Source organism: Saccostrea cucullata, unplaced genomic scaffold, assembly GCF_032062105.1.
Source record: "Saccostrea cucullata isolate Sc308-1 unplaced genomic scaffold, CSIRO_AGI_Scuc_v1 ctg3754, whole genome shotgun sequence".
NCBI classification, from domain to species: Eukaryota; Metazoa; Mollusca; class Bivalvia; order Ostreida; family Ostreidae; genus Saccostrea; species Saccostrea cuccullata.
In genome coordinates, this window is record NW_026941522.1 from 62,091 (window position 1) to 134,179 (window position 72,089).

General features: G+C 31.2%; 3 long non-coding RNA genes across 3 annotated transcripts; all 3 read left to right on the forward strand.

Moving 5' to 3' along the window:
* The first annotated feature begins 1,017 nt into the window (after positions 1 to 1,017).
* LOC134257985 (uncharacterized) lies at positions 1,018 to 6,914 on the forward strand. The gene is made up of 4 exons (XR_009990045.1): positions 1,018 to 1,032; positions 6,211 to 6,349; positions 6,642 to 6,689; positions 6,810 to 6,914. It is a non-coding gene; the product is annotated as an uncharacterized LOC134257985 (long non-coding RNA).
* A 9,032-nt stretch (positions 6,915 to 15,946) lies between these two features.
* Positions 15,947 to 20,430, forward strand: LOC134257988 (uncharacterized). The gene is made up of 3 exons (XR_009990048.1): positions 15,947 to 16,081; positions 20,132 to 20,167; positions 20,282 to 20,430. It is a non-coding gene; the product is annotated as an uncharacterized LOC134257988 (long non-coding RNA).
* A 35,005-nt stretch (positions 20,431 to 55,435) lies between these two features.
* LOC134257991 (uncharacterized) lies at positions 55,436 to 56,548 on the forward strand. Its single transcript, XR_009990050.1, has 3 exons — positions 55,436 to 55,495; positions 55,603 to 55,798; positions 56,444 to 56,548. It is a non-coding gene; the product is annotated as an uncharacterized LOC134257991 (long non-coding RNA).
* The last annotated feature ends 15,541 nt before the right edge of the window (positions 56,549 to 72,089 follow it).

Sequence of the window (72,089 nt, forward strand, 5' to 3'; positions counted from 1 at the left end):
AAAAACATGCATTTAAAAATGCCAAAGAAAGCTGAATTCGATATTATTGAACTAATTGTATCGTAGAAATTTAGCTGCAATTGTTGTTTAGGGCAGTCTTGCACGTTTTACTTGAATGGCTGGGAGGGGGTGTCTTAACAGTCATATTTTTCTTAATAAAGTAAACAGATAAGCATTTAACATTTTTATCAAATCTTTGATGTTCTGAAAAGTGAGTTAAGCCTTACTTTATTCGCTTTTGAAAATCATAAGATAAAAAAAATCAAACATTGTTGTTACTGCTTGTTGCGTTTCTTTTGCGTGTCAGTATAGATGCAAAGAGTTAGTTTGGTCTTAATAATTTTAGAGGAATGTTGGACTGTTAAAAAACTTAATGGATCAATCATAACATGTAAAATTTTACACTTCATATACATATTGGTTAATTGAATGCTATAATTTTCATTAAAGAGGTAAAATTTACCCCATAGTAAGACCCCTCCCCTCTCTTGGAAATTATTCTTTGCGTTGAGACTTTGCCTGGAAAGTGTTGCTTTATAGTGAAAGTTATCCCTAAATATATTATATATTACTCTAGCAGTCAAAATTTACCCAAGAGTCTCTTGTTTGTGTGGTTTGACATATTCCACATGCACCACTATCTGAACACTTCCACATTGTATCCTACATTTTAATTATTTTAAATCATGCATTACGTGTACACCTGCAGGTAGATCCTTGAGGATGTTACATACAATGGTGTTTTAGCTTTGGAACAGCTGCAAAATTCAATAGGCAGAAACATCATTGGGCTCTAATGCCGCCACTTAGCAACAGGGCTAAAATCCGGATTTTAGTCATCATATGATAAGTATAATAAGTATAAATTTACACTTTTATATGACTAATAAATTAGTTTTTTTGTTACAACGCAATTTAACACAAGGATGTCATGTATTTTTGGTTTAATTTTCCAGATGTCTCCCGCAGCGTGAAAGAATATAAGGAGAACAGGCATGTTTCTGATATTTGAAGTTTTGCAATATTCAAAGGGTACGTAAGACTTTTAAAAAAAAATTCTTAATTTTTTAAACCTAGGTATAAATTAAATTCTTTACAACGCATCCAAACTATTGATGTAAAGAATTTTAAAAAGCCATAAACTATTAGCTATATTAAGAAAACGGTCATACATGCAAATGTTCTTTTTAACACATGTATAGTAGCACACACAAGTCAAATTTTATATTTAGTATTTACCGCTTGTGTTATATAGCAAATCAAAGCTTATTAAAAATCATTTAAGAAAAATGTAATTTCGAGATTTTCTGGTCAAGCATTGTTACTAAAAATAGATTGCGAAATGTAACGGTATTGCCCTAGTGTGTGACCACTTTTCTGAAGAAAATATCTAGTAGCATTGAAGTCAAAACCTAAGGTAATGTATTCAAAATATAATCTCTCTCTTCTTATTTCCTTTGCCCAGAATCAGAGTTATTAAAGATCAATTGCATCAAACACCTAGATTGACCTGAATCATTAGATAGTGAGAGTCTTTTTCCGTATAATTAATTGGGTCACACGAGACACGCAACGTTACTTTGACGTTATGCTTATAAAAAGTCGTCAACAAAGCCAATCAATAAAAATGATCACAAATTAATTTAAAATAAGATGTGTTTGTGAAACACTATGCGCCCGGCAACAACAAAATAAAAAAAAAACCATTTTTAGCACATATGTCACAGTCAAGGTCACAAGGCAATTGACCTTGGTGTCATTTGAGAGAACATGATTAGTAAAGTATGGATACCAAAAATGAAGTCTCTATATCTTGTGGTTCAAAAGTTATTGCAAAGGTAAACTAAAAACGAAAAAAACTATTTTCAACATACAGGTCACAGTCAAAGTCACTGGGTTTTTCATTAATTAATAGAAATTTAAAGACTGTATTTATCCTTTTGTAAAATTAATCTTTGTGTTAGGCACAATGCTTGCAATTATAAGATTCAGTGGCGGATTAAAGGGGGTCGCATCCGCCCCCTAAAATTGTCAAAGTTAGCGTAAATCATAGTTTTGTCGAGAACATGTAAAAATGTCTAATCGGTAGACCTCAATTTTACCTACAAAATCTCAAGAATCAAGGAGCTTCCGGGGGATTCCCCCAGACCCCCTGCCTACTTTTGACGCCCCCTCTAACTTTAATTTCTGGATCTGCGCATGGGATTTATAGAGAGTTGGAGTGATATCCACTTATTATATAAAGAAAACTAAAAATCATGAAATTTTGATGTAAATTATAAAAAAAAAAGCTGCATTTTAAATTCTTCATACAAATACATTTGATCAATATGATGCGGAGAATTGGTCAGGAACGAGTATTAACTGGGAGCGTGATGTAAATCTTACATTATTTAGATTAGGTATCGGAGAGTTATATTCTGAATAGATTAAATAATCAATAAATGATTGAAACAATTATGTTTGAACTGGACATTTAAAAAAAAAACTTGCGGAATACTAGTCATAAATATGACAGCAGCAAATAATAAATTCTGAAAGGGAAAAAGAGGGGGGATTTAATTTAAAATTAATTGAACGACATTTAGTTAAACATGTAGATCTTTTCTAATGGGTGCTAAAGGTTGTCCAAACTGTTTGTGAATTATCAAACCTTTATCTCCTTTTCTCTCTCTTTTTTCTCTCCCTAATTTTCTCTATCCCTCTCCCTTTCTCATCTCTCTCTCTTTCTCTGTCTCTCTGTGTAAAACATTTGATTTGCCCCGCTTTCGCAAAAGCGAGGAGTATTTAAATCTCATTCGTCTGTCTGTTTGTCAGTCAGATTGTAGATCTGTTCGTATATCACAAAAATGTAATCTTGGTTATATATTTTGAATTAGAACAGAGAAGAGATATAATTTATATATATTAATGTGCTTTAACTCTGACAAGACCTTTCTAAATACACTATAATTTTTTACCCCATGACCTTGATCTTGAAGTTAGACCTACTTTTCAAAAACGTTGGTCATAACTTTTATATGAGAAAAGATACATAATCACAAGCCACGGTTCAGAGTCCACTTAATAGTAGGTCATAAGATCGTACATTTTAGTCGTGGTTTTGACGATGGAGAAGGCTAGGGCTTACACATTTCATATGTATTTTACCATTTCTAAATACACTGTGGATTTTGACCTTGTGACCTTGAACCTTGACGTTTGACATACTTTTCAAAAATGCTATTTTCCCCTTACAACTTCTGATTGAGAAGAGATAATGCTTTCATATTTTACATGTTCATTGCTATGATTTCTGACCCCCTTGATCTGGACCTATATGTTTGACCTATTTTTCAAATAAATCAACTTTAGTTATAACTTTTGAATGACATATTATAGGGCGTTCATATTTGGCACAATATGCCATAAATAATGACATATTACCAACATAGACACAGACAGCCGGTAAAACAAATTAAAGATTTTGTATATACACGTACATGTATAGTACATCGGTACATGCAGCACCAAGTTTACTTCAAAGAATTTTTGAGCATGCAATTTTTTCACCACCATGTATGTTCACTAAATTAGAAGTCAATGACTGGACCGAACTTTTGTCTAAGACATTTGATATATACTTTATTTTCATTACGTAAATGAAATTTTTCATAAGTGAATTCTTCAATCTTATTTTAATAACCAAAAAGTACAATATGAAAAGTGTCAAAATTGAAAATTTTAAAATGTCAGAAATGAAAACTAAAACATGTAGGCCATGAAAAGTTGAAAATACCGAAAAATTTCCAATCGGAATCCTCGGCTGACTCCACTACGCTCCATTCAAACCTCCGAGGTGCGATGTATGAGCCGCCCGTGATGCTCTAAGTGAAAATTTCCGGAAATGAAATGCAGCTGGGGGACCACAATTGTATTTGCTCGTTTAAATGTTTATTCAAGACCTCTTTGATGCATCAGTAATATTATTTTGCCTATTTGATTTTACTATCTATCCATCTACCCATTCATATGTTCATACTCTACATAGGCGTCGGAACCGGGGGTGGGGGGTGGGTTATCGGGGTCTTAGCCCCCCCCCCCCCTTTTTTTCGCAAAGATAGATATTTTATAGGCATTGAAATTGTGATTTACCTTTTTTATTGGTTTAGCCCCCCCCCCCCCCCCCCCAACCCACTATCAATTAGCCACCCCACTTTCAATTTGCTTCCGACGTTTATGCCCTAGCACGCATGTAATTTATTGTTAGTGTTTTAATCAAGAATACTTAGAATTTTCAGAAATAGTATTAACCAGTCAAATATAATCTATGTAACAATATTTACACAACATAATTAAATGCATATGATCTACATCCATGGAAAATGATTCTAGAATATTTGTAGGCCTTATTTCCCTCGCTGTCAAACGAAAAATTCTCGGACCAGGCATGTCTCTTGAATAAAAAATGAGCTCCTGGCAAATACTAATATTTTTACCGTTGTGTTGTATATAAAAATCAAAAAATATATATATTAAGTTTCAATACAGTGCCAATGTATGGTTTTAAACTGTATATCAATGGAAAAAAATCATATGAGACAAGCTGAATGAACGTTATTGTAAAAAGATATCCCATGTACGGGTCTTACAAAATTTTTTGTAACATGAATTTTGTAAACACCTTCTTCTAGAATTTACTTTATCATAAAATAAGCTTATTTATTCATGAACTCAATTGAATTGATTTACTTTTCTTTTAATTAAAAAATCAAAAGGCTATTGTATTTTTACTTTACACTAGATACTTATTTTCTTACATTTTTATTCTAATTTGTATCTTACTCTTAATTATAATTTTTTATTGCTTCAAAATTATAACGTCAATTTTACTTTTTAGATGTTTTTTAGTCGTTTCATGTTTTGTGATATTGTTGACATGTTCAATTAGTATGTTTCTTAGAAAAAAAAATTATTATAATTTAAAATTACCCCTTCGGGTACCCCATAAAAAAGATATCGAGAGTTATTCCCCTCTTAATATCTCTATAGTTACAGTAAACAAACTCCATTACTAAACAGTTTTCAGGAATCGTGGAAGGAGTGAAAATGACGTCAAATATCATTCACTCTGGCTATGTGTGATGTTGTTATTTGAAAGATCGCTTTTTAGCACCGATGTAAGGAAAATAAATCTACAAAGTTTCTTAAAGAGGAGTAGATTCTCTTTCGATCTATAATTGTAACACATATGCAACCGGTTCGTCAAACGAATGAAAAAACTCTCCGAAAAAATGCTTACATTTGACGATCTATAATCATAGCAATATACGAATCTGGCTAGTCGTGTTTGGTATCATTATATTCAGAATGATCAGCTGTATCTACCACTGTACCAAGAAATCTGAATATATCCTCTGTTGTCCAATAAACAGCGGAATAAAAGAATGCGGTTTTTACGACGCGCTAAATTCATGACGTTTTATTTCAGAACATGCTTGAACATTTGAAAGGAATTAAAACAAAATACAGCGATAAAGAATTATAAAATTATAATTTTTAGACTGTTTAACAATTTATCTTTACAGTTCAGTTAGGTTTTTTGAAGTTAGAGGCACGAAAATGTGTTAAATACGCTTTTTAAAACTGGTAGTTTTGTATACTGTCACATAGCGTAATAAATAACGTAAAATGACTTGTGCATGCTATACTATACATAGTAGTGTTTTTTTGTTTTTTTTCTTTTTTTTTTTTTTGTTGTTGAAGAATACCATTATTGCTGTCACATACATGTAACGATATATGCTTAGACTTTCTGACTAAGAAAAATATAATCTGTATAAATGTGTATATAATATTGTGAGAAAATGGTACTCTTGCCTATATTTAACAGTTTTGACAATTTTACCTTTGTGCCACTTGCTTAGTAGATAATATTTTATATGGCACAAAAATTATAAACCAAACACAAATACATGTACGTAGCTAGAAATTGTTATACATGTAGAAAGGTTGTAAATAATATTAGGAATGACTGTACATGTTGTAAGTAATATTCACAATAACTCTGCATGTTTCATCTATATATGTTTTCCAAAAGAGTAATACATCAATCAAAATCATTTATTTTTTAAATCTCAACACAACCTATTCTTCTTATTTTTTACAATGTATGACCAAAACTCCATTCAAACATTTCATAATAACAATATTCTGCTTTGTGATTGGTAGATGAGGCTTGTTCTGTTTATGGCTCTGCTATTTCTTCTCCACTGCTTGTTCCAAGAAAGGAGAAGGCAAAACTGTAAAGAAATTGAAAGGTTGTACCTGTCGTGGCTGGTGGAGACGGTGTTCATGTGGTAGATCTTTGGTGAGTAACTATCCCAGCATTTAGAATAAAAAGTGGAAGTTGATATTTTAGAAAATGAGCTCGAAGAATATAAGACAATATCGCAAAAATATAGGTACATATCAGTCCTTTATTTATATCGGATATCATTGAAAACAGTTCAAGGTATAAATTTGTAGTAGTACACTGTAGTGCTGATTTTAAAAAATATCCAAAAATTATCAGCAACAATCTGAATTTGAATATCATAACTTTTTTTAAATTATCGATAATTAACATGATTTACATAATTATTTTATTTTTCATATTTCAGAAGGTGGATGAGCGCGAAGCTTCAGAAATCGTGCAGGATTTTAAGCGGGTGCGGAAGAGATAAATCTAGATTGAATTTAAAGTGGAATTGAAAGTAGAATTTTAATCATTTATCTTTTTTTTTTTTTTTTGCATTTTTCAAAATTCTTTTTTTTTTCTCTTCTTATAGATGGAAGAATTGGCTGAAGATGCCACAGAAGATTAAGACACAATCAATCTCAGAGAGAAAAAAAGTTGTGAGACTACATTTGTTGAATAAAGTTCGAATTGTTTATTTTTTAACCTTTAAACCTTAAAACAGAAAAAAAATCAGGCAGCAGACCCATTTTAGCGCATATATATGATATTATTAGAGAAAAGAAGAAAAAAGAAAGGAGAAAAGGTAAGCAGCCAAAGCATGCCATATATGGAGATAAATACAGTATACAAGTTTACAAGTCCATCCAAACCTTGCAAATCAGTAGCAGAGGAAGCCTATAAAATATCAAAGGTGGGATCAGGTGAAATGAGCTGTTATTCATTCCCCAAATATTTTTTTCACTATTTATATTTGATTAAAAAAGAATAAACACACAGTATTACTTAACATCATTTCTTTCATAATTTTAATTTGTGCTCTGTGGAAAATCAATTAAAAGCGAAAACAATTTTTTTCACTTACACTCCAATATGCCAACAAAGGAATTGACGCGTTTAAACACAAAAGGCCCGAGACTTGTATTCCACTATATATCGAAAGAAAGACTACACTTAAAGTTGTATTTCATACAAATATACATCGACTATTGCTTCCAAACCTTTTAACTCCCCTTCAATTATATAGTCCTGCTGAATACGTTAAGGACATATGATACAAACAAATTTTTTCTTTGAAAAAGATTTAATATCATGTCAAAAGTTTAGAAAAGTGGATCATTCTTAGAATATTTTCTCCTAAGAAGTGGAAAATTAAATAGACTAGGAAAATATTAGTAATATTTCAATAAAAAACAAATATTGACAAATCACATTCAGTAAAAGTTTACATGTGAAAACAAATTTCAAAATATGTTACCTTGGTGCTAAAAGTGTAATAGAAGCCTTAGAAAAAAATACCAAGCCGGGTAAATTTTAAGAGGAGGAACAAAATCACAAAAAATTAGCAATATTACATAGGCTGATTTTTACAATTTAGCTTTTTCTTATAAAATTCACCTGGCTTGGTATATTTTTCTTCAGTTTATATTACACTTTTAGCACCAAGATAACATATTCTGAAATTTGTTTTCACCTGTAAACCTTTACTGAATGTGTTTTGTCTATATTTGTTTTCTCATTGAAATATTACTAATATTTTCCAAGTGTTTTTCATAATCCTGTTCTTAGGAGAACACAATCTAAGAACCATCCATTTTTCTAAACTTGTGACATGATATTTAATCTTTTTCAAAGGAAAAATTTGTTTGTATCCTCTGTCCTTAATACTGTTTCAATACTGTTGATGTTGAAACGAATTCAATTCGTGATATATAATTTTGTTTTCGAGTTTGTCATATCGAATTCAAAAAAATTATTACAACAAATTTAATTCAAATTTAGATGTTAATTATAGACATAAACAAAGTGCTAATGTAAACAGTCATTTCGCGACAGAATTCACACGGTGAAATAAATTAAGTGAAAGACGCACAGCATCTTTGCTTCTATGATTTTATACAAAAACAGCATCAAATATTGTGAAAAATTGACATTTATAGAAATTATTGGCAAAATAATTGATTACTTTGATGGTAAAAACATTTGATTGATATCTATCAAACAAAGGGTACTAAAACAAATATTAGTGTGTTTCAAAAATATAAATTATTGAATCGTGATTTTTTAACTAAGATGTATTTTACAATTATTACGCCACTATTTGAAAATGCAACAGAAATATTGTTTAATGTTTCCGCAGTTGACTGGAGAAATGACAGAAGCTGCGCGTATTGTCATGGCCTTCCTATTTATGCTTTTTGTAAGTCTCTATATTTGGAAACAGGGTGGTAAACATTTGCTTATAGACGGGAAAAGAGAAAATTATGTTTAATGTATAAAAGAAAACATTGTATTATGCCGGAGTATTTAATTAGTCTATTACCTCCTGATTTCTCATAAACTGCCTATTTTTATTTATGTAATTTCAATATCTTTTTTTCTATTTCCCGATGTAAAACAAACTTATCAAAAATTCATTCTCCACATCTACAATATCGGTATTGAATGTTTTGCCTCGATCTGTAAATGCTTTTAAAAAAGACTCTTCAAAGGTGAATCTCTCCTAAAATATTTTTCGTATGGTGAAAAAAAAAATAAACTCAATCTTAACAAGAATGAAACACAATGTAAGTATCCTTATTGCAGATTTATTTAAGGTTACACTTTCAGATCACTCTGTGTTCTTGTAGACATATTAATGAAAAAACTGAACACTTCTTCTTGTACTGTAAGAATTATGCTGAAATTAAAATAGAATTATTCCATACTATACGAAATAACAACGGAGCAAGAGGCCTTGACATACTAGGAATTTTATTTAGGGACGTCAATTCGGGTCAACAAAATAATATCAATATTGTTAAAGCTGTATATAAATTTATGTAAACAAAAAATCAGAAGGGTTTTATTAATAATCAGATTAACAAATATGTATCTTTTACAACCCCTCCTTCTTTCTTCTCTCCTTGCACTCCCATTCTTTCTTTACGTATTTCTCAGCACCATCTTCTTTTTTTATCATATTTATTTTATTGTATATTTGCTGCTTGTACATCACGTGAATATTTGTTTATTTTGTTATTTTGTTTGTTTTGGAGAGGACAATATAAGTTGGGTTAACTTATGTCCATTCTACGGAAGCCCATTTAGGACCTATCAAAAAATATTTTTGAATTCGTTATAACGATTTTTAGAATTCGTTATAACGAATTTAATTTGTTATAACAGATTCATTGAATTCATTATAACGAATTTAATTTGTTATAACAGATTCATTGAATTCGTTATAACGAATTTAATTTGTTATAACAGATTCATTGAATTCGTTATAACAATTTAATTTGATAAAACAGATTCATTAAATTTATTATAACGAATTTAATTTGTTATAACAGATTCACTAATTTGTTATAACAAATTAAGTCTGTTATTACAGATTTTTTTTTGATTCGTTATAACCAATTAAAAAATTCATTAAAACAAATTCTTGAATTGGTTATAAATAATTCAACAAATCTGTTATAACAGATTTAATTCGTTATAACGAATTAGTGAACTTGTTAGTTTACTTTGGTACAGGGGAGATCATTAAGTGGTGCGTTGTGTTAGCCAAATAACAGAACAATAGGCCATATTTAGAGTAAATTAAGAGTTAAACATTAGACAGTTAGAAACTAAAAAAGGTGCCTAGAGTTTCATTTGATTTGTAAAGAACAAGGTTCACTTTTGCCTTTTCTGTCCCGGTGAATTTTTGAAAAAAAAAAACTGAAACAGCTTACTAGTAGTTTTAATTAACAATGCACTGAATATCACTGAAATCTTTGGTGATTGTGTATTTATAAATATGACGCAATTTTCTGGCTAATCAATGAATTATGACGTCACGAAATGAGTCAATTTCATCATATTCTGAAAGAGTATAAAAACGGTCAATTTATAAAGCTATTTTTCGATATTTAATATAGAGCTCAACCTGTGATCTAAAATATGCAACAGGTAAATGATAGAACTGTGTCTGAGGATTAAAAGACGTGTTTTATTATTTAGATCATAGAGTGCGCTGTTATTTTTTTCACTCAAAGTACTCAAATGTTTACCGTAAAATTTAAGAACATTGCAATTCGATAAAGCCAGTTCTGTAAAACCTGGACTTTTTGGAGAAAGAAATAATAGAAAATGAAAGCTCTAAGTTTATATTTTATTTTAATGCTTCAAAAGGAACACCAAGTGTTAATCAATTAATTGATATATCTGCAGGGCCATTTTTTGTATAAAGTGAACCGAGCTCTTTTAACATTCCTCGTATTGACGACGACAATATTTAATGTGGCGCTAATATTTTAAGTATAGCACTGAATTTTTCATTTTCTAAAGGATTCAACGTAGGCGGGGATGATACGAGTAACTCACAGCAGTTTTACTAACCGATACTCGTACCATTCGAGGGTTAACCTGGTACTCAGTGATAACACTAACCGACATTTATTTTTTAGAAGATTGCTCTACATGTAGTCTAGTATTAGGACATCCACAATGAGGCATGTTGCTTGAAATAGTGTTATCTCTAAAGCTAGTTACCGACATTTACTACTTGAACAGGCAAAAGATATTTAGGATATATTTTCTTATTTTTTGAATTCATTTAGTAAAAAAAAAAATTCTTATCTTTTTTTTTTTGATTGAGAGATCTTCATACAGGTCTGACGTACAAAATTGTCCAAAACAAAATGCATAGTCTTCTTATTTAATAACAATATCCATGAGATACATAGATGCAGGAGTTAATATTTATCACTGACATGTAAAAATTACGTTTCAGTACCAATAAACCCGTATTGAATAATTTGTACATTTCGAGATCCTTAAAGACTGGATTTCTTATAATCTATTTTACTGTTTCCAAAAGTATTTCAAAGAGAATTGAAAACTCTAATTCCAAAAAATAAATCCATTTTGCAGTCATTTAAATGCATGAAAAATTACAGATTCAAAACGGTACAAATTTTCAGATAATTATTTAAACTGAACTTTTCTTTTTCTAATTGATTTCAAATAGAGAAATGAAATATCTGGGAAGAAAAATAAGCAAATATCGAAATTATTTTTTTCATTTTAATGATGTTAGATGAATTTCACTAAAACAAACTAGGCAATAGTATACATGTGCAGCTGCATCCGTGAGTATGTTACATACAATGTTTTTATTTTGGCATATCCTCCAGCAGATTGTTAACAGGATGTCCTTGTGCTACAAAAAAATTACTGTATGCGGATACTTTCCTTGAGATAACTGATACTACTTTTATATTGTTGCGCTAGAATTGTCTTAGAATTTGCAGGTATAATACATGCTGCAAAGGCATGGATGAAAGCAGCAAACATTAATGATATAACTGCAAAATTACCTTACCCATTAATTTTGTCTAGCACTAATATTCTTTCAAAGTGTAAGAAAGCAAAACAATTTTATGAAATAATTAATGTAAATGAAATTGAATCCACTTGGAAAAGAAAATAGAATGATATTTTTGATTTAGGGGAAAATAAATGGAAGATGATTTTTTTAACTTCCATTTAAAATTACAAAAAAATAGTAAACTTAAATGGTTTCAATACAGAATCTTGAATAAAATACTAGGTACAAACTTATATCTATTGAAAAGTAGGAAAAGAGATGATAACTTATGTCCTTTCTGTAATATGGAAGAAGAAACAATAAAACATGTTTTATGGGGGTGTGATAATGTACAGACCCAAATAGTCTTGAAATATATTGTGAGCAAAGGACAGGGTTACAACTTTCATTCACAAAGCAAAGTTTTATTTTGGGAAAACAATTACAATACAGAGATATTCATAACTTACTTGCCTTATGGATAAAATATTATATATATATATATATATACACAATGAGATGTTTAGAAAAAAAATAGACGCCAGTCTTGCGACTTCACATATTAAACTTTTATGTGGAAATCAACAATATTTAGCATATAAAAAATGGTGACGGAGAGATTTTTGACACAAACTGGAATCAGTGGAATCAATTGTTTTTATAAAATAGTATAAAATGAAACAGTCTTATTTATGTGAAGGATTAAACATGCCAACTCTCTCTCTCTGTCAAAAAAAAAAAAAAAACAATCTGTAAAAATAGTAAACTTTGTATGATGAATAATGAAACAGATTATGTAACATAAATAAAGAATTAAAAAAGAAGACTCGATAAGCCATCTATTTGATACTTTGTTAAAATCAGAAATATGAAGTACGAGGGCTGTCCAAAATGTTCGTGGACAATGACGTTTTTGTGAAAATAAATGGTTCTATATAACTCTGTTGTATATCAAAATATTTCTTATGAAAAAACAAGTAATAACTTTATTAATTTTTTATTGATGGAATGTAGTATTTTTTGTTTAATGAAAATCGGGGTCTTTAAAGATCGCAGAGAGTGCGCACGTACCAAGATTTAATTGCCATAAACTCTGATACAAAGTGTTTGGATTAAAATGATTATTTTCCATTTAAAACAAGTCAAAAATTGATAAAAATGTTATGTTACACAAATAAAGAGGCTATAATCATTTTGTGATATCTTAAGTATAGATTACTATATATAGACAGTACAAATACTAAACAAAAACCCTAACAAATATGTGTCAAAACTTGATAAAAAAGCGACGTCGGCCGTCCGCACGGTTCAGCGTCCGAACAAATGATGTTTTAATACGGTTGAAACGGCGTTAGAGACAAAATATTTGTTAAAACAACTCAAAATTATTGAAACATATTAAGTGTATCGATTTGAGATTGGTATACGATTTTTCAACGGTGTGTACAAATTCGAAGACACTACAATAATTTAAAAACACTTGTAATTCACTGAAATTGGAGAATTCTATTCGTGGCGTTTTATAAATCTAGCACAGCGTCGGATTGGGCTGGGCAGTTTGTGTATACAAATTGTTTATTTAGATGACGCTTGTATTTTTATGAATTGTTGAATCAAAAATTATATAAATTATAATCGATACTTAAAGATTATTGAAAGCACTTGAAAGTGCGTTGCGCCTAAAAAAAAAAGAAATGTGGTGTGTGTCCATGAACATGTGTTAAGCAAAATCCAAATGTTTGACGTTATAATGCTTAACGTCAGACTGGTCCATGCGCACAATCTGCGATCATTTAAAGACCCCGATTTTTACAAAAATATTAAGTTTCATAATTAAAGATTAAATCATTCTGAATTGATTTTTCATAAGAAATATTTTGATATACAATAGATGCATATTGAACCATTTATTTTAACAACAAAATCATTGTCCACGAACTTTTTGGACAACCCTCGTATGTGACTTTATAAATATACGATCAGTTATAATGAAAGATATAATAATACTGATCGTTTTACTAGCTTTAAAATTTTAGAATAAACATGTATATCTTTTTAAAGCAGAATAAAAAAAACTGCTATAAATCAATTTAGCTAGTCTAATACCCTGCTAAATTAAAAAAAAATACACAAAACGTCTCTCATTTCTTCTTTGGTAAAGCAATAACATTTATCTTGAATTTATTAACTTAAGAGTGTAAACAATACAGTAAAATCATCATCAATAAGAAACATTTTATTTAGAAGATTAAAGCAACAATTACAAGAAATATATCATATCAAAAAATCAGAAAACACATTGGTACGATTAAAATATTAAGAGGTTGTTGATTTGAGCAATACCATTATGCTTGATTTCTTACCATCACTAGGATAATGCATGCGTATCAAACAATGATAGCATTTTTTAAAATTTAACTACCATTCAATTTATGTATGCTCATATTGTCTTTTCTTCTGTTTGGAGGGTATTGAAACGGGCCCCTGTAAATTCCAGAGATGAGATCAGGGGACTAGAACTAATAAACATCCCTTGTATCCCGAAGTAAGTTTTGTATATTGATCAAGTAGACGGAATTTCCCTTGGTCAAATTTAGAATGCTGTGAAATCACTTATTTTCTTTGGGGGTTTACTTTTCATTGTTTTGAGGTATTATTATTGAGGTATTGAGAGGCCCACGAAATTATGACTACCACGAAATGGAAAATTTCATATGCATTGCTTACTTAACATTCTCCAACCACGAAATCAAATCCCCATAAACCATTTTTTTTTCTTAAACCTCGAAAATTTGAACCCACGAAAATATGTGATTTTACAGAAAAAAAGGCCTAAAATAGTTGTGAAACAAGCCAGAAAAAGTGAAATGATGATAACATTTGCTTACAAGGTCCTTATAAAGACATTGATATTATGCAAATATTGACCATTTAACGAAGCCGATAAAAAATCAAATGTGTACCAACCCGATTTCTTAGAGGGCTATCTTAAAAGTTGTAATTTTTTTCGAAATGTGCCAAATTTTCACATTTTCCATTTCTTTTAGTAATTATGCATTTCATTCAAATGCATGAAAGTTTTTGTGAAAAGTAATCAATATTTGAATTTTAAAAAAAAGTTGAATTTTACTATTGGATCTTATGGAATTTGTTGGGAAAGCGCCAAATTTTCATATTTTTCCATATGTTTTGGTATTTATGTCCAAGGGATTTCCTTTGCATTCAAATGCATAAAAGTTATTGAAAAAAAGGTACCAAATTGTGACATTTCAAAACAGTTGACAATCTGGTTTAGTCTAGGCATTATTACAAAGTTTTTCCCCTGGCGCCCCATGCCTCTAAATTTGCCGTATTGCGACATATATTTTGTATGTATCGGCGCAGATGTTTTTTTTTTTTTTTCGTACAAAGAAAAACCAAGTTTCGTTGGTATGTTTCTTTTGATGCTCTGTCAGCCGTTTTTAATAAAATGTCCACGGACGTCTCATATACTCAAGCGAGTTATGTGTCATTCTTCTGTGCCATGCATTGCTTACGACAGAACGGAGTACATGAAGTCATCAACGCAATTTCAGTGTTTTCCTAATTATTGACATATAGCACATTTAAAGACCCAAAAACGTTACAGATAATGAAATATAAATGTTAATTCTGTATCAAAATAACAATACTTAGGGTAAGTGCCATGTTGCACCAACCGCAGCATAATATTAAAAAAGCTATTCAAAGTCATGCGCACACAAATTAGACTTGGCCTAGATAAGCGGTTGCAAAATCAAACAGACATTACTGCGGTATGATTGTACTTTATTGTTGCCCCTGAACAAGTTTGACTAAAATCCGGCTCTGATGAGTCATCCTATATTCCCTACATGTATAAACTTACACTTTTTTACATGTATGACTAACACTTAAAATCTAATGTTCCAAAATTATTTTTCGAAAAGGATGCCACATATTTTGCTGTTTCATTTACCAGGTGACACCCGGAGCCCAAAATGATATAAAAAAAGAAAAAGCATGTTAAATGTTTTCATAGTTGAATTTTTGCGAAAATCAAAAGGTACGTAAAACGTTCTATACCTCTTTCTTGATTATCATATTGTTTGTCAAAATTTCAATTTGGAATCTTTATTATGCGTCAGTATTGTAGTTTTTGTATATCTATGTAGATGAGAAGCGTTCTTTTCGTGGTTTTCTTGTTGTCCCTTTTTTGCCTATTCCAAATGGGTGAAACCAAGAGGTGTTGGTATTACTGTCACTTTAGGCATTGTCACCGTTATTGTTACCGTGGTCTAACTTCTAAAAGGGTAAGATGGTGTTCATCTTTTCAAATATTTTTTTTTTCATCACCGTTAGAACTAAATCAAAATCTTTAAGAAAATTTACTGGGCCCTATTCAAATACTGTACGTGTCCATTATTTGGCGTATTCGAAATTTAGCACAATTAAGGGGGCCGACTATAGTTTCCATTGCGCAATATTTTGCGCATCATAGTAACATGAAGCGTATTTACTGTTTTAATGCAACTTTTTTGCTTAATTATTGAAATTAAATAAAATTAAGAAATAATGGGTATAAAAATGTAATTACAATTTGATATAATTGATTTTTTAACCGATTTTGCAATTGATAGGTAAGTTGACGTCGTTGCTGTGTGTTTTTGACGTTATGATAATCTGTAGCTCTTTAAGAAAGGGGTAATAAAAATATTATTAAAGAAAAAGTAATAAACATACGCTCTTTAAATTTAAAACAAAGAAATTTGAGAATATTTCCAATATTTTTATTATGTTTTCATGTGAATCTGTTGTGTACGTCATATTTTGTAATACTCTATAAGAATAGTAAAATTTGCTAATTTTTTGCATTTTGAGATGTCCCCTCTGGTAACAAGACGGTAGAATTTTGTGCTTCTTACATATATTGTATAATATTGAATTACTCATCAAGAATTATAGTTTGAACAAAATGTCTATTGTAGTATTTGTATAATTTGCTTTAAAGTGCTAAAAATTGGCATTTTCCTATATAATCCTATAGTAAATGTACCACTAAAAATACCTGGAAGGATTTCCCCCAAACTTTGCACGTACACTGAAATTAATGTAAGTTATATATGGTATAAAAATGAAGAGTTTCGCTATTGTAGTTTTCACACAATAAAACTATAGTCGGCCCCCTTAATGGGTATGAAGTTGTTGGCGTAATCATGAATTAGCACTACGCATGTCCGTGCTTTATATTCTATTTATAAATGAATTATTAGCGGTATTTTATGAATAAGCACATCCTCGTCTGCGCCAGAGCCGCTAAAATATGAAGCCACTATTTGAAGTACACACCAGGGATGGGGTAATTGAGAAAAAGTAATTGTAATTGACTGTAATTAATTACATTTTTGAAGTAATTGGAAGTAATTTGTAATTGAACATTTTTTTTCCAATTACTTGTAATTTAATTAATTACACCAAAAAAATACAATGTAACTTCAATTACTTTTTAAATTACATTCAATTACATAGTACTTCTTACAACATCAAGTATTCATGATATCTTGTCACTACTACCTCCCCATTTTACTGTCATTTATTTTATTGCAAAACATATCCTCAATCCTTCAATTATACAAGAGACAGATTATTTTATAACAATAATCTAATATCTTTCTAATAATTATATAAAATTTGAATTTTTTGTTTTATGTTTATCTGAATTTTGCACCACCATTCTTAGATCTATTCAGCTATGAGACACAAATTTATTATATTTGTTATATTTCAACCTCTGTTTTTGATCGAATAAGAATTATAAGAATGTATGTGTCCAAGAAAAAAGAAAAGGAATGTATGAGTCATTTACTAAGTTCTCTCTTGTTGGTAAAAGATAATTGCCCTCCAGATCAGAGCTGTAAATTGCAATCAAAACAAATCAAGTCCTATAAAGAGGTATTCATTCCATGATTTAGAAGACATTTAGCCAATGCATGGATATAATTATTTTAATTAAAAATGCTCCGATAGTTTGTGAAAAGACAACCTTTCAATTTGATAATTATTTTAACATCTAGACAAAATTTTATGCATGAAAATTGTATCTGAAAAAGTTATGTTCTGTACAAGTATTATTTAGGAAGTAAAAATATTCAACATATATATAGCCAATTTAGGATGTTCAGGTTACCTTCAGAAGAAATATCTAATTTGATGGGTTACAATTGCGACTTATTTTACTCTATTAAAATACCATCTTTTAATCAAATATCATATCCCATGTAAATTATGTACATGAAGATTTTGTGTGGAGGAAACTACATCAAACTGATCTTGATTAGTTCTTTAATGTTTTGTAAATAACAGTTATAATTTAAACCACATAGATACACAATGCCTATAGGATATTATTTATTGAATTGTTTGTGCAGAGGCTGTGCTTTATAAACAAATTAATGATCGCCGTTCTGTATAGTTTATTGACAAAAAATATAAAAATTTTCAAAAAAAAAAAAAAAATAAAAAATGTAATTTGTAATTTAATTAATTACTTTTGTAAAGTGATTGTAATTTAATTCATTACATGTCTTAGAAAGCCTGTAATTTATTTGTAATTTAATTGAAGAAAAAGTCAAAGTAATTGTAATTTAATGAATTACTTGTTAAAGTAATTGACCCCATCCCTGGTACACACATTGTATTACATGATTTCATGTGAAAATTTTATGAAATGAATTTTCATATGTTTACATGTAATTAATAAATTATTATTTCACTTTAATACCAAAAAATACGCAAACCCACGGAAGCCCTTTTTGAACATTTTTTTTTCGATTCCAAATGACGAATATAGTCAAAATTGTAATAACACACTTAATGACAGATTTATTACTTCTTTGTGAAAAGATTTAAAATTTGTTATAACAATTTTAGTACCATTTTTAAAACGAAGTCTTATACAGGAAATTGATTTATAGAAATGAAATTCCTTTGAAACGAATGCAAGATATTTTTATACCGAATTGAAACAATATTATTTATAGATCTTAATTGTCAGAACTGGGAAAACAGTTTTATTTAATTGGTTTAAATATTTTTTTCTCTTAGTACGTAAACCCAATTATGACCTATAAATTTTAAGTTTCTTAAATTTTGTTTCAATGATCTTAATCTGTCATCATAAATTTGTTAAATTCCTTATAACGAATTCAAAATGGGGTATATCATATTGGATTGTTAGAATTGATGAAACTAATTTAATTCGAATTCCTTATAACAAATTTTTGAATATTTGACAAATTGTTGAATTTGTTTTAACAAGTTGTTGAATTTGTTTAAACAAATTGTTGAATTTCTTTAAACAAATTGTTTAATTTTGTTTAAACAATTTGTTGAATTTCTTTAAACAAATTGTTGAAATTCTTTAAACAAATTTAAATATCAAAACAAAGAAGAATGTATGTTTTTTGCTTTATTGCGCCCTAAAATGTAATGTCATCAAAGGTTTGAAACTGGTTTGAATATTAGTTAATATGGTATAAAGGATTACCATTCTGCAAATATGACGTCTTTAATGTTATGCATTTCTATATTTTTAACGGAAAAAGCCCAAAATTAGCCAACCTCAAGGGTAATTTTCCTTTAGAAAATAGTGTCCACAGCCGCCGCTCACTTTATTTTTTTATATATTGTGCAAACGTCAATAAAAAATGACATATTTCAAAATCTTTGTATCTGAAAGAAACTTCCCTTGAAAATTGATGCCTTCTGCAACTTTTTAAGAAAATACGGGAAAGCACATGTTTATGACGTCACAATAAGCATTTAAAACACATGTGAGAAAAAATGATTTGTACCTTTTTTCTGCATGGAATACCAATAATTCAGAAAGCACTTGTTTTCATCTTTTAAACGTTTCATTTTTTAGAAAATCACAGGGCAAGATTTGTATAGAAAACATACCTTGTTCTTTTAGAACCCGTTCTAAGGACTTTATTTAATTAAAAAAATAAATTCAATATAACGAATTCAACACATTTGTTACATCGGAATAAATTCGTTTTAACAAAATCATGAACAACTATTATAACCAGACACATTTTTAGAACACATTTTTGGATTCGTTTCATAAAATTTAAATTACTGTACAAACGTCTTTAATCTCTGTACACTATACATAGATTTAATAAGTTGAACTTCTTCTCTTGTGTGACAGCAGATATGCTGTGATTATTGCTTTAAAATTTTTTTGAACCAGCTAGTATTCCTCAGTTTGAATTGGAACAATGGAAGAACATCGGATTCCTCTTTTTTCTCCTTTTTTGTTATCTTTTCTCCTTTAACTCATTTACATTTCTATATTTAAGGAGTTGCACAACAATGTAAGAGAAGAGAAAACAAAAGTAAGCTATTTTAATGACATCTTAAAAATATAATTTTATGATATCTTAAATAATGTTTGGTATTTGATGAATTTTGATTCACATTCATTCTTCGTATAAATGATTTTTGTTTAGAAGGAAACAAGAGACGAACCAGCGAATAATGGTTGGGATCCGTGGAGAGACTGAAAGATCAATGGACTGACAAAACATAATATGTTACTTATTTCTGTATCTTTGCTTTGATAATTTTTCTTATTAAACTATTCTCCAGCATCCAATAATGTGCCTTTTAATTCTGTTTTCACGCGGAAGAAAATATAGCCATCTTCGGTAAAACATAAATGAACTTTAACATATGCACTGAATATTTTCTGTTGTTAAAATGCTTTATATTAATCTGTCAAGAAAAGAAAGATATACTTACTTTTTTCTCAAAATATTTCCTTTATCATCTAATTTTTTTTGATGATTAGAAACATCATTAGCGCCCTATACTTCAATACATTTAATTTATTATACATTGTTTAAGAAACCCCGACAGCAGGGAGTATTTCAATAGATAGAATCATGATGACAAATGTCCCTGTCATATTATATAAAAATGATTATAACTGGCACTAAAGAAATCATGGTGTATGAGTCACAGTTTGGCGTTATACAGTCATGTAAACTGCAGTTCTGTACATTTTAACGAGATAAATTAATAATTTATTGTATTAAAAAGAATTGAGTATATTAAAACAGCAACTAGAATGAGCATGTTTCACGACGCCTTTCTTCGTGATTTTTTTTATTATGTAATCAATGTTATCATACGTACGTCTTACCTAATTTGGAACCATACAATTATCCACAAATATTTACATCACAAATGTTTTTTGCATATAAAGTGAACGGAAATCTATTGCATTCAAAACACCATTACACAGATAGGGTACCAAGAGGTTAAAAAAGGCGTTTTAGTTTGTCGTCACAATCGTTGAACACCGAGGAATAGCAACGTCATAAGCAAAAATCAAATATCACGCTCAAAATGACAAAACTCTGTTACGTTGGATGATCCATCAACTGTAGCTTACAAAAAGGATAATACAAAGGTTTTTACGTAGAAATCACATTTACAGTTAAGCTAGAAAGTAAAAAAAAATGAATATAAGTAATGAATCATTATTTTTTGAAAGTTAAAAAACGGTGTGTGAAAACATATTTTTATTGACGCGCTAACGCACGTTACTCAATTTGTTTGCACACACTGTTGCATTTAATTCTTTAAAAAAATAATAATGATTCATTGCTTAACTTTGTTCATAGCAAGACGGTTCTGAATTAGCAACTGATCATGTATTTCAAGAAATTATTGAGAGCTACGCTTATTACGCTTATGAAAATAAAAATAGATCCACATTTGCATAAAAGAGTGGGTTTTTAAATATTCTTGATTAAAATGGGTTCTTTTCATTGTTTCTTCAGTCAAGAAAGTATCTAGAGAAAATCAAACATAGATTTCGATATGAGGTGTTTAGACTTTTTGCTTTCTCTTTTATACCAGAGTTTTAGAGTGAAAGTTATCCAATAGTGGGACATAACATTCCCTGCCCAAGGGAAGTAATTCTTTACTTCGAGATTTTTGAGAATTCTCCCTGCCCCCTAAGTGGTGAATATATGACTCTAGAGCAATATGGCTCCTGTGGAATTTTCCATTTAGATCCCCTCGTTTGTATTAAAGACCTACTCTGCCACTAGCTGTAGATTTAGTTTCCCTTCAGTGTAGTTCTTCCAAGCAATAAGTTTTCCTATCATAAGTTATATTATTACCAAACATGGTGTTTATACTTACAGCGGGGGGGGGGGGTGTTTATACTTTACACTGCAGTTAGATGCAGTGTAACCCAGTGGGACCCACATCACTGACCCACATCACTGAAGTCTTTTCTGGAATTCAAGTGATTCGTTTTTATGCCGTCTTCACATTTATGTATCGTCTATAGAATTCTAAGACCAATCACTGAAAGTTATTTTATTCTTTTACAGTCATATAAAAGATGCATTTCTTTAAAAAAAAAAGGCTTGCATATGGTTAATTTTTATACAAAAGATTTTTCTAAAAACAGCACATGGAATAAATAATTTTTATCAAATAAAATCAAATAAAATGTATTTCAAAAGTCCCTTGAATATTTCAAAAAGAAAACACAGACCCCTAAATCATCAGGTGTGGAACCAGGTGGCATCAAGGAATGAGCATCCCCTGTTAACTGGTCACAGCTGCCGTCTGCTCCTAATCATAATCGGGATATAACGGAAAATATCTTTGGACACGTTATTGTGTAAATAATGGCTTAACATTGTGAAATGAAAAAGTCCATCAGCACTTGACTTAATGATAAATTGCATTGTGCTGAAAAGGTTCTTGTATCGAAAAAAAAAAATTAATAAATTTCATATCAACATATGTTTCAAATTAAGAAGAATATTTCAGGAAATTATGAAGAAAAAATAATTGAGAGCGTTTTTTTTTCTTTCCGAGTACCAAGGACATTTTTAACAACCTTCGTATATTTGAGAAATATAATTTAAAGAACACGCTTTTTGACATCAATAATAGCTGCTTTTTTAATAAAAACGGAGGTCGTTATTTACTTACATTATTATTGATCGCTTGCAAAAGTACTTTTTAAAGACATTATGATTGTACTATAAAGTTCATATCAAAATCATGTTTGAGTTTCTAGCTGATAATATCTATATCATGTTAGAAGTCCTACGGGTACCATTTGCGCCTTGTCATTCCCAAACATATTCTTGTATTCGTATGAAACAGTATTTTGTCCAAAATCTTGTTAAAAGTAGAAAACACTTTCTGTTCTATATATCCAGGTAAACTTGAATGAAAAGATACTACAGAGGCTGAGGCATCTGTTTCATATTGAGAAATTGTACTTGAAAAAAAAAATCTAATGGTTTTCTAACTTCTACGCTCAGTGATGAATGGGACGACTTTAACTTTTGAATCGTAAACTTCTTTTACTTTTGCAGTAATATACCTTCATCATCTGCATACAGGGTTTATATCTCTCACTTTATTTGCAAAACCATGTTCTGCGTATAAACAATTTATGACGCAAGATATGCACTGGATAAACAAGTTGTTAATACAAGAATATAAGCAGCATCAACAAGAGTTATTATTTCGATATGATGACCTTGTCATCAAATACAATTTATCATTTAATCAAATGCTGATTGATATTTTTGTTCCCCACTTTTGCGAAGCGAAGGAACGTTAAATCTCATTGATCTGTCCGTATGTCAGTCTGTCAGTCTATCTGTCTGTCCATTTACAAAAATGTTCACCTTGCCAATAACTTTAAATTTAGTGGAGGTATCACTTTATGTTTGACATTTGTATTTCTTGTGACAAGACTTTTTCTTGTACTACTAAAATTGACCTTTGACTTTGACCCACTTGAACTAAAAAGTTCTAATGCTTTACTTTGGCCATAACTTTTGAACGACAGATTTTAAATCTTTAATATTTCACATATTTATTTTTTGTTGCAAGACCTTTCATGGTATACCAACGACTTTGTCCTTTTGACCTTGACCTTTTATATTTTTGTAAAATTGAAAAAACTTTAACCTGTGTCATAATTTTTGAACGGTAACAGCTAGGGCTTTTATTCTTCACATATGTAATCCTCGCTAAAAGGCCTTTTATTGGATACTAACAACTTTGACCTTTTGACCACGACCTCGGAGATTTCGTACTTATAAAAAAAACCTGAATCTTGTGCATGACTTTTGAACGGTAACGACTAGTGCTTTCACATGTCACATGTGTAATCCTTATGACAAGACCTTTCATTGGATATCAAGACCTTTGATGCTTTAGCCTTGGAGTTTGAAATACTATTTAAAAACTTTAAAGTTGGCCATGTATTTTGAACAGTTAGACTGGCTAGAGTGTTCATGCTTCACATATGGTAATACTAGTGAAAAGAATTTTCTTAAGAAACCAACAACTTTCACCGTTTGACCTTGGAGTTTGGCCTACCTTTTAAAAATTCATTACTGGCCATATTTTTGAACAGGTGGTGCTAGGGCCTTTAATATATCACAATTGTATATATTAACACAGTATGTTATTTTTTAAAAAAATGCCATCTCAATAACAAAGACACCGAAAGCGCGGGACCCGTAAGGCCATTATACTATTACTATGAATTGTCGCTGTGACAAGGAGCACAGGGCGGTTAAACAAACCTTCAGCTTGAAGAAAAAAAACAGACTCATTTTTTAACTGAACACGATTTGTTTCTCCTTTTATCCCTTTTAAACAAAAATTGAAATCTTTTGGGGGAAAAAGATTTCCCCACCTAGCTAGCGGTATTTTCAGTCGGGATAGTAAAAGCATATATTATCTTAAATGTGACCTAGAATATAATTATTATTTTGGATTTGTTTTGAACTGTACTGTATCTTTTTTAGTTAGCGGATAACTATTTATTTGACTTTATATAATTCCTGCAGGTTAAAACAATAAATGGAATATAAAGTTATATGCTATCATATAAAAGCAATTCTGTTGCTGAAAATGAATAAAAAAAGAAAACTCATTAATATATATTCCTGTATTAATTATGGAACAAAGCACATGTACGTGTCAACATTTGAGTATATCCGAATCCGTAAGGATGTGTCAGACAGCAAAAATTGGATGTCCTTGTGCTAAGATAAAGGGATTCTCAGCTGTTATTTATGCATTTATTTCATAATAATGGATCGCATTATCAACGTTCCGTCTAGAGTGCATTGAACATATTTTCTATATCCGGATGCAAATATATCGATATTAGGCATGCATTTAATTTATAGTTTGGAGACAATTCATTGCACTTCTTTTACTCATTTACTAGTATAATTTTTTTTTGGTGACAAAATTTTTGCAAATAAAACTTCATTTACTTGTTTAATTTCCAGAGAGAGAGAGAGAGAAAGAGGACATATTTTCGTTGTCACAGAATAAATATAATTTTGAAATAATAACGAATTGAATGAGTCTTGGTAATTTATGATAAAAATAATCTTAATTCTGCATATTTAACTCGCACGTTAATTTTTTTTCAAAACGTTTGGAGTAAATGCAAGTTTTATAATTCAATTAAAAATATTTAGGATTGCATTGTGTAACAAAATTGTTGTGTGGGCAACAAGCATCTAGGACAGCTTGTTTTTTTTTTTAAATAAATCGATATCAAAACATATACCTGTAGATACTCTTTTTGTGTATATTCTGTGCATTGTGTATAGATATAGTTATAGGTTAAATTATCATGAAGTAGTATGCATAATTGTGCATATTTTGTTTATTAAATTTATGTTCATGTTTTGAACCAGAGTAAACGTGTGATTTTTCTTTGTCTTATATGCATTATATGTTAAACTTGCATTTTGATGTGGGAAATGATATTTTAAGGTAATATTGCAATAATTATTATGTTAATTTAATACACCAATATTTCTTAGAGAGACCTGTTTATAGGTTTTACAGATTACATTTTTATAAAATTTTAAGTTCAACCTCTCTACTTTGTTCACATAGATTAATGTGTACATATTTGCGCCATTACAGACCATTGTTAACGGATTTTCTAAGGTCGTAATTTTTCTTACTAATGCAGTACGCCCATAATTTTGGTATATTGTTTGTTTTTACAATCTTTATCACCAGATCAAACGACATGAATTTGATCAGTAACAAAAATACAGTCACTTAATTAGTTATTCAATTCAACATCTTTTGCATGCATTATAAAGCTTTCTTCTTTACATTGTCTACATATAGTATGTCAACTACAATCATGTTATAATGTTAATATAAATATATTCCATATAAAAAAATACAACATCCATTGAATAAAAACGTATTATTTCAAGAGTTCAAAATTAAGATATATAATATAGGATTCAGAAATAACAACAAACAAGCACATGTTTTCATTTCGTCTTATCTAAAAAATAAACCTACATGTAATTATGACTCACATCCTTTTCGTTGGAAACGTGTATTTGGAATATATCGAATTTTATTTATAGTCGGACTATATACACATAACAAAGAACATAAGCTATAAAGCTCTTTTACCGACTAGAACATAGAAACTTATTTAGCACTAATAAAAAGTACATATATACATATAAGAGCAAAGTTATCACAGTAAGTTTCACGAAGATAGAAGTACATTAAAACACACAAATGTAACCAAAGACATTGATAAACACACATAAAACTGAAAGAAATAAAAGATAAATCATTTGAGCAACATACAAAGAAATAAAAGTCAACATAAGAAAACAACAGGTACTTAAATAAATGTCATGCACACATAAAAAGGAGGAAAGATTAAGACAGCACAATACTGTAAAACAATAACATAAACGATCGTCAACTAAGGTAAACATTAGGCATGAGGCATTAAAGTCTGAAGTCTGCAGGAGCTTCATTTAACTGGTTATAAGAAGAGAATTGCCTGGCTTCATTGGGCAGAGAGTTCCAGAGCTTTGCTGCCTCATACCTAAATGATTTCATCCCATATCTTGTTGTTCTTGGTCTTGACACCTCTGCAATATTTGCATATCTAAAATTGTATGAATTATCTTTAAAAACTACCAGATCTTGCAAAAAGATTGGACTCAAACCTTGGATAATTTTAAAAGTTTCGAGAGCAATGGCACGCATTCTTCTGGTTTTCAGAGATGGTAGTTTAGATTTATCCAAAACTCAAGACTTTCATAAAACTTTCATAATCTTCATTAATAAACGCTCTTTCCTAAATTTTCATATTTTCCGAGTGTTCTGTTCAGTTCAAAGTTATGTTTTTTTTATAGGTAGCACCTTCAACGAATATTCCTCTGCTGTTTGTCTAAACCTTAACTATACTTTCTTCACACACTTTTTTGCTTAAATTGTTTCTTTCGGATCGCGTATAATATCTTCCACCATTGTGTCGTATATATCATCTTTAGCATGCTTAATGTTAATATTATATGACATTAAATTCATTCAAAAATAACACTTTTTCTCAGTGTATTCTTTTCTTATTGTACTACAGTGAAAAAAATTATATCCTAGAATGAAAACGTGTTGTGCTATTTTCCACTCTTCTGATTATGGAAGAAGTGGAAACACGAACACGGTACCGGTGGGTACGAAACTGTCGATGTAGTTGCCAATTATTGTATGGATGTACATGCTCGCGCAGCTGCTACGACTATAAAAAGAGAAATGCCGTAATTTCTACTCGATGAAATCAGGGAACATTTTTTTTTTCATTTAAAAACATGAAACTGACTATTCCATGAAATGGTTGCTGAGAAGACAGTGGGTCAAAAATTTGTCTTCAACAGACTGCATAGTCTGGAGAAAAACAATGGTCATATGCTTAAATCAAGATTAAGGTAGTGGCAAAATCAATCCGCGATATATAAATTTCAGAAAAATACTTGTTATAATAATCAAGATTAACAAAAGAAAATTTAGACTAGGTGAATGTAATAATATTACATTAAAAAGCGTCGTTAAAAGGATTACAGTTCACATTTTTTTTTTTAAAAAAGAATCAATGTTGCTCTTTAAATTTATAAAAACATACATGTATATATCTCTGTCATCACATGAGTTATTCTTTGGGAGTAAAATAGTTTTCATTCATGAAATTGAATAAAATCATTTTCATTTTTTTCTGATTTTAGATGGAGCAAATTGCAAAAAGATATCCTAGACCAGATGACACTTACCAGATTATCATATTACATGTGTATGTTGTTAAATGATTGATAGAAAAATAGACACTGTTTTATTACTTCTTATTTGGTATTAATTGTTTAATTACAGATTGAGGATTTGAAAGCGGACAAATGGGGGACTGATACGATGTCAGCTGTTGGTCACTTCCCCTGAAATTTCTTTCTTTTCTCTTAAAGCACATTTAAATAAAATTTATGTACATACGAGGGATGTCCGTAAAGTTCGTGGACAACATTGATAATTACTGATAAAGCATGATAAAACATTTGAAACTATTATTTTCATTAAATTCATGTTTCATTTTATCAATATGCAAGTTTTCAACATAAACAAAGCACAAATTATTATATTTTTATCAGATACAAAAAAGATACACTCATACCCAGAGCACTAAAACGAAAATTCTTGACGTTATCCGACATCAAAAGCTTAATACGAGTACATATAAATTTTATCAACATAGTCACCGTTCAACTCAATACATGCCTTATGTCGCTTTAACCAATCATAAAAATGTGCACAAAATGTGCAGGTTTCATACATAAAATACTATTTAACAATGCCTGTCTCATACATGTAGACTGCAATCTTCCAACCTCTGTCCGCGAAAAAACGATGTTATTTACGGAACTACGGAAAAGTCACCTTACGAAATTCATTTTTTTACAGCACTGCAATCTCGTAGTGATGATTTTCCTTCACGCATGTCATCCTGTAAACTGTTCCTTCTGACCGAAAATATTATATGCCACTTAAATACTAATAAACGGCTTCTTTTACTATGTTTTCACGATTGTTTACAGAATGTATTGGTCTCTGTTGGTGTGTTTCCAATGTCTACGTAGAATTTTATCACTGCTCGTTGCTCCACCTATTTTGAAAATGTCCTTTTTCTGAACAATTCCGATCCGTCTTAATATGTTCTAACTCTGATTGCTTAGCCATTTTACAACTTTGAACTTTCAAGTTTTGCAGCTGTGACGTGATTACTTCTGTCAATATCATAATGTAAAAGTCGTTCAGATATCTGCAGAATTTTATAAAATACAAATGAAATTTATAAAGAGATAAATAATTCTTTAATCAAAATTTAGCGGTGCTCTGGGTCTCCATTCCAAGTCTAATTCTGACGCCAAAATTGTAATTAAACATTTGAAATTGAATAAAATTTTACATTTTTCAAATCATATTTAGTAAAGGATTAGAAATATGGTGATAATAAATATCAATGATGCAACTTTTATTTCATTTTTAGCTTGTCCACGAACTTTACGGACAGCCCTCGTATGTTTATTCTGTTTTCTCAATAGGATGAAAACTATTTTATTTTTATATACTTTTATCAACTGAATCACAACACTTTAAAATATTGTATATACTATGAGGGGTGTTAGAAAAGTTCGCGGACAAGTTCTATTGTGAGCGCGCTATTTCCACAAAACCGATCAAATTTTCCAGTTAAAATCTTTACCCTTTTTCCAATAAATATACAAGAATTTGGTTCTCTCCGGTGATTATTGAAAAATATACAGCTTTTTTATTTTGATAAAACTTGCTTCACGGAGCATGCTACATTTTGGCACGTTTACATCACAAAGACTCTTTATTACAATTAAAAATTGCACAATTGCAGCGAAAAGAGATTTATGATATTTTATCTGCCGCTAAAGTATTCATGGAACGTCACTGGGAGAAATTTTGAACTAAACTGGGGGGTATATGACTGTTTTATAGCCGTTTATAAATGATCAATGCGTAAAAACACGGCCAAAAATCGGAACGTCATTGAGCGTCATAGAGCACTACACTACGTAAAAATTATGTGTGCAAACTGGAAAATGTCTAAAAAGAGATTAAAATGTTCAAGGTGTTGCCGAAGATTTCCTACTCCTACAAAGGACAAGTTTTCAAATGAATGTAATTTCATAATAAGAATGGAAGGACTAACATTTTGATTGATTAACTCCATCGATACTTAAATACCCCCGGCCTGTATCGCATGAACGTTGCGTTGCGCCTATATGGTTTTGCATAGTTTCCATTCCTGATCGATTAAATGATTTACTGCATAGACTTTTTTCAGATCTCAATAATATTCGAATCAGTACAAAAGACATTACAGAATAAAAGTAACATGTCTTGATATAGATATTAAATTTTAAAGTAAAAAAAAAGATAAGAAAAATCTGAAGAAATGAAAAATTTATAGAACTACACAAAGCTTAATGGGTTGAAATCTGGTTGTCACGTGGCCTTACGTCAAGTGATTGCTCCGTGAATCCCATGACCTCATAGTAAAATCCGTTGTAAATTTTCAAGATTTTATTATATGGACCTGATTTTTTACATACCAATAAACAAAATGTAGGAATTTGTGCAGACATAGGTCATACTTCACATTACACAATAGATTTTCCGTAATTCAATGTGTCCGCGAACTTTTCTAACGACCCTCGTATGTGTACAAGTTTTTCTGTCAAATAGATGTCATTAAGCGTTTCATTTTCTATATGGTTTCTCCGTGATAACTCTTTTTATCGGTTTTTTTTTTTGTTAGTGTAATTGCTCTCTTGATAATCCCATCGGATTGTAAATTGGGAAAAATTTAAGGTAAGGTAAATAGACCAGGAGCTCGTGTAATATAATGCCCTGATCACACGACGAGTTTGATTCGCAGTAAATTAATGCGAAGTAAACTAATGCGAATCAAAATAATGCGAATCAAATTGCGTTCACACGACAGCTAATGCGAAGTAAACTAATGCGAATTAAAATTCTAATTCTACGGCCAGGCGTCAGTAAGGCTATTATGACGTCATTTGCAAATCATGTCACCTTATGCAGAAGCAGATGCATTTGACATAATGTTACAGTATCTGTACACACATTTTAGTGATTAATAACACAATTTTCCTTAGTTTTTCACTCACAATTAGCACAAATACTGCAAGATGACCATGAACATGTGGCATTTGACCTAATTTTGCCATTAAGCATGCCTCAAAATTAAATTCGAATTCGAATTAGCTTCGCTTAGCGTTCACACGGAGCTAATGTGAAGTAATTTAATGCGCAGTAAACTAATTCGAATTAAACTAATTCGCATTAAATTCTCCGTGTGAACGCTAAGCAAAGTTAATTCGCTGTAACTTTACGTTTAATTCGAATTAAACTCTCCGTGTGAACAGGGCATAAGTCTATTAGTCTATATTTTTTAAATTTTAATCAATTTTTTTCGCAATGAAATGAAAAAATGAAGACTCACTGTCGTCTAGCTAGTATTAAAATATTGCTGTGACGTCATGCCTTTGTTCTTGCAGTCTAAAAATTTACCTGTAGCCGTCCGATAATAACAATTACCAGTCTGATAATATATTATCGGACGGCAATGATAACAAAATCGGACGGTATTTAAAAAACAAAAAGAACAGTGAAATTGAGGTTAATATGTCCAGAAACCCCCAATAAAAATGTTAGGAAAAAATTCAGGGAAAGCAAACGCAAGGAATTTAATTTGCTACAAAATAGCAAATTCGTGAAAAAAAAATCCGAGTTTAAATATTCCACAGCATTAATACTTTCCACTCCTGAAAAGAATGTTTGATACATCTCTTTGAATAAGCGAATTTAAATCCATTTCTGAAAAAGAGTCTGCAAGTCTCCTTATTTTATGTTTGTTCTCCGATGGCCACACTTTTAAAATCTTTTGCGACATTTTTACTTTCCATGGTGATGGTTATAATATCACCCAAAATTATGTCAGTATCAATGTCAATTTATGCAATTCATATTATACATATATCACATGGCTTCTGGAAAGCCCTGGAGTGTTATGTCACCCGATGCCGAAGGCAGAGGGTAACATAAGTCTCCAGGGCTTCCTGTCACCGAGGGGCAAATATTCTGGTATAGTCGCCCAAGAAGCCATGTGGTATATGTTATATGACATTTTTAAAATTAGAAGAAAATTTAAAATCATTCAAAATCGTTAAATTTTACACAAATAATCCAAAAATGTCTTCATGACGTTAAGAAATACGCTGTGTTGTATATTTTTGCATAGCAACCGACGTCATAGAATCTCGAACCCGAACTAAAATGCGTAACGTTAAAACACGTGAACGTGATCGAAAGGATGACAAAACTGTTTCCGTCGGGGGTGACATAACTGTTTCCAGTGTGACTCAGCATTTTTCAGGGTTTATAGCGAAACTTATTACATTTGTGATATAATAAGAAAACATTCAAAAATGTTATATATAAAAATGCCCCCCCCCCCAAAAAAAAAGAAAAAAATCTTTCACCACCGGACCACTGTCCTGCTAAACTAAACGACTGCCATTGAATGAATGAAATGAAACAAGAGTTCACTCACTTTTTTACGATCTCATCTCTTTTATCTACTTATCAGACGGGTAGAAAACAATCGACGCCTAAACTCCCATTTTGTTATTATCGGACTCCTCCAGGTAACTTTTGGACATTTAAATGGCAATGTTTTAAGTAAGATATATGCCTCATACTATTCTATATGTAAAATTATCAGACAGTTTCGGCCCTAACGGGCCTCAAACAGTCTGATAATTTTACATATAGAATAGTATGAGGCATATATCCATTACTTATATGCCAGGGACATCAAGGATATTGGTGGGAAACGTAGTACATGTATAATTTATGCATAAGAGGCTAAGCCTGTTTTGCAAATTATCCCAAATAAATATCTTTCTATCGTTGGTGCCCTGGCATACTATACTATCTAGACAGTGGTTCCTGAAATAACTAAGAGCATCTTGCAATTGAAAATTATTGTAGAAAACATTCCCCTAGACAACAAGCAACACATCAGTTAAATATTTAAATATTTACTTTGAAAAAGAATTAATTAGAATTAATTATTTTCAAACTACCAACAGAAGCTTTATGATGAAGGTGATTACTTTACCTTTTCAGTTTTCAACTGCCCTTACTTATATAGCAATATACTTTCATCACCTGCATACAAGGTGTACATCTCTCTCTTGTATTCAAAATTATTGACAATCAAGTTCATGAAACAATAATATCAGCATTCTTGTTCAAAGTCATCATTTAGTACGTTCTTTTTTTTTTGTTATTTCCCGATCACGACATAGAGCACACGGCAATACTCACTCCTCCATGGCAACTGGTCCAATCTCTTATTTTAATTTTGTAGACTCGTGTTCTCTTCTCCAAATTTATATAGATTCAAGAACTCTTTATCTTGAAAACTATTTGATATCACCATTTATTTTATATAATTCAAATAAACATCTTATACATATACAGCGAGCATTGATTACAAACTTTTTAATTACAAGAAAAACTTTACAGGGCCTGGGTATTGAATATCTGAAGCATAATCCTCCAGCGTGTTCATGTCCTTCTTCACTCTATACATGTAGCTATAGTCCTGCTGGACACGTCAATTAGGTGACGTAAATATAATTAAATAATGATGAACTTTGTCAAAAATGTTCAAAGGTCTAAACATATGATATAAATATCATATCCTATATAAAGGAAAATCCAATCCTTCAACTGGTGTTGGAATTTCATAACTATTATGCATTTTGTAGATAATTACGCCAGGCGGTGGGCCAGATATGAAAAAGAAGATGTCGATTTTTATCAGAATGGATTAAATGTACCAGATGTATGTTGCTATCGCGTATTAAAAGGTTGAGGGGGGATACCAATACCATCTATCCTTCTTTATATAACAATCCAAAAGGGAAAAAAAAGAATTAGATAGATTACATTATAGATTACATGATCAGTACGTACTGATCCTTGCTAACAAAGCAGATAACAACGATGTTACAAATCACTTTTTAAGAATGGATTATTTTAAAATCATAAGTTAATTAGCTTTTGAATATTTTAAAGATCCCAAAGAGCCAAAATGAATTATCATACCTAATTCGGATTCCAAAACTTCATAAAACTCCTTATAAATAATGATACATAGTGGGTTCCAGACTTCCAGTAAATACTCAACCAAGCCCCTTTCTTTAATCCTTATAAAGATATAAACAGTAGTGAAGGGGAAACCTCAATAGTACTATGCAACAATATATTCGAGAAGTGGAGTAAATCAGATGTGGATACTTAAAGATTCCAATGAACTTTTGGACACTTTGAAATATCAAGATTTTACCAAAATCAACAGTTTAAATAAATACGACCCTTTCAACGTTTTACACATCCATTCCCCACGGTAAAATAAAGTTCAGACTTTTTGATATCATTGACAGCTACTCTTTCAATGAAAATGGAACTCGTAAACACTACTAAATTAATTATCCTCTTAGATTCCAAAAAATCCCCTGTCCTTCAATGTCCTCCCCTGTCAGTCCCTGACAATTTTTTGTCCCCCCCCCTGACTTTCTCGTATGATCCCCTGTCATGTCCCTGACTACACTGTCCAATCCCTGTCGTCCCCTGTCGTTGCCCCTGCCTACTTGACTTGCCCCTGTCGTCCCTGGACATTTATTTGGCCAATAAAAGGAGTATAAATTATATTGTTGTTGCAAATTAAGTGTGAAAAATGGTATAGTCTTGAAAACTAATTTTTTTAGGAAAAAAATATGGACTAAGTTATAAATTAACACATTTTCTTCGGCATGCTCTTCAATTTCTAAAACAAGGTAAATAATTGATTAAACAAGAAAATCAGCAGTCTTATATAAAGTCAACATTTTGTTAGTTCTATGGTCTAAACAATGACATTGATTTTATCATTGAGTCAAATGCTGACTGACCTTTATCATATAAACATTGGATTTTTGACGGTGGATTTTTTGTTATCTCCCGATCATGACAAGGAGCACACTGCGGGTTTGAATGTCACAGGAGATGCTCACTCCTTCATGGCACCTCTGATGATTAGGATGTCCCTGTTTGCTCTGCTTATCTTTTGTATTTTAAGAGAATTCTCAGCTCTAATACAGTTCGGTATCTCCATATATTTTTTTCCTATTAACTATTCCTGCAATCCTTAAAACTACATGTAATATAAAATATGGCAGCACTTTATTTTCATATAAATTAAATCAATTTAAATGGAAATGAATCAAGAAATGAAAATTAATTAATAAATATTACTTTACTACCTGTAATAATGGAAAGGAGCACTTTGAGGTGCAGATATTAAGTAAGTAAAGTATATCTTGATCCGTACATATGTCACATAGAATGAGGGTACGTATGCAGCCAGCATCTAAGGGATGTTATTTTAAACCCTCCGACTTGCATGCAGTGAACACACTTTTTAGATTCATAATTAAATATGCAAGTTACTCTATATTGGAAATAATTTGTTAATTTGCAAACAATGTTGTCGAGATTGGTCGCGCTTCGTTTCCCTATTCATCAATTGACTTTCGATGATAAAAAATTAATGCAAGTAAAATGTAGTTTACTTTTCAAGAATTTAAACATAAAAATATTTCAACGGAGTGGTATAGGTAGATAGAGATAGAAGCAAAAAAGTAGAAATGCATGTAATCACGTTTGTCACACAAAATAATGAAATTATGACAAAATCAATTTAGTCTTTGTATTTTAGAATTAAAAAAAAAAGTTTTACTGTGCATTTTTAACTCACGTGTTCAACGTAAAAAAGTTTCTCGTAAACCCAACCAACGAAAAACCGTAACTCTTTAGCTTTGGTCGAACATTTTGTAGTAAGTTTGATTTTATCTACAATCCTAGACATAGGGTTAGGAAGTTGAGGGTTGAAAATATTACGGTAGTCTTGCTTATTTTAAATCGGAAAAATCGTAAAGTAAAAATCTGCACACACCTTTTGATTTAGGAAAATGTCTTTCTAAAGGAAATAAAATGTTTTTCATCTCTTCTCCACCAAATGAGAAGAACTACCTCTACACATTAAACTGAGATATATGACTCTAGTGGCCGAAATTCCATCAATGAAAATTAATACATTTTAGTGTTTAAAAAACGTTGGTTCTATGTCATTTTGGAAATAATAGGATTAACAAAGTCATCTTTCAGAAATTGTGCGGACCGCATTTTTGTTCGTACAATTGCAATATGTCTCCCCGACTTTGTCTGGGGTGATATAATAGTTATGACTCATATCCTTTTCTAGGGATACGTGCAACTCAAATATATCAATTTTAAACGTATAATGTAAATAACATCCTGTTCGAAATTGTCCAAGGCTATCTCTGTGCTCAAATTCCAAAATGTAACAAAATAGTAACAAAGATGTTGCATAAAGCTTAAAACTATATAAATGAGAAAAAGTCTCATACAGTCAAATAGCAGAAAAAAACTAAATAAGACAAAAAGGTACGTATATTAATTAAATGTTCAATCTCTAGATTTAACTAAGATATGTTTGAATGTTCAATATGTTTTACTGTACAGCTATTGCTTTGAAAGATAGCACCTTTAAAGAATACACCTCGGGTGTGTTTTACTTTAGATCTGCTTCAAGCTCAAATTGTCTCTTTCAGGTCATGTATAATGTTTACAATTTTTGCTGTATATATGACTTTAGCGTTCTAAATGTTAGTATTGTGAAACCTTTAATTTATTTATGAATGACTTAAAACATTCTTGAATTGTATTATAAATTCGAATTATGATTCCTTGGCAAAAGAAGCCCAGTCTAATGTTTAAGAGGTCCGTGTTTGCTTTGTATCTGTTGTTTTGTGGACGTTAGGGCTTGAATACTGTTCGTTATCTCCATATATTGTATATTATATTTTCGTACTGATATTTTTTTTTGTAGGATGAGGGCGACCATACTTCTTTGCATTGTGCTTTTTTCCTCCCTTCTGATTGTGGAAGAAGTGGAATCAGGATGGTTCCGACGAAACTGTCGTTGTCGTTGTCGTGGGCTTGGTTGTGGATGCAGATGCAGATTAAAAAAGAGAAATGCGGTAAGTTTTACTTAATGAAAACAGGGGCTAAGTCTGATATGAATTATGAGACTAGCTATAGCAAAAGTGGAGATGGGTCAAACAAAATTTGCCTTCAACAGTCTGCATAGTCTGGAGAGTATCTGTGGTATTGTACATTTCCGAAAAATACTTAATAAAATTTTAATTGACAGAAAGGGTAAAAATTACATTGTTGAAAATGACTTTCTGTGACTTGATGTAAGAAATGACAATCTGTTCATGTATGTTTATATAATTTGCTTGAAAATTTACAAGAACTGTAATCAGATTGAACTTTACAATAGAAAATTAAGCATTTGTAAATGTAATTCTAATACCTTCGTTCGAAAAGCACGATCGGTCTCGCTTTGGGTTTCCGAAAATGTTCTAATACATAAAGAATGAAAACATGGTCATAAACATTTTTAGTTCACATTTTCATAATTAAGATTCATGCTGCTCTTGATATTTTTAAAAACATACATGTATTTATTTCTTTCATCACATGAGTTATTTTATGGGAGTTAGATATTCTAAATGCATCAAATTAAAATCATTTTCTTTTTTTCTCATTACAGCAAGAGCAAATTGCGAAAAGATTTCCTCAACCAGATGACACTTACCAGGTAATTATATCATTATGTATGTTGATAATCTGTTGACTTAATTGTGTACTGGCTTCGTATTTCTTCTTGATACTAATTTGTTTAATTACAGATTGACGATTTGACTGCGGACGAATGAGGGACTGAATCAATGCCAGCTGTTTGTCGTTTCCACTCATATTTCTTTTTCTGCTATAAAAGTACATTCAAATATATTTTCAATTGCATATATGTTTTTGTCATGTTTTAATTAGGATATGATGAAGACTATTTCAATTTTTATTTACTCTCACAAGCCGAATCACCAGGTTTGAACATGTCCCATAAAAGAAAAAAAATATTTGTTACAATATAAACAATTTTTAGCTCATCTGAGCCGAAGTTTCAAGTGTGCTTTCCTGATCAAAATTTATCAGTTGTCTGTAGTCGTTGTCATCGTTGTAAACTTTTCACATTTTCATCTTGTTTTCAAGAACAACCAGGCCAATTTTAACCAAACTTGCCACAAAGTATCCTTAGGTAAATGGGATTCAATTTGTTTAAATGAAAGGCCACGCCCTTTTCCAAAAGGGGGATTATTACGAATTAGTGAAAAATTAATGACATCTTTTAAAAATGTTCTTCAGAACCACTGGGCCAGAAAAGTAGAAACTTATGTGCAAGCATTCTCAGGTAGTGTAGCTTCAGGTATGTTCAAATTATGACCCCCGGGTGTAGGGCGGATCCACAATGGCTGATCAAATTTTTTGACAGGAATGCAAAGGAAAATATTTTAAAGTTTTTTCTTCCTCCAGAATTACTGGAACAAGATGAAACTTCATTTAAACTCATGTGGAAGCATTCTTAAGTAGTGTAGATTCAAGCTGGTTCAAATCATAGCCCCTGGGTATAAGGCGGGGCCACAATGGTTGATCGAAGTTCAACATAGAAATATATTTGGAAAAATCTTGAAAAATTTTCTTCAACCATTGGGCCAAAAACTCATCTGGAAGCATATGCAGGTTGTGTTGATCCAAGTTTGTTCAAATCACGACCCCAAAGGATAGGGTGGGACTAAATTAATCGGCCATGTAAACACTAGCAAAACAAAAAAGAAATAAATCACAAATCCCGGTATTTTCGAATGTTTTTTAAATAAATGTACTCTTTTATTAACTTGTTTATAAATTAAAAGCTACCGATAATTCATTAATTCCCAATTGATTATTCACATTGATTATGTTACGGAAGAATGGAAGCATAATTTTATTTCATGGTCATTTAATAAATTGTTAGGTTTTTTTTTAGTGTTAAGGGAATACTCTTTTTTAACGTGGTCCTTGTAAAACGTGTAGCTTTTTCAATCAAGAAATCTTATATCTAACTGTAATGATTATTTTGAAATAGTAGCAATACAAATTTTGAGTACACAATTTTACATTATATAGTTAAAAAAGGCCCACATGTAGCTATTTTTTTCTAATAAACCCGTAGTTTTTTTTTAGATAAAAATTTTCCCATGACTTCCGTATTTAGCAACTTTTTTTTTTAATTTATTCTAAACTATACATTAATATGTGTAAGTATACAGTCCCTGAAAATATTAATTAACTATAACAATCTCTACTTATTAAAAGAATGTAAAAAATCCTTGCTTATTAAACAGTTTAAACTCATCTCTGCTGTAAGTAAACAAAACAACAGTGAGCCTGCAAATTCAAAATACACAAGGGTGTGGACACAATGCTATCATTGTCACTCAGAACCCTATTCACACATGAGTGAACAAAATTCCCAGAAAGCAGTCCAAAGTCCTGATTAGTATTTTTTTTATATGGAAGCATCCTCAGATGGCTTAGATTCAGGTTTGTTAAAATTATGACCCCGGGTTATGTTGTAGCCACAATGTGGGATTTTGCATAAGAATATATAGGAAAAAATCCTCTCCAGAACAGAAAAATATTGTTTAGTCTTATTCAATTTATTGACATGTAATTATAAGCATTTGCAAGTAGTTATGATTTAAATTTATTCACATAATGTCAGGGGGTGTTAGTGAGGGGTCAAAATGAGAGATCAAGTAATATGTTGGACAAATCTTTAAAAATCTTCTTTTCAAGTATCACAACGTTACATATGTATGCTTTTTGATATAGTGACATTCTCAAGTGACAGAAAATTCAAATCACCCCTCCTCCAACAAGTAATTTTTTTCAATACTGAGCTGATTTGTGTTTTTTACTAGCCCATGTGCTCAGGTGAGCGATGCAGCTCATGGGCCTCTTGTTATATACAAAATGTGCAATATATTTTTCTGTCAAATAGATGACATTAAGTGTGTAAGTGCAACTTACATCACCGTGAATAAAATAAGATTTCCAACGCGTTTATTTCTCTGAAATGTTTTTCTTTGGAGTGTCATTTTCAAGTGTCACCCTCCAAAACAGGCACCATTTATATAGTGTCGCGTTATATTATAAACGTTCTTTCTCGTATTCAGTGAACATACTTTCTGGACCTGGAATGAAATATGCAAGTTGCACTATATTTGAGATCATCTGATTATTTGCCAACAATTTTGTCGAGATTGGTAGCTCTTCTTTTACTTATTTATTAATTAACTTTAAGTGATAAATGAATGATTGCAAAGAAAACATCATTTAATTGTCACGAATATAAACATCGGAGACAGATAGGGAGACAGAGATAGAGGCAAGAAAGGAGAAATAATTCCGGTTGTAAAGAAAAAATATAATCTTTAAATTATAATAATAAAATCAATTAAGTCTTTTTGTTTTTTTAACTAAAATACAAGTTTTACTCTGCATTCTTAACTCACGTGTTCGACGTTAGAATTCTGGAGTAAAAGTTTTAAAGTCAATTTTTAATTTTTGGGGCTGGATCGTGTAACATAATTTATTTGTGAGTAATAAGTAAAACAGATCCTCCTTTCTTTTTCTTTGTATATTGTACATAGATATACATACAGATTAGATTTTTATAAAGTCGAATAAATCAGTATGCTTACATTGTTTTTTCTTTGTTTTGAACTTCCGTAACAATTCAAATTAGAATGATCATACATGATAATTAATAATCTTTATTAAGTACATGTAATTAAAATAAGTTAAGTTTTTTCATAGTGACTGAAGTATACACGATTTTATCATGCATTTAATAAATAAGCCTACATGGATAACATCCATTACACCAGACATTTAAGTCATTTTAAACAAACCCTCGCACCTGTGATTTGTTTTGTCACAAATTATATATGCAATACATATGAAACTCGGATTTTGATGTGGGAATTGAGATAATAAATAATGAGATAGAACATTTCAATCATTTTCATGCAAATTAAAAACACCAAATTTTTCCATCACATAATAATAACAAGAAAAACAGTCACTTATTCAACAATACCTTTTGACTGCATTTTTTGCTTAACCTAGTCTTCATATTTTACTTCATATACAATGCTATTTTGATAATTTGTTTAAAATGACCTCATTCTTTGCCTATTCAAGCTAGTTTTTTCTCAAAAAACTATGACATTAACATTAAATCTTCTTTTAGAAAAAAAAAAGCAAATATTTTTAAACTCTTACCTTGACAATTTGACAATGACTTTGGGCAAGTTGAAATCACAAGATTTTACTAAAATCAACAGCTTAAAAACTTACGACTTTTCAACTTTATACACAACCATTCCCCACGATAATACTTTTGGATTAAATGCTTAAATATTTTGTATATTTTAATACACTGAAAGTGTAGACAAGATGATATGGTCATTACGCACATGCATTCACATCAGCACGCGTGCAATACTAAAATTGAAATATACTTGGCATACTTCTGGGAAAACGTTGTTACAGACTAAAATACGTAGAGTTTGTCTTATTTAATGAGGGTTACATGGAATATGGCACCAAAAGGGAGTTGGGGAGCGTTTGGGGAACATCTGTAACGGTCCCCGTTACAATTAGCCCTAGTTTCAGAATTCAATATTATTTCTGGTTATTTGGTTAGATCTTGTTTACTAGTATCTAATTTTAATTGGTTATGGAGTTTCAACATCCCGCTCTTTGAATATACCTCATAAGAGATTAAATCTATAATATTTTTCAGGGTTTTGATTCATTTGCCGACTTAAACATTTAAAAAAAAATGATTTTAGTAACAGTACACCCAAAGTCTAGTAACAATAATTTATAATTCTTAGTCAGATAAGCCGCATTTTACTCTTTATTTATTTATTTTTTTATTTTTGTGTTTAGTATTGTAAAGAAACAAAAAGGATTTTAGTATCTGATATATAAATGTTTACATAATTATATGAGAGGTTAATGTAGTTGTAGCAGATACATGTACAAATTCTGTTGACACAGTTTTCAGGTATTCAAGCAGAGCGCTAGTATATTAGCATTTATTGTGTAAATTTCTTCCGTGAAATAACTTGAAGTACATTGTACTTGTAGGTAAATTCATTTGGTACAAATGAATATTTTTTTTTTTCGTAAATAATAAATCTACTTATAGAGTTTCATAAATTCATAATAGTACCTGGGAGAAACAGGATATATCTCCGGAATTTTTAATTGTATTCTTTTTCATACGTTCTTGATTAAACTTATTTTATAGGATGAAGACAATGATACTTCTTTGTATTGTGCTTTTCTCCTCTCTTCTGATTATGGAAGAAGTGGAATCCAAAAGATGGTGGCGATGAAACTGTCGTTTTGGTTGTGGTTCCAAAGGCTGTGGATGCACTTGCAGTTTTAAAAAGAGAAATGAGGTAATTTCTTCTCGGTGAAATCAGGGGCTAATATTTTATTCAAAAACAAGATGTGTTTGTGAAACACTATGCGCCCGGCGGCAACAAAATTTCTAAAAAGCTACTTTTAGCACATATGTCATATGTCACATTCAAGGTCACAAAGTCATTGACCTTGGTGTCATTTAAAAGAACTTGATTGAGAAAGTAAGGATACTAAATATGAAGTCTCTATCTTTTGTGGTTCAAAAGTAATGGCAAAAGTACGAAAAAAAATATTTTTAGCATACATGTCACAGTCAAGGTCACAAGGTCATTGACCTTTGTGTCATTTGAAAGAGCTTAATTAGTGAAGTATGCATACCAAACATGAAGTCTCTATCTTTCTTGGTGCAAAAGATATGGCGAAGGTTAAAGTTTGCATATAAAAAGCTATTTTTAGCAAATAGGTCACAGTCAAGGTCAAATGGTCATTGACCTTGGTGTCATTTGAAAGAGCTTAATTAGTGAAGTATGCATTCTAAATATGACGCCTCTATCTTTCATGGTTCAAAAGTTATGGCACAGGTTAAAGTTTGTAGACAAACAAACAACAAACACACACACAGACAGACAGGACAAAAACAATATACGCCCCGGATCCATCAATCCGGGCGCTAAGGTAGTGGCATACACTACTATCTGCTTTATAGCTAATTACAGTAAAATCTAAGGTAGTGGCAAACACTATCTGCTTCATTGCGAATTTCAGTAAAATACTTAAAAACATTAGATTTAAAGAAATGGTAAAATGCATTGCTAGCAATTACTACCAGTGACTTGATCTATGCAATGGCGATGTTTTTATATAAGTTTCTTGAAAAATTACACGAGTTGTAATTCATAGTGGAAATTTCAGTCTTGGTTATTTTATGAGAATAAAATGTTTTGAATATATCAAATTGGAACGTTATCAACGTTATCATTTTTTCTTCTAATTACAGGAGGAGCAAGTTGCAAAAAGATTTCCTCAACCAGATGACACTTACCAGGTATGTTGATAATTCGTTCACTGAATTGAATAAAGGATTTATATAAGTGCAACTTATATCAGCAGAAATAAAAATTTTGAAAAAAGTTCTCCGACGCGTTTTTTTTTTCCTCTGACGCGAAAATGACCTTTTTTCTCCACAGATTTGAATTTAATGCTATCTGGAGGTTCATGTACGAAAGCCCAAAAGGCTCATTCGAGATTCAAGTTTCGAAATACGAGATTCAAAATTCGAGATTCGAAATTCGAGTTTCGAGATTCAAGATCCAGATTAACCAATCAAAAGGCTCATTCGAGATTCGAGGTTCGAAATTCGAGATTCGAAATTCGAGTTTCGAGATTCAAAATCCAGATTAACCAATCAAATGCGGGTTCAACATTGATTACTCCCCTTTATTATGTTTAATCTATCAATAAATCGTTTAATATATTTATAACAAATGAGTCATTTGAATAAATTACAATGCAAGAAAGAGTGTTATATATATTAGAAAGAAAGTTAAATAATCATTTGATTTTTGATCAGCAAGATATATTTCAATTTATATTATGACTTCTTAAATATTAAATAGAATACATAATCAGGAATATATATATTTTTGCATTGTCTACTATATATAAAGGATTGTTGACATAATAATAAAGTTATAAATAGTGACTAAAGATTAACAAAATCCTTGTAGCCTTGATAAATAAAAACCGAGTATATTTTAGTCTTTGACCATAACGCTATGGTCAGAGACTAAAATATAAAACCATAACGCTATAGTTCTGCAGCTAATTTAGACTAATTTACTGTTTGATATCAGATAAAATGAATGCTGCATTTATTCTAATTCATATTTGCAATCTGTATTGTATATATAATTGTTAATTTTCAAGAAATCAAAGCCTTAGATGAACATAAGTAATTGAAAACTTTATTTTAATGTATTCCCTCTATTAGGAAAACGAGCGCGGTTTTTATTTATCAAAGCTACATTGCCTTTCAAAGTTTTAAAGTAACATTTTCAGTGTCGGGAAAAATTGGCAGGTGTTGCCGGTAGGGGTGGGGATTTTGTTAATCTTTAGACACTATTTATAACTGTATTATTATGTCAGCAACCCTTTATATACAGTAGACAATGCAAAAATTTATAAATATATTAAACGATTTATTGATAGATAAAACGTAATAAAGGGAAGTAATCAAATGTTGAACCCGTATTTGATTAGTTAATCTGGATTTTGAATCTCGAAACTCGAATTTCGAATCTCGAATTTTGAATCTCGTATTTCGAAACTCGAATCTCGAATGAGCCTTTTGATTGGTTAATCTGGATCTTGAATCTCGAAACTCGAATTTCGAATCTCGAATTTTGAATCTCGTATTTCGAAACTTGAATCTCGAATGAGCCTTCTGGGCTTTCGTATTGATGCCTATTGTGATATACGCTTTTATCTCAAAAACATGTTCCTAAAGAAAAGACATTTGTAAGAAGAAGTAGCAGAAGCTAAGTGCCAATAAATTTATTTTTCAACTATTTTTAAGATCAAAACCGAAATTTCCCTACTGGGGTTTCCATTGCGCAATATTTCGCGCATCATAGTAGAATTAAGCATATTTACTGATTTAAAGCAACTTTTTCTTTCTTAATTTATAAAACTTAACAAAATTCATAAGTTATGGGTTAAATCATATTATCTCAATTTTAAATAGTTGATTTTAAAACGATTTTTTGTAGCTGATAGATAGATTGACGTCGTAATCGTGTGTTCTTGACATAAGATAACGTGACGCTCTTTAATAAAGGGTGATAAAAATGTTAATAATTAAGAAAAAGTAATAATTATATGCTCTTTTATTTAAAAGATACATGTAGAACTTTGATAAACTCTACATCATAATTCTATTTTTTTTATAAATCCTTTGTACGCATCATATTTTGTAGTACCTTATAAAATAAACAAAGGAAAATAGTTATATTTTTGCATTTTGAAGATGCCCCCTTTGAAAACAAGGTGGTAGAATTTTGTGATTCTTACATATAATGTACAATATGGTATTACCTATCATATATTATAGTTTGAGCAAAAATTGTTTATTTATATAGTCTATTTGTTTACTTTGCTTTAAAGTGCGAAACATTGACACTTTCCCATATAATCTTATAGTAAATGTACCTGTACTTTGAGATGGTCGCTCAACAATACCTAGGCGGTAGATTTTTTCCCAAACTTGGTATGTACACTGAAGTCAATGTCAGTTATATATGGTTTGTCTCTATTGTAGTTTTTACACCAAAAAAAAAACCCAGTCAGCCCCCTCTAATCAATGTCTAGGTGTATTATGATTGTTCAAACCCCAGGATGATGAAACATATTCAACTAAAGTCAGAATACTCATGAATTTTTATTTAGTCTAGGAGACAAGAATTAAAATATTTATTTTTGGATATTGCTGTACGAAAGTATTATTATCTGCAAAATTAGATTGATTGATTGTATATTGTTTAACACCCCTCTCGAGAATTTTTCACTCTTATGGAGACGCCACCATTTGCCGGTGGAGAGTTATTGAGCAGGGAGGGATCTTTTATTTGTCAGCACTTACTGCGACACGGTTTATAGGTCTCATCTGAAGGACCGGTCTCCACATACAGCAGTAGGATACGAACTCGCGACGTAAGGATTCAATCCTTACTTTCCTACTCTAGAGCAGACACTCTAACCACTGTGCCACTCGGACCTTGTGACCTTGACCTTTGAGTTTGACCAGCTCTACCAAAAATTTTCAAAATATTACCATGGTTATAACTTTTTTACTATTTGATACTACAGCTTTAATATATACGAGGGTCATTCAAAAAATACGTAGACAATGCTTCTCATCATCATATGATTATTACAAGATTATAGATCAATACATTTTCGTAAACATAAACATTCATTTTGTCGAAGTGTGAAGTTTCATTCCATTTGACTAAGTAGAACTTATGTTAGCCAAAATTTAAAGCAACATGTTTTGTTACCACGGAGCACGGTTAACCAATTTTGTAACGTCAACAACAATGCTGAGAAAATTTGTCAAAAGTATACTAATTTTTTTTATTTCAAACACAGTCTGTAGTGTCTTCTCCATTTAAAACACATATCCAAAACACTTATCACCTAGTTTGCTAACAATTGTACAAATATAGCTTGAATAAGAATGTTATTGTTTTCAAATTCTTTAAATTACTATGCAATTCTATTATTTCTGCAACATTGAAGCACACATCACGTTCAGTGACGTTCCTAACTCTTTTGACAATATTTTTATCTTTAACCTGTTTCTTTACAGACAATCCATCGTCCGATTCAAACTCGCTACCACTCAAAAATTGTATTTTTAATTTAATACAAATACACAGATTATTTTTCATACAGATCCTGGTTTAAAAGGATTTTTTAAGCTTGTAGAAGAAGTTTCCTGAATGTAAAAACTAATTTTATTGCTACTTGCTGCTCCGTGACGTCCTCCAACGTCATGGTTTTTTGCCTTTTTCAATCAAGTCCTTATGTATTTAGAAGCTGATATCTTTTAAATGGAGCGAGATATTACATAACCTGATTTTATTTTAATTATTACAATAATAGTTTATTTAAACATGAAAATTTTATTTCGTTTCAGTTCCATTTATAAGAGGTATAGCTGTAAATACTATAAAGTGAAAATTAGAAAAATACTCAATTTTGACGGTGCTCCGTGACCCCATTTTTGCTGTTCTAAATCCTTGGTAATTTTAATAAATATGAAGATACATTCCAATTTTTTTACTCAAATTATTTGAATCTGTTGTTAAAATATTTGTACCAAATTTGGATATAATATGACGTTAAATAAAAAAGTAAGAACAAAACTCTACGAACTTTTTGAATGACCCTCGTACATCACATGGGTATTTCCTTTGCAAGATCTATCATAAGGTGTGGAATCATTTGAATTCGTGGGGGTCAATGTTCGTAGGTAAGCAAAGTTTGACCTGTTCGTGAGGACGAAATTTCGCGGATGACTCTTAAATATGATGGTTCAATGAATCAATATTTTAACAAAATTGACATTCGAGGGGATGTAAATTCGTATAGGTAAGGATGGCCCTCGAACCCGGAATGCACTCCGGGTTTGCTTTCTGTTAGGTTGTGTCTGGTCGGTACTGTACGTCAAAGCTCCAAAGCTTATTAGCAAACTAAAATGTGCTTCATAAATACTGCCTTAAACAAATCATACAGGAATTAAACGTTTCCAGTCGAAAAACGTTCACTTATTTTACTCAGTCAAATTGTAGTGTTTAAGAGTTAATTTCTTTCGTCATTTACTTTAATAAATTATATATTTTATTTCTACATGGTGTTTTTTGTTTTTGCCTGCTTTTACCAAAAGCAAGCCAGTCGTTTGGCAGAATAATTAAGGAACATAAAGAAGAAGGTTCATTTATGGCCTGTTTGGCCTTGTGAATTTCCGAAAAATCTGAAACTGCTTAATTTTAGTTGAGTCTACTTTATTTTTTATGTCTAAAATGGAACATAAAGTACTTGTCAATAAATTGGTATACATACAGGGCCGTTTTATGCATAAAGTGAACCGATCTATTTTCAAAAGTTTTTGTTGCAAAAATAATGTAATTGCTAATGCAGTATTACAAAATTATAAAACCATGAGTTAGCATCCACGATTAAGAGTATTTCATTGGTAATAAGGGGATTTAGGACTATGCACGAGAAATAGCTGGCAGAAAAAATCATGTGAACGTTAATTATATTATTAATCATATTATTATCATAATAGTAATTGCTTACAAAACACTCACGTTGCATGAATATTGATCAAAGATTTTTATCTATTCTAGTAGACATTCACAGATTTCAAACATTTACTCAATCCAATAAGTTTATGACTTTCATATAAAAATATTGAGTTCATGAGCAGCAATGAAGACCGAAAAGCCTATTTAAACAATGCAAATTGAAAGCAGAGCGAATACGATCCCCAGGAAACATTTCATGACGGATTGGAACAGATCCTGATGCATTGCAGGGGTGAATATTCTCTGTCAACAGGTCACATCGGTCGTGATCTCTTTTTATGATGGGACAAATGGATTTTCAGTAGACTTTTCAGTGTGTGAGATATGATTAAAATCATTTTAAAGACGGTTATCAACATTTGACTTACACTTAGTGATAGATAACTTCTATTGACGAAGTCATTTATATTGTATATATTGTATCTAATTTAAACCGAGTGTCCTTATTTATTATTTTTATAAACTTTCTTGACAGATGTGAATTATCAGACAGTGCATCGCATCGCATAGGGGATCTTAAATTTGGTTCAATAATCAAATGTAAATATTTTTTACAAAGAATCGAATTGAAACATTTCACAGCTTTAGCGACATTTTATATGTAAGAAAATTTTTTGCATTCATTATTCATTTCTCACTTATCTAGGCTTCTTTTAAACTCATACGATCTAGAAGAAAATGATTAGCCTGATAAACACTAAAGGCGGTAAACAAAATACTATAGATAAACTAGACAGCGTTGTGTAATGGTTTGAATACATGTATCTTGCTAAAGTGTCGCAGAGTAAAGAAATGATCCTGAAATTCGTTCTTTGAATGAGAACGTATAAATTACGGTACTGTTTCGCATTTGCTAATAGCACAAAAAAGATCTCTCACTGCTTAATGGCCCGAAATGCCGAGTAAAAGTATAATTTGCAGACCTTCATCGGTTTGTGCTGTTAGCGTCTTAATATAAGTGAAAATTTCTTGAGTGGGACGTTAAACAACAAATAAAGAAACGATAAACGGAAAGAAAAAGAACGAGAGAGAGAGAGAGAGATAGAGAGAGAGAGAGAAGAGCCTCATATACCATCGAGATTTTTTACACCTATCATAATCCAATGAAAGTCACCCAGCTATATAATGTGCATCTACCTCATTTTACTGACGTTAGAAATTCCTGAATTAATTTTTCCCACCTGAGTCCTTGTGGTTTAGATAAAAATCAATGTTTTAAATTGTTTTGGATATGAACATTGGATCCCAAATACACTAAAACATTGCCTGATTCTGTTGCTATAGTAAAATGATACAGGGAGTATCTCTTAAATCATATCAAAACAAAAGATAGATATGTGGAATTTTGGTAAGATTTTACTTCTGACAAATTTAATATCATATCAATTATCATTTTGCTTTCGTTCTTCAGGATGTTCAATATAATATGATAGCAAATAAGGGACGGTTAATGAACCGTTGACGTCAAACAAACATATGTTCCTAAAATTAAGAAATAAATATACGCTTCTATTTTGTAATACAAGAAATAAAAGATTGCATTGTTTTTCCAGTCTTTGTTAATCGAGCCAATGAAGTTCCGTGTTGTTAAATATGTTGCTGCAAGCCTGAAATATATATAGCCACTCATTTCCCTTTGACAAATAGCAAAACAAAGGAAAGCTGCAGCAAAATACGAAAAGGTAAGTTAAGAAATGCAACAAGAAAGGGGGTTGATACAATTGCGTTTGAATAGGTCCTTTCCTTAATTAATCTGTGTGTTTTTATGTAATGCAGTTTTATATCTTCCTGAAAATATAACTTATTTACAAAACGTTTTCGCAACATTAGAATTTTTACAAAATTATTTTATATCTTTTACATTCCAACCTTCACCTCTTACATAAATGCCAGGAAAATCCTGATCAACATTCAATATGAATAATTAAAAATCAGAAAAGGATATTATCAGCATATTTTCAGAAACAATGTATTAATAAACAATCTTCTTATTTTTGATATACATTTGCGAAAACAATTTAAATCTAAAAGAATCTTCCAATTTCTGAATACATACACATTTATCAAAAGAAGTAAACTAGATATTTATTCTGCATTTTAAGAAATTTTAGTTTAAACACAATTTGTGTCTTCTTTCCTACTTTTTATACCTTTCGGTGTTTTTTATTGGTTCATCCTTTTTCGTGCACAGTTTTGTATTAAATGTGTATCCTCACTTTTTATAAACCTTTCAGATTTTTGAATGTCATGCATATTTTACTCAGTGTTTGCAATGTATTTTTACTATTATTTTTGATTTTTTTCATCTTTTTCTTATAAAAAAATTAAATTCTTTTTTTCTAAGATTGCATGTAAAAAGATAAAAAAAAAAATTTTAAGAATCAAGTTTTTCAAAAAAAAAAATCCTTTCATTCAATTTTCTATGGTACAGCTTTTAATTTTTAGGATGAGGACTATAATTTTCCTTTGCCTCGTGCTCTTCATGCATCTTCTGACCTTGGAAGAAGGGGAGGCAAATATAATGTCAGAACGTTGGAGATGTGGATGTGGCGGGAAATATGGAGCTGGGTGTGGGTGTTCTTACAGCTTTAAAAAGAGAAATATGGTATGTTTCCATGTCGGAAGAATATACATGTACACTGTACATGTTATAATTATATTCCCCACGTGATACCCCATTTTAATTTTTTTTTTCACTGTATACCTTGGAATCATGTTCGTGGGGACGAAAGTTCTTTGATTTTGTGGGTCATTTTTATCCACGCATTTACATTCATACATACACTACAAGATGCTTTATTCCAAAATTGGTTGAAAAAGGTTGTGTGGTTGCAGAGAAGAATGTATTTTGTCACCAACATTTTGTGTTGTTTTCTTCCAAGAGACATTCACTAGATAGCTAGCAAAAAGTTTCATTAATGACACGGTTACTCGTTGATTTAGACTTACGTTAAAAGTCTAGTGTTATAATTCTAAATAGCATATAACTTCTTTCATGATATGTATCAAATACCCTCTTCCAAATACATAATGTATAGTGAAAGATGAACACAATCCTTCTTTCTAAAATTTTAGGAACAAATGGCCAAAAGATTTCCTCAGCCAGATAACGAAGTCCAGGTAAATATTTCATATTCAATATATTAATATTTTAAGGAAAATGCTTTAATGCGTCAGGGTTTTGTGCTATACATGTACTTTGCAATTGATTGATTACAGCTTGAGGATTTGACAGAAGAGGCATTGCGAGATTGATGTAAAACGAGATGCCGGCCGCTCCAACAAAACAGATCCCTGAAAATTTTCCTTAAAAAACAAATAAAATTTTGAATTGAAATTCTGTTGTGTTTTATTGGTTATAAGGTCAATTCAAATGAATTTTGGAACAATCTCTTTCCACAATTTTGTTAATGGTTGCGTAATATTCAGACGATAGTTGCTTGAAAAATCTCACTGTCTGTATATTTACATTTGGAAAACAATTTAGACTTTGTAAATGGTGTAGGGTCTACTTTACAAGTATATGAGAAATGTTTGTGATTACATTGAAAAAGCAATCAATACAGTTTCGTACTGTATATTAGAGATGATGATTTACCTTATCATTTAATTGCATTCATTTCTATTGCCAATGTACCCTTTTCCTAGGCAAAATATGTCATAGGAAATATTCTTGTCGACTCTCGTCATGGTAAAATTCAACGCAAAGTAATATGTTGTGTGAGACAAATTAATAATTCAATCGAAGAGAAAATCATTTTATTGTTAATCATAGAAATATTTACAGAAAATAGATATACCAATCATACCGATGTGAAATCCTTTTAAGTGGCTATATCTAATCAATAATGATGGAGTGTTTTTAATCAACTTAATAACAATAAGTTTTTGAATTGTGTACATAGAGGTTTTATTTAAGTTCAAAATATGGATCATCGGGAAAGATGCAGATATGTGCGAAAAAAAAACTTCTCCGAGATAGCAAACGATTTTATGAAGTTGTTAACAATTTGCAGATATGTTAAGTGTTAAGGTGAGTTCGGTTTCCAATGTTTGCAAAAAAGGGATAGAACTAAAAAAGTTCCTCTCTCAAAGCGTTTCCTCTGAAGCGATCGATTGATTGTTTAGTTAAACGTTGCGTTAAAGAATTTTAAACTCAAATAAAGACTTTAACATATACCAGTGAATGTCTTAAAATTTAGACCTACAATATATTTGATACTTATGGTCAGCCAGCGGTGAGATTTCTTCACAGTATATCGTTACTCTGGGCCTCGGTTTTATAATCTCAATCGAAAACCCCTGCTTTTCATTTCTAGTGCCAGTTAAGCGCTTTGCGAAAGAACAGTAACTTCCTTCTTTTAATCAAGTCTTATTTTTTCCTCTTTTCCCTTAATTACTTCATTGAAATTGAAGACTTTGTTGTCTATTTGTCATTATGTTTTTTCAGGTTACTAAAGCTGAACACGATTCATAAAAGGAATGTGTCCGCCACTTTTGTTTGGAAAATCGCTATACCTGCAGACATCTATAGGACAGGACTTTGTCGCTGTTCAGTGTATTTAGTCGACACCGGTGTAAACGGACGTATGCTATACAGCACTCGGTATCGACAATTATAACGTTATACTTCGTCTAACGCAGGAAAATAAGATACCGAGGAAACTTACATTAAATTTTTTAGTTGTACAGGTCAGTGCAGTATACAAACAAACACACTGTCAGATATACGTAACTACAATAAAATGTAAACAAAGGTAATGCAAGATAACCGGCACGAACACAAGTCGCCATTCCACGCCGATACCCGTGACAATAAAGCAGTCAGGTGTGACGAATCTGAAGGAGTATACCCTGGTGTTGATGTATCGTAGATAATGATATCGAAAATGGCGTATGCCTATTTACGAGTCGTGTTCAGCTTTAAGCAAGTTTTAAAAAATTGTCACATGTATAACACTCAATGTTACCTCAATATGTGCTTCAAAGGTCATAATCATAGTTTTGGCAATGAGTCACTTACGTTCATTGTCTCTATTGGATTTTCATTTTACCGTGTGTTTGTGTTCATTGGTTTAATAAATCTCTCTAGATATTCTTATTTTCCGTACTCTCTTTTTCCAAACCGTTTGCATATGGAATAGGTATTCGACCTAATGCTGTTATTTTAAAAATTCATCTTAAAGTTTGTTGAAGTTTGTAAATACTGCCAAACTTTCCGTTTATTAACATTAAGATACTATTAACCTTTGGAATATCTTTATAGTGTTAACTGTTTTGATGATTAACATTATATTAAAAAAATTTAATTTGTCTGGTTTCTTATTTTAAAGTTTTTTTTTTGTTGTTGTTTTTTTTTTTTTTTTTTTTGTTTTGTTTTTTTGTTTTTGTTTTTGTTTTTGTTTTTTTTTTTTTTTTTGTTTTGTATTTTTTTAATTATACATAATGCAGATTAGGAACAGAATTCAAGCTCAAAAATTCATTAAACAATATACAATTGGAGCAGAGCAAACAGGGACATCGAAAACATTACAGTAAGAATCAGGTGCCATGTAGGACTGAACATCCCTTGCTCTTTGACTATTTTTTTATCTAATATTCTTATAAAACCAGTTCAATAACACACACTGTAAAGTTGTATAATCATGTATGTGGCAATATGAAAGAACAGGATTTTTGCAGAAACATTTAAAGGACGGGCACATGTATATTTTTACACTATTGGCATTCTTATATTATTATATATAAAGTATACAGCATAGTATTATAATTATCATAATTCAAAATGTTTAACACAATTACCCTTAACAATGTCTATATAAGTTTAACATGCAAGCATAATAGAAATCTTTTTTCTTGAAATATTTTTAAGAAGGTATTAAACATTGTCATTTTCAAGGTTTTTAGCATAAATAATGTGAGTTATGCAATCATTTCAAGTACATTATACATTTATTTAACGGCCTCAGGCAGACAGTTTGGTTCGAGGGTCCGACAAAACGCATTTTGCCCTCGAAATCAGTCAATAAATGTTTTGTTAAACCTTTCATTTTATTTTATTTTTGACATACATTTATTTGTACTGTCTTCCTTGATGTAACATCTGGTCCGTCACTGTTAAACACCAAAGAATAAAAATGAGATTAAACCCCGCCCTTTCTTTGACGTAAGCGGTCCAACGTCTCACCGACCGGTTCAACATCTCACTCAGCGGCCCAACATCGATAATTTTATGCCCTTTCAGCAAAACATTAGAAATGTTAGACATTTTTATACCCTCCACTTGAAAAGCGGGAGGGTATATAGCAATCGTTAATTCCATCCGTCTGTACGTCCGTCCGTCCGTCTGTTAAGCTTTGGGGTACCCATCTCTTATCCGCAACTCCTCTCATACCACTGAATGAAATTTGACGAAACTTTCACAGAATCTTTATAACATATTGCCATTGTGCACCTCCTATTTTACTTTTTGATCCGACACATATTTTGGGTTTCACAGCCACAGCAAAACATGTAATTTGCCATTATAACTATATGGAGGCAGGGGGTATCATTTAGTGAGCTCATCGCTCACAGTACCTCTAGTATATATAGATTTGTTAGGAACAAGAACTGGTATAACAATATAGATTTTCCCACGAAAGACTTACATGTAGTTGACAGACCTGGGCAGAGAAAATATTGACTGAATAAAAAGTTTAAAAGATTTTTTAAAAAAAACTTTTAAACGTATATGTAAAATTATCTTTAAAAAGATTTCAAGGCTGAGAAGGGTCATTAATGGGTGTCAATTTGTCATTAGAAATTTGTTATCAAGTTTGTTTATTATACCTAATCTGAGGGTTGATGCAAGTATTTATCAAAAGCTTACTTCTCAAATATTGACTAAACAATATTCCGTAAAAAGATGAATGGTGTCTTTCTAATAATAATAAAAAAAGAAAACAGCGTGCATTAGATTTCAAGCTTACTAATAATCATTATCAATGATAGGTAATTTTGTTTTTGATTTGATTTTATTTATATTCAAAAGCTAAAATTTATGCTAAATTTTGAGATTGTTAAAGGTAAGCTATTTTTTCCATAAATAAATACCCCCACGAGCTTTTCGAAAAAAAAAAACATTGAATAGATTGAAACAATGTTTATAATGCGCACACTTGTACATTTGTATTTTACTTTCGGAAAAAAATCTCTAAAATTTACATTCAATTGGTTTCAATTTGCATATAATGTCTTGTTCAAATAAAGCATGCGTAATACAAATGATATTTTACTACACCTCCCGGATGCTGTATGATTCATGATTAAAATGTATAAAATAGACAAAGTATATGCTGACTGACATTAACTCCATTGCCAACACCTGCAATATACGATAAGGTAAGCTTTTTACAAACTATTTAACTTAATGTCAATTTCTACCAAAAAGATATATTATGTACATGACAGTTCATTTACGAACCAATATATCAAATTATTTCGTGTAGATGAGATTTGCATTGTTCTTGGTTCTCCTGTTGGTCCTTTATGGTCTAGTGGAAGCAGAAACTACCACCACCACCACTTCTGCTACCAATATCACTTCTACCAATTCTACGATCCCTGTACAATGGTGTCTCTGTAGTTACCGATGGTGGTGGTGGCGTTTTTGGCGATGGTGTCCCTGCACATCGAGTCTCCAGAGTGAGCAAAAATATCTTATAATATCTTATTTTTTCTCGATATTCGGTTATATATCACGAAAATCTACATTTTTTAAAATATGAAATGTTTATGTTAACATTTCAAAAAAACTGAAAGTAAGATTTTTTTTTAATTTGAAAAGGATACCAATAATTAAGAATCGCGATTTCCATTCATTTGGCAGCAAATTAAAAAAATGGGGGCACTTGTGCATTATAATTTTAAAAGGTAAAATGATTCAAAGAGACGTGTTAATTGTTGATTTATTTCATTTATTTCAAGAATTTGATTTAAAATTGTTAATGCACACTGCTTTTTAATAATTATGTGATGGAAAGAGGAACGAAGCGTAATCAGCCGTGGGTTTCCGACGATGTTTCATTACTTGATTCAAGACTTTTTTTTAATTTCAAAAGTATTTAACCCTCAGATGTAAGTTTTCTTTTCCTTTTTAAATATGTGAATATCTGGTTGCTTAATTCTTTGACTATTACTTGCATGACCAAGAACAGGTACATATAATCATCAATTTAATGTTGCATTAATCTATTGTTTTAACTTCTTTTACGCTTTGTTATTTTTTGCATATCTTCTCATTTCAGCGGAAATACACTTATTTTAATTATTCTTTTTTTGTTTGTTTAGATTGACAAAATATCCAACTCAGAACTCGATACAGCTGAAAAGAGTTCCCTGCATTCCAGAAAAAATGTTTTTTCAAGTTTCTCAAAGATTAAAAGATAAAATTATTGGGATTTTTTTTTTCATTTGGAGTTTATTTCTGACTGAATACATATATTTTGTATCCAAACTGTATAAACAGAGGGGCCATAACGTGTCCCTAGAGTAGGTGATATTTTCTGGCAAGGTCATCATTATACGACCATATATTTTTTAAATGGGTATTGAAAAATAAAGCATAAAATTTAAATCAGCAGTTAGATTGTCTAACGCACCCACGTGCTTGTACTTGGAACATGGTTTTAAGTGTTGAATCGTTATGATACGTAAACAGTATTATGCACGTGACAAAGGAAGAGTACGAAATAAATAAGAAAAGTTGAGTATGGAAACCGTATGGGTAAAGTCATCTCATTTATTTCGTCATTAGATGTTGCTATTACATGAAACATACAATAATCAAAATAGTACATAAATATGAAAAACACTTATCATACATACCATCATATATAGATGTACATTTTGTAAGTACATGCATAATTTGGAAACAACTAATTCTTCATTAATGCCCTTTGTTGTTTTTTTTTTCATTTGCGTATAATTCGTAAATTCGATAGACGGAAATTACGAACAGTATTAAAGCTCCAAAATTATCAGCCGTGGAATCAGGTGCCAGGTCGAGGAGTGAGTATCCCCTGCTGACTAGTCACATCCGCCATGTGCTCCGTGTCATGATCAGAAAATAACGGAAAAATCCGTCGCCAGTACAGTGTGTGAAAAAAAGACCTAACAATAAGTATGAAAAGCATCGGACAGGATCCGACTTAATGGATGATAAATTGTATTTGCACACACGGTCATTCTATCTACCACAGAACTTAATAAATGATGACTCTAAACGATACTTCAAATATTCTTGTTTCATCGAATTGTTTCTGAACAGCTTGAATAACTTAACTCGTTCAAGAAATACGTAGAGCATCCTCTGTGTATAGAATCAACTGATATATAAACCCTGTATGCAAGTGCTGAATGTACTTTACTGTATAGATAAGGATAGCTGATGATTGAAGATTAAGACACCATGTTTATCATATAGATTTGATGTTAGATTTCCATTATTCTATTTCACTTTTTCTAGTAAATTTCAAGTAAATTATCCAAATATTAAAAAGATGTTTGAGACTCTGTAGTTTCTTCTTTTTCAAGCTCATCGTGATATATCGTATTGACATTAGAAGTGAAATAACCATAATTGACAATACGTCATTGATATATATCTAAATGTCAAATAAAAGTCCACATCAAATGTTTACATCTATTCTTTTATAAGATTATGGATATATTTTGCTTCATATAAATAGACAATAGGTCTGCTAATAACATGGTGAAATTGGTATCCAAGGGAATTTCAACAGATTATTGGATGACCTAGTCTCCAAAAACCACATAAATGTTGCCAAACATAAAAGATCAATTATCAAGTATTGAAATGCAGTTTTTTTTTTTTTCAACTCTCAACAGAAACATCGGAATGCTTCCTTTTACCCAAGTTTTTCTGTGTGTTTACCCTCAATCCAATGTAGCCTTGGTTTGTCAAGACTTTCTGACGAACAATAACATTTACACACTTGACTGGTAAACGAAAAGTCCATCTTTTTCATATTGAGTATCTGTTGGACAGAGTAGACGATAAGGTTCGAAATTCCAAAGTTGGTCTCTTTGAACTAAGGTCTGCCTTGTTGAAAGGACTGAATGATATCCTTTTTCAAAGGATAAACACACTGATGAACTCCATGTAAGGGAAAATAAAGGATGTGACCGATAGGCGAGGAGACATTGAAGATGATGAAGAGAAATTTCATTTTTTTTTAATTATGAGGCATAATTAAATGCGATTAAACATTATTTTAAACGTAAGATGGGAGAACTTGAAAATACAAATGGAATAATAAAATCTTTTCACCTTAAAAATTTCACCTGCTTTTCTCTTTTTTGTATGCATGTATATGGAAATTATGAACAGTATCCAAGTGCAATAAAACCTTCAAACAATACAAATTTGAAGCAGAGCAATCTCGGACCTCCGAAATATCAGAAATTGGATAAGGTGCCATGGTGGGGTTATCGTCCCCTGCTGACTGGTCAAACTAACTGTGTGCTCCTCGTCATCATCAAGAAACAACGAAAAATATGTCGTCAATTTAGCATGTAAACATTGGCCTAACAATCAGTATGAAAAACGTCAGTCAACTTTTAGCAAAATTATATGATGTTTTCGCTAACAAGGCCATTGTATCGACCATAGAACTAAGAAAATCATGAGTTAACACGAGACTGCTGATATTCTTGTTCCATCAACTTGTTTGTTAATTACTGAAATCGTTTTACAAATTGTTTGAACGTAGGGCATTTTCTTACATGTATCAAATCATCTGAGATATAAACCCCGTGTACAGGTGATGAAGGTAAATTGCTGCATAAACAAGGGATGTTGACAATTAAAAAGTTCAAGTCATCACGTTAATCATAAAGCACAGTTGTTAGATTACCAATAACGTCTCTTTCCGTTAAAATATCTTTTTGATTTTAAAATTGAAATAACCATTACTAGTATTAATTGACAATATGTCGTCGATATATCTGAATGTTGAGTTTAAGGCCACAGCAAGTTAACGGTTATGACGGTGCGCGGTTGGTACAATTATTTATGGGAATTCCAATAGAATGTTGGAAGACCTTTATTGCATCCAATAGCGTAGCTGGTACATAACCGAAACTTTAAGCCATAATCTTGAATGATCAGCTACCCTATCCAGGACGTAGGGTAAGCTAGCATAAATATTTGATGCTGATTAACAAATCGAAAATGGCTCCCGAAGTTAAGTGTACTTCACAAAGCATTCGATTTAAAAAAATGTACTATTTTCTACAGTTTATCGGGCTATAATGTACATGTAAATTTACATTATTTATCTTTGCGTGAAATAAGCAAATTTTGTTCCAAAAAAGTTTAAACAGATCTAGATATGTTTTTTATGAAAAGAAATCTGACACTAAGTGGCTTAGTAAGCCGTCCGTTCAGTGCGACAGATGTCTAAGAAATAGCTGCTAGCTCTACGATCTTGAATGCAGCCCTGGTCTCCAAAATATCCACATAGATACTGTCAATCAGAAAAGATAAAAAACAATAATTAAGATGCAGATATTTTTGTTTCACTATCAAGAAAAATGTTAGAATGATTGCTTTGTGTGTTCTTTAATCAACAAATTCCCTAAGACTACAAAAAGAATTAGGAAAAATATTCTGATAAGTGGATAAAAGAATGAATTAAAACCTCAATACATAAATGAATAAGTATTGCTCAAAAGGTGATATAATATTAAGGATGAATTCTGCTGATCATTTCACCACAAGTGGGTCTTCGTACTTAAACATGTCGTAAAATTCAAACTGACAACAATTTACAAACAAGTTTTTATGATTTACATGTTTAACTATATTTATTTTTAAATAAAAAAATCTTTCTATGTTGTATTGATGACCAAGACGTCCGCATAATTACGATATTTACGACATAGGCCTAAGAAAGTCGACAAGTGAAATCGACATGATCGAGAGGGGAAGAAGACGGGATCTCCCGTTTCAGAGCGACAGGAATGCCCAGTGGCACTCCGTTAAAAGAGCCAACCGACAGAAATTTGAAAACATTTAAAAAATCGCCGATATCACAATCAGGCCATGTACATTCTCGAAAGCGACGCCCCAAACATGTCAGCCAAGAGCGCCGAAGTGTGTTGACGACGTTCCAGAAGAAGTGGAAAGCGAAAATGTAGGTATCCAATGCTTTCAAACTTATTGAAATAGCAATGTTTATGCATTATAGATATAAAAGTTTCAAAATACCTAGTATACTGTCACATCGCAAACTGAAACATAGCATAAACATGTTAGATTCTGCATACATGTACGGAACGTTAGGGGTCTTCAGATTTGTGCAGACGACAGCATTCGTATTATCCTTTTTATTGCAACTTTAGTATATGATAAATTTCGTTTGATATTGTAAATGCAGAATATCTATCCCAAATATATAGACATACCCATTACCGTACGAAAATAATAAGATAACATCTATAATTTTTAGCTGTTTACATTCGATAATTACTAGATCGCTTCAATCTATGGCGGCCAATGCGGGTTAAAAAAATGGAATATTTCCGAAACATTATAGAATATGTAGAAATTATTTGATTCTAAACTACAGGCTTGGGTTCATTAAAACAAAGTTAGATAGACAAAATAATGATTTTACATTTTTTGAACAATGAAATTACCAGTAATTATAATTTTTTTTCCTAAAATAATTCTATTCAGGTAAGTCTTGTTGTCACAAGAATCTCAAATGAAGAACTTTAGAAGAGAGCAGGTTTTTAGAACCACTAAAATCGGATGGAGAAAACCATGAAAATCAGATTGAGAAAGTGGGACTGGATTTGACTTATCCCAGGGAAGCCACCATCTAACACCACAAACCAGAACCCAAATACCACAGGGCAAGAGAAAGTGAGGACATCTAACAAAATCTGTTATGAAGTTTCATGTGTTAAATAATTACTTTTTGTTCATAAAAAGCTTTTCTTAACAACATTGCAATTATTACCTGAAATTATCACGCAAATTTTGAATATTTGGTGAATAAAACACATACTTTGAAGCCTAAATGCCTTGATTTATTTTCATTAAATGCTGAAAAAGAAATAGGGGGTGAGGATATAAAAAATATCAAAACTTTCTTATATGTGCATTAACCCCTACTTTTCATGCTATGAAAAGGAGCCATAATACCTAAAGAAAGTGTACAACAATTTTCTTAAAAAGTTAAATTGTAGAAATATGTTTTTCTTAGGTTTTTTGAGCAATTTTATAGGGAAAAATTTGCCTAATTTTGACACTGGTGAACAACATTTTGGGGCACAATTTATTGTACTGGTATTTATTTGCTCATATTTTGCTTTAATAATCAACTTTGCAATACTTTCAAGTAAATCTAAGCAAAATTGAGTTTGAGATTGATTGTATTTATAAGGTTATGGTGTATTTTATGGTCTAATAGCATTTTTAATGAAATTTCCCATGCTCTATTTTGGCCTATGTTCGAAGGGTTGAATCTCTCTTAGATGAATACTAACATACACTTTTCTTGTCTTTAAATTATTCCTTGGATATTACACTTTCAGAAAGATATAAGCATGTGGAAAGTTTAATGCACGTTTTTTTTCCGCGTATCAGCAGAATACATCCTTACTGAATGAAACTTATTTTAACCTCCGATTTCAGTAGTCAAACGTCCGGTATTTCTCTTTGACGCTTTTTGGATTTCAATGTCTCTTAATATTTCATAACATTCAGATTCCTTCAGGAAACACAATACACAATATCAATTTTAATAAAAGACAAAGATACAAAAGAGAAAGAGTGAGAGAGAAAGAGAAAAGAGACAGAGAGAGAGAGGGGGCACACAGTGGGAAAGAGAGAGGGGGCACACAGAGGGAGAGAGAGAGAGAGATTCTTACCCCTATGCTCTTTGTCGCTCTTCTGCTTCCTTACTCATCCTCTCCACATTTTCAAAGATGTCTTCCTCTCAATGTCTTCCTTTCAATGCTTCGTCTGACACATTAATGTCGAAAAAATTATATTAGAAACAAAGGAACAATATGGTTTTCAAAAAAAGGTAGATTTAAAAAAATCACAGGAAATAACTACAGAGTACCAAAAAATCATTTATTGCATAAAAAATCGTATTAAGGTAATATTACATTTAAACAAATAATATAAATGCATAATGTACATGCATCAGCAATTTAAAGGCTATGATTAATTGTATTCCTGTTATATGCAAAAAATACAAATAAAAATGGTTATCTCAATCTTATTAACATAACACTAGTAAGTTACGAAAACAGATCGGGGGGTCATGAGTTTGAATCTCGGCCAAGACTGATTTAAGACCATAAAATGGGCAGCAACTGTTCCCTCGGCATGCGCTCAGCAAGTGAAAGTTGCGGGTCCTTCGGATGAGACCTTAAAAACCGAGGTCCTGTGTCAAGGCTGACGTTAGCACAATAAAGATCCCTTACTGCTCAATAGCCCTGAGTGCCCAAGTTAAGGTAAAAAAATTGAAGCCCTTCACTGATATATTGTGACGTCTCTATATACATGAGTGAATTATTCTCGAGTGGGACGTTAATTAAATATGCAATTAATCAATCAATACGAAAACAAAAAGTTTCTACATTTTCCTATAGGTTTAAATTATATAAATGAAAGCAAATTATGTAGATCTTAATATTGTCATAAAACTAAAATATGGCATTTTTTGGACGAATTGCTAAATGCAATACTTTACTACGTTTGTAAAAAATGTAGAATACTTACTTCGTCTTATTTATGGAATTGTTATTGGGTAATACAAGGGTTCCCATTAATTGAGACAGTCAAGTCGTAAGACAAGTTCTGCAAAAAATGTTTTTTCTTCTCATTTTCGAATCGTCAATTAGATTGACAGACTGTTTACCATCGTTTTCTCGAAGTTCTATTCAAGATTTTTTTTTTATTTTAAAGCAACTTTGATCTACAATTCCATTTTATTATTTCATACACACTTCACGGTAGCCTAGTGGTTAGAGCGTTCGCTTCGTGATCGGGAGGCCCGGGTTCGAATCTTGTTCGCAGCGCCTACTCATACCTAACACGTAAACAAAGGTAGTGACTGTTCCTTCGCCAAGCGCTCGGCACTAGAAGTGAAAGTCACGGGTCTTTCGGATATGACCTTAAAAATGTAGGTCCCGTGTCACGGTAGGCAATGGCACGATAAAGAACCCTCACTACTCAATGGCCCTGAGTGCCGAGTATAGGTCTAAATTTGAAGCCTTCACCGGCATACGGTGGCGTCTCCATACGAGAGAAAAATTCTTGAGAGGAACGTTAAACAATACCCAATCAATCAATTATCTCATACACTGCTGTTTGAGGCAGTTGAACTAACCTTAATGAAAAAAGAAATATTTGCATTGCTACTTTTTAGTTTTTAAAAATCTTGCAAATATTGATGCAATAGAGTAAAATGTCCAGGTAGACACCTGACTGTCGAGTTGCTTGACATTGTGTTAGCAAAGGCGGTTAAACAGATTTAGATATTTGCGATCGTTTAATCAGCTCTAACGGTCACAAATACAATGCTAGAAGACGATAGTTATTCATGTTCCTTTGAAATTTATGCATTTTGTTTGATGAAAAGATCTTTTTAATTGAGTGTGATAAATTGAATGCACGTTATGAGGCATACTTCGATTATGATGTAGCAATGAAAATATTTCACTTTTCATTAAGAACGAAAAATATTTTCTTACCCCGTTTCAATAACAGATACCGTAGTAGACTCTGTAGTAATATTTGCAATTGGTGGAGTTACAAAATCTATAGTTTCACGTAGTATGTCTGTGATAACCACAATGAGCTGACTTAGCAGAAATCCCGTGGATAAGGTATAAACAAAGCACGGCAACGCTGAGGGCGAGGAGGTTCATCGGCTAAAGCATATAAGAGCAGTCTCACTACAAATAAATTTAAAACCTGAGATTATCAATTGTGTATTTTTCTCAGTTTTTGTCTTGAGTTTAACACAAAAAAGGAACAATTTAATGCGCCATGTTATTGAGGAAATTTATTTTGCGTCACTATAACATTGCATGCTATGACAAAACAGTATGATACATGTTGTAATAATGAATTGAACATTAAAAAATATAAAAATTGTCAGTGTAAATATGTATTAAGTAAAAACAAACATATAGCTATAAAGTTTTTGTTACAGTAGATTATTTCTTAGAAACTGAACTTCTTCATATTTGTAATTGAACAAGTTTAAGATTTAAAGAATCTAGGTATATATTTTTTTGCTAATTTAATACAAAAAAAATGAATATATACCTTAAAAGTAAACATTTTGGTCCCAGTATTTTCCCTTAAAAAAGAAAATCTCACAAATCTACAAATAATATTTCTGTAACTGTAGTTATATAAATATAAAGATCTGAATATGCATACATGAAACTTTGTTTCTAACTGTTTTATCTTATATATAAATTCTTGAAATTAAAAAAACACTGTGATATTTAAACGCCATTTCTGTCAATGGTCAATTAGAATTAGAAAAGCTTAAAGTACGAAAGCAATAGGTTCAATAGAGTGAAAAAGTGGGTCAGAATAAATTTTCACATCAGAAATCTCTTATGTATGAATGTCTACAAAATAGAAAAAAATCAAAATATGTGACAAAAAGAAAGAACATCGAAAAAAAAGCCATTGACGACTTCGGACTTCGACTGAATAGAAAGACATTATAGATATTTATAAAAGGCGGATTTCAAGTTTATGTTCTATATCAAATTCATGAATTAAATTGAAACAAATCTTGTATATGTTCAATCTGCTCTAGCAGTTAAAAATTGATACTAAAAATTACAGCTCTTCAATGGTGCTGTGCGCCATTACGAACTCCAAAACATTTGTTCTTGATGATAAAAATGATAATTGAAATGCATAGCGTTAATTTTTACGGATTGAAAAAGTGCCCCTTTCCTTTACAATCTTAAAGTAGAGTTAAGTTTGTGATCAGGCATAAAAACTGCTTTGAATGCAGACTTTACCCTCACATTGACCAAGTCAAGGGCATGTAAAAAAAAAATCTGAAACCTTTCCTTTTCATGATTGTTTTCATTGCATCCAAACGCTACAAGTTATATATACCTTCAATGTATTATCTTGCTGCTAACACTTTGCAGCGATTACTTATTTAATTTCTAACTGTTTAAAAGACGTATAAACGAGCCGTTTTTAAACACAGTAAGTATTTTGTTTGACCAGGATTGAAAACTGAGACACCAGAGCAATGGCGCACAAAATATGCAAATTGAGAAATTCAAACTTTGATTCGGTAGTAAAACATCCAAAAAAAAAAAAAAAAAAAAAAAAAAAACAATTTCCTGGATAAGAATTTTCATGGAGAATTTTAACAGCCTGTAAAATTTTTCATATGAAAAATCTATCAGACATAATAACAAAAATTATTAGAATAATATTTCACGTTAAAGTTTAAACCTTTAGAGAATCAGGGATCAGTCAATCAAATCAGGGTTTTTATATTAATTATCATTTGTAACATATGCGGAGTGGTTAATGCGTTCGCTCTAGAGTCGAGCTGTGCGGATATACCAGGGTCATTCAAAAAATACGTAGACAATGTCCTCCATCATCATATTATTCTTACAAAATTTTAGATCAACACATTTTTATATGTAAAAACATTTATTTTATCAGTAAGTAAAGTTTCATTATATTTGATTTAACGTGGGTCGCGGGTTTGCTGACGTCATTAAAACTGGGTACGCAAGTTATATGATTTGGGCTACTTTCTTGTGTACATCTGATTATGACGTCACGGTGAGAAAGGGAAAAATTCAGTACATTATACTTTTGTTGAAGTTGGTAGTTTAGTGTAACAATTCATAGAACATGCTGAAGTTATAAAAAATGATGAAGACTTATTTTGGTTCGAATGACCATCACGTGAAAGTGTTAGAAAGCGTTTCATTATGTGTTATCAATCGCATCTTCTCGGGTCTATTCTGAGCCTCGGAGCACATGTACTTGTATCATGTATGATTTATAAATATTAATTACATGTATTGAATGTGTGTAATTATAAAAGTTATCTAACTCCGAATTACACTCAATACCCCCTCCTCAGAAACGCACTCATTTTAGTGTACACTTTCAGTGGAAATGCACTAACAAACTGTTTATCACCATTGTCTTCTGCGATAATTTATCTACACAACCATATATGGCATGCATGTCTTTGTTTTCATTTATCTCCGTAAACAGCGTCAAAACTTTGCTCACCGATGGAAAGTCGAACTCAATTATAAAACGGTATGTGCTAATCTCGGACAAATCTATATACAAGTCGATCACAAATTAAAAACTGCAAAGGCACTACCGGGGTAATACTAATGAAACATAAACTAAATTATATACATTTTTTGAGCGGCATTGACCTCTTGTAAATAACCAAAGGCACGTAGGATATGACCCGCTTCCTCCTTTCCATTTTTTACTTCCTAATGCCGGGGGTGATTAAACTTTTTCCATTTTTTAAATTTTAACTCCACCCTATAATTATGTGCATGTTGATTTAATCGAAATATTATCGGAGGCACATAAAGAATTATATAAATGGAAATCTGAAAAGGAAGAAGAGCGTGTTTCAAATTTATCGATGTCTGCATATTGCATGATTCTCTACGCTTTAGATAGTGGTCATGCAAGTGAAGATTAAGTGACGCAGACGTCGAGAATAAAAACAAACTGCAAGCCGTCTCTTCATGTGTATCAGTCGAAAACGAACAACATGTATTTAAGAGATAAAATGGTAACATTATTAATAACATGTAATACGTATTAAAAATCCAAAATAGGAGAACCCCCAGAAAAACAGAAAAGGGGGGGGGGCGATACTCCAATTGCCTGTGTAAGTAACGGCACGCGTTGTTGTTGGTTACATGTACATATTCGCTGAGTTGCTTTCCATGTTCATTCAGTAGAATTAATGTTATATGAATACATTGAAAGTCTAAGAACAAAATAAAATCTGCCTGTTGATTGCGCTAAATAAAATTAATGTTTAAAATAACGATCCATTTACCCCTCTAAAAATTCCTTGTACGCTTTTTTTTATTTCTATCCTTATACGTATAAGCATAAAACAAAGTCAAGTTAAGATTTATTTTAGCTATTCGCTGCCTCTTTGTAAACTGAAAAACATTTCAATATAAACACTGAATGCATTAATACTTACACTCGGGAGGATATTTGGCGGAAATTGATTCAGAATTAAGAAGATATTGTTGATTTGATAGCCTTGCTGAATTTTCTAAAGAAAAAGGATATATACAAAGCGTAAAAAACATATTTCGGGGTTGGGGGTGTTAGTAGTCCTTGACTTCTAAATTATCTTCATACCTACGACTTTTCAAAGAAACTTAGATCACAGATCTGCGATTTCAGCGGGGATGGGGAGTCTGCTTTTTCCAGAGGGAATACAAGGTCACAATTATTTTGCAAATTCTGGCGAGAATCCGCGCATGAATAGAAAAAGACACGGTAAGAAATAAACACGTGCAGAAAATATAAAAAAAAGAAACTAAAGGACTGATTGTTGGTTTACGTCTTTTACGTGAATTTTCACTAATATTAGACGTAATAAGCTGAAAAGGAAAATGTATAATAGTTATTTTATTGAATTATTATGATACTAGTCATTTGAAAGCAGATATATGTGAATTTCCTTTTTCTTATAATCCGTATAAATTTTTTTGGTGCTCTGTATACCTGATCGATATTCACGACGTCAAGCGTGACGTCGCGATATTTTATGACGTTGTTCTTAAAAATGCTACATTTGTCAATATAAAAGCAATTATCTACAATTAAATTACAAAAAAATGAACCCGAAGACATATTAATTTTTTTCATAGATTTATTTCAAATCAATTCTATTTTTAAATACCAAAGGATAAACAAATTCGTCTGCACGATTTAAAAGTTATTGATATTTTTTTAAATCAAAACCTTGCCTGAAAACAAGCCAAAAACGACGTTTTTCCTATACAATTCAATAGAATACCGTTGAAAATGTAACTACAACAATGACATATTTGGAATTCAATTACACAAAAACGGTGCAGACGAATTTTATAAAATTTTCAGAGAATGGAAATCAAATGTAGAGAAATCATATATGTAATTTTCATGGTATGTTTTCGAACACTTTTAAAAGCCCTGTAAACCCGCGACCTACGTTAATGGAACTCGTGTTAGATAATTTTAAAAGTAACATGTTTTGTCACCACGAAGCACGGTTAACAACACTGTGACGTCAAAAACAAGATTTTTTCTTAAAATTACTCTGCCTTTTCATTTCATCCACGGTTTGTTGCTTCTGAATTCATGAATCTATAGCCCTTTACACCTAGTTTGTTAACAATTGTTTGAGTAGCTTACGTTAAATTGTCAATGTTTTCAAATTCTTTATTGCGTAACTCCCCGCAAAAGCGAATCGCACATCACGTTTGATGACGTTACTAACTCTTTGACACGACTTTTTACTATAACTTGTTTTTTTCGCACACCGTTCATGGTCCGATTCCTAGTTTAAACAATAGGTCATTCCCATCATAAACAAATGCATAGCACATTTTTATCTATTTCCTGGTTTACCAAGATGTTATGATATTATATTATTATGATATTATAAAAATAGTACAATATAATTTTTATGTCAAACTGCAATATGCAGCATTTGAAATAAGAGTCAAAATAGAACACATGAAAAATGAAGTACAACTGCTATTCATTCCCTAACTTAAAAGCTAAACTCAAAAATGTTCCAAAATTTCAAAGCTTAGAAATGTTTTGTACGCTCAGTTATTGAACTAATTTGAATGCGAATGTTTTTTTTTTCGTTTTAACTTTTAATATTTACTTACCAATTTTTGGTAAGAAGAAAATATCATGAGTGCAGATAAATTATTGAAATGTCTGTCTTAATTCATTGAAAAAACCGCCATTAATCTTCAAGGGCATACCTTTTACTAAAACTTGTTAGAATGGGTTTAGGGTGCAGCAACAATCTAAAGTCGAAGTTTCGAGTTTGAATACTGGTGTATAAAATAAAATGATGAAATACATATTTATTCCTTCACTATTGCTTCTCCAAGCAATGACAGCAGGGTCACATTGATAAGTGAGTTACCCGGGTTTCTTTCGGCATTCTCATATACTAATTTTTACTATGAAAAATGCAGTTCTGTACATGATCGATACAGCGGTCTTGAACACGATATGCGAGATCAAAAGTTGTTAACTTCAACTAGGTTCCTAATAACACGTTTGGGGATTTTTCAGTGATTTTTTTTTGGTTCCTTTTATGATTCCCAATATATTCTATTTACCAATAGGTCGCTGTAGATATGCAGGGAAAAAAAATAAATTATACATTGTTTGTCTTATTTATGCACGATTTACTTACATTATTCGACGAGTTAAAATATTTGTGTTATTTAGTAAGAGAAGGGGAAATCAGGATAAAAGTATAGGTCTTGCGTGGAATAGAACGCAAGTCCTCTGCAATACATACATGTAAGATGCTCGTTGAGCTACATGTACTCAGTATGATAAATGCTGTACAAAACCAAAACACTGCCACATTTTAACTTCTGATTCATATTGTCTTTAAATACATATATTTGTTGGTTTTGTCTGGGCTTATTAATTAAAATATAATTCCCCCTTCCCCCAAAAAGAAAAAGGAATCCGAAGGAAAAACGAATAGATGAGAGAAGAACGAAAATATAAGCTTGGGCGGGAAATTTAACACGAGGCTCCTGACTTTTACTCAGTTGTTTCATCACGGAGCTATGGAGGCTGATTTATTTACGATTCAAAGCCTTATTTAACCTTCTAGAGCCGTAAAAGGAAAATTAATGTAGATATAGGTACTAAATGTCGGTCTAAGACTTTTTTGACGATGAAAAAGACACAAATGCAAATTATTACGTACAGTATATACTCGTCTATAAGTCGGACTTTTGGGAGTTAATTTCTGGTCCAAAACTTTATGTCCGACTTATAGGCGAGCTATAAAATTAATGGTATTATATGAGGTCAGTCCTTCTGATATATAAGCTTAATAAATACAACCGACTTATAGGCGGACCGACTTATAGGCGAGTATATACGGTACTCCTCTGACCGATATCATTAGATAACATAAAGCATGTAAGTTCAGAATTTATATTCAGCAGAATATGAAATGATACCTAATAGCGGATATAATTAATATTCGCGTATAAAACATTTAGAATTATTTAATAAAACAACAGCTTCCCGGATATCCAATAATTTTATGCATTGCATATCTATAGTAATGCATCGAAAAGCTATAACATAAACAAAAAATGGCATTTGAAGAAAAATAGTAATAATATGCATGCAAAAATATCCAATCCTTTTTTGATCCCTAATTTAAATGTGATTTGTAATCAACTTAAGTTAAAAAAAATATAGTTAAAGTGCTCCAATTTTCAGTAATGTTGAAAGTTACCTTTGGAAATATTCAATTCATTTTTTAGCATGTTCCCAGACCATGTGGTCTATATGTTGTAATAAGTCCTTTCATTAGTCATGGAGCAAACTCAAACTGTTCTTATTCTCAGCAAAAATATATTAAAACTTTTCGATTAAAACCTGTTTTTACATTGATTTTCACATTTTGCATAATAAGCATGTAATACTGTACCTTCCAGATACTGCATGTGTCATAATATAAATATAATAGACTCTGTTCATTTATGCTGACTGATATTTATTCCACTGATATCCCTATACGAAAAGGTAAGCTATATACAGTATTTGACCGAATCTCCAGGTATATAGATAATAATACATACCCTTTTCCACATCACATCCTGTATCAGTCCGAGACACCAATATTAACCAGAGGGCTGATATTCATCAAGGGCTGAAACAGGATGTGATGTGGAAAAGGGTTTGTTTTATTATGTTTATTACATACTAAGTAATCATGCACGGTCTTTTTACATGTACAAATACTCAGTCTACTGTCTCATACGGTTTTGGTTTGTTTCTACTTCTATTTCAAATGTACTTGATACGTAATTTGAAAATATAATCTTTTATATGTCAATTAGATTTTCCTTACATCCGAAACGCTTTAATAAAGAATTTATGTAACCTCAAACTATGTGTATGATCACAAGTACTGTTTTTGAGGTTTAAATTACTAGGAGGTGATATAGATCCGTATCAGCTCCGCAAATCCATATTACTTCCTTGAGGGCTGATACGGCTATTTTGACGTCAGGCATATCGCATATGCAAAAATTCTGTATGTATTACTAAGAATTTAATAAATAGAGATATTTCATTTTGAAAGAAAAATAAATGCATGTATACACAAGTATATCAAATGATTTCTTGTAGATGAGATCGGTATTGTTTATGGTTCTCCTGTTGGTCCTCTATTGTGTGATGGAAGCAGAAACTACCACCACCACCACTTCTTCCACCACTACCGCTTCTACCAATTCTACCAATGTTACGATCCCCGTACAACGTTGTCGCTGTCGTCACCGATGGCGTTGGTGGCGTTTGCGATGGCGATGGTGTCGCTGCTATCGCTTTCCCAGAGTGAGCAAAAATATCTTGTCTCATTTTTCTCATTATATAAAATCTCACAGTTATCTAATTTAAGTACAATGTGCCTATGTTCTCAATACAACGTTACTAAAAGGAGAGGCAAACAAATCATTTCTTGAAATTTGAAGGTGATGATAAAGAAATTAGAAATTCATTCAATTGGATGAAAAAAATCAGGGCAGTGGTGCATTATTATTTTAAAAGGTAAAATGATTAAAAGTGACATGTAAATCTTGCATCTTGAGATGAAAAATATACTCGCGAAAC